General features: G+C 30.7%; 3 protein-coding genes across 4 annotated transcripts in view; 2 read left to right on the top strand and 1 right to left on the bottom strand.

Moving 5' to 3' along the window:
- Positions 1-6,367, top strand: part of LOC139503330 (C-type lectin domain family 6 member A-like) — an 11,811-nt gene extending 5,444 nt beyond the window's left edge. The window contains exon 4 of the mRNA XM_071293101.1: positions 6,101-6,367. Within this exon, the coding sequence (XP_071149202.1) occupies positions 6,101-6,342 (242 nt within the window). The 3' untranslated portion in view covers positions 6,343-6,367. The remainder of the gene's footprint in view (positions 1-6,100) is intronic.
- Positions 6,368-36,035: 29,668 nt separating this feature from the next.
- On the top strand, positions 36,036-49,882 carry LOC139502399 (uncharacterized). 2 transcript variants are annotated; one of them, XM_071291842.1, is made up of 9 exons: positions 36,036-36,233; positions 43,540-43,633; positions 44,348-44,454; positions 45,135-45,452; positions 45,934-46,049; positions 46,345-46,549; positions 47,350-47,445; positions 48,082-48,138; positions 49,110-49,882. In XM_071291842.1, coding segments are annotated over exons 2-9 (942 nt in total). In that variant the 5' UTR covers positions 36,036-36,233; positions 43,540-43,631; the 3' UTR covers positions 49,151-49,882. The 2 variants fall into 2 exon arrangements, with proteins under 2 accessions (XP_071147943.1, XP_071147944.1); XM_071291843.1 differs by lacking the exon at positions 43,540-43,633.
- Positions 49,883-54,320: 4,438 nt separating this feature from the next.
- LOC139502398 (limbic system-associated membrane protein-like) lies at positions 54,321-69,755 on the bottom strand. The gene is made up of 11 exons (XM_071291841.1): positions 69,574-69,755; positions 67,028-67,120; positions 65,734-66,063; positions 64,038-64,319; positions 61,754-62,026; positions 60,956-61,066; positions 59,934-59,970; positions 58,874-58,902; positions 57,465-57,560; positions 56,305-56,360; positions 54,321-54,512 (listed from the first exon to the last, which is right to left on the bottom strand). The coding sequence occupies exons 2-11, from the start codon at positions 67,092-67,094 to the stop codon at positions 54,366-54,368; spliced, it is 1,428 nt and encodes a 475-aa protein (XP_071147942.1). The 5' UTR covers positions 67,095-67,120; positions 69,574-69,755; the 3' UTR covers positions 54,321-54,365.
- Between the last annotated feature and the right edge of the window lie 2,334 nt (positions 69,756-72,089).

The following is a 72,089-nucleotide window of genomic DNA, read 5'->3' as shown; positions in this document are numbered from 1 at the left end:
GAGACACCTTTTCATACACAGACCATTGGGGAGGAAATAGGCAACTTTAGATCAACGTTAGACCTTCAGCAATGAACAAAACTAATACTGTATAGTATATCATAAAAGGCCCCGGCTTGCGAGAAGGTCAAGCATACAAAAGATAAACCATTTGCATGAGCTATACTAAAATCAATTAAACAGATATGGCAGACGGTTACAAACGACATCCACTGCATCATAATGTAGTTATTTGGAACATGCCCATTAATATTGTTTCGGATTTGAAAGCGCTCAACCCAACTCCTTAACAACAACAGTTTCTTTGACTTTTTACCACTGTTTGTATAAATGCTTATGTGTTAAGATGTTTTTGTTCCAGTAGAGCGATTCATTGTACTTACAGTGCTTCTTAAATACAACTGAATGTTCATTATCGCGCTACTGATTAACTATGTTGTTTTTTTGTTTTATTTAATTAGTTTCTATTGCAAAAAAAACTGCTAAAATAGATACCGTAAATTGGGAAATTTTGGCGTGGGGATATTTTGGCGGTTTTCTTTCGAAAGGCATGTGTTTTATTTTGGTGTGTGTAATTTTGGCGCTTTGTCCAATTGATATGTTTAATTTTGGAACAACAGTAGTGAGCAAGCTCATTCATATTTGTCTTTATTTACCCGTTTATTGACACAATATCATTACATTTCTCAAACTAGAAACACGACAAAGTTAAACTTAATGAAGGAATCGGATACGGATGCAATTGCAAATAATTCCGTATATCGTGGTTCAAAGCTGAAAGAAAATATGAAATAAAATCTTAAACATTGAAAACACTTTTTAAATACAGTGGAGATCACTTCTAACCTCTCATTAAATCTGTCAGAATCTGTCAGGAGAACTGTTCTAGGACAGTAGGTAGAACTGTCAGCCTGACACCTTTTAGTCAGTTCTAGGTTAGAACTGTTCTAGCTAGAACTGATTTGGTGAGTTCTACCTAGAACTGATTTGGACAGTTCTACCTAGAACTGATCCTGACAGTTCTACCTTAGAACAGTTTTAGACAGTTCTACCTAGAACTGACCAAATCTTTGGTCAGTTCTACTTCTAGAACAGTTATGCGGTTATAATTGATTACAAATTCTTCGGCCAGAATTGATTTATAAATTCTACGGCTAGAATTGATTTATAAATTCTATGGCTAGAATTGATTTATAAATCCTACAGCTAAAATTGATTTATAAATTCTACGGCTAGAATTGATTTGGTTTAAATTTAAGAACTCTTTGTCTAAATATAAAGGCTTCGGCAAAATAGCGATTAATATTATAAAAGAGTTTTGCTATTTTGCCGGTTTTAACCCCGCCATATTCTGCATGCATGTGACTGTTCCAAGTCAGGAGCGTGTTATTCAGTGATTTTTTTTGTTGATGTGTTACATAAATTATTTGTTTTTCTTTCATTTGTTTTAACATAAATTAAGCCATTAATATTGAGGGGGGGAGTAATTATTTCATTTATTTTACATTTGTCATTCGGGGAGTCAGGATGACTCGTTTTACATAACAAAATAATCTGACCTTAATGTAATACGTTATTCCGGCCCAAACCACCAGGGACGGATCCAGCAGTTTAAAAAAAGGGGGGGGGGTCCAACTAAAATTTATTGTCCTCATTTAAATGCATTGATCGTCCATAAAAAGGGTGCTGTATAGTAATTCAGTTATAATTTTAGGTCAAGAGGGACTGTAATATATACAAGTTATAGCAATATTGGATAACAATGACCTCAAAATTTTGTTCGCATGAATTTATAGTGCCAGCATGTCCTCTTTTTATTCAAGTATTGAATCGTAAACAAATATCAGTAGTTTTCATACTTCAGACTGAGTCGTGTAATAAAATCTTTTGACCGCATCAATCTAGCTGACCTTATTTGCTCTTTCGTTCTGCAAATCTATATAGCTGTACAGTAATTCAGTTATAATTTTAGGTCAAGAGGGACTGTAATATATACAAGTTATAGCAATATTGGAAAACAATGACCTCAAAATTTTGTTCGCATGAATTTATAGTGCCAGCATATCCTCTTTTTATTCAAAGTATTGAATTTTAAACAAATATCAGTAGTTTTCATACTTCAGACTGAGTCGTGTAATAAAATCTTTTGACCGCATCAATCTTAACTGACCGTATTTGCTCTTTCTTTCTGCAAATCTATATAGCTGTACAGCAATTCAGTTATAATTTTAGGTCAAGAGGGACTGTAATATACAAGTTACAGCAATATTGGAAAACAATGACCTAAAAATTTTGTTTGCATGAATTTATAGTGCCAGCATGTCCTCTTTTTATTCAAAGTATTGAATCATCAACAAATATCAGTAGTTTTCATACTTCAGACTGAGTCGTGTAATAAAAATTTTTGACCGCATCAATCTAAACTGACCTTATTTGCTCTTTCTTTCTGTAAATCTATATAGCTGTACAGTAATTCAGTTATAATTTTAGGTCAAGCGGGACTGTTATATACAAGTTACAGCAACATTGGAAAACAATGACCTAAAAATTTTGTTCGCATGAATTTATAGTGCCAGTATATCCTCTTTTTATTCAAAGTATTGAATCGTAAACAAATATCAGTAGTTTTCATACTTCAGACTGAGTTGTATAATAAAATCTTTTGACAGCATCTATCTAAACTGACCTTATTTGCTCTTTCTTTCTGCAAATCTATAAAGCTGCACAGTAATTCAGTTATAATTTTAGGTCAAGAGGGACTGTAAAATACAAGTTACAGCAATATTGGAAAACAATGACCACAAAATTTTGTTCGCATGAATTTATAGTGCCAGTATGTCCTCTTTTTATTCAAAGTATTGAATCGTTAACAAATATCAGTAGTTTTCAAACTTCAGACTGAGTTGTATAATAAAATCTTTGACCGCATCAACCAAAACTGACCATATTTGCTTTTTTTTTATGTGAGTCTATATAGTTGCACAGTACTTCAGTTATATTTTTTTTTACTGTAGTATATATAAATAACTGCAATATTGGAAATTGAACAAACATCAGTAGTTTTCATACCTCAGACTGACTCATGTAACACAAATATTTGTCTGCATCAATCAAAACTGACCATATTTGACAGCATTAACCAAATCTGATCATATATGACTGCATCAGCCAAAACTGATCATTTTGCTTTTTTTAATGTAAAAATGTGCGAAGCGGGTTTTTAATAGTGTACACCACATTTTTTATGTTATTTCGAATAGACAGAAAAAAATGATAAGTCATTTCTTATAATTTAATTCTAAATTCCTTTTTAAACCTTGCCAAACCATGAAAAAACGTTGATGACATTACGGTCACATGACTAACTTATGTCTATGGGCGCTGGTAACACAACAACGACAGACGACCCGTTAAATCCAAACTTAAGTTATTAAATAATGAACCGTCACAAAAAGTGACTTTTTAAGTCAGTAGTTCATGATGGTTTTTTTTTTAAACAAACACTCATCCAACACTCACATCACTGATTCATGTACTTTATTTTAAAATGAAAAGTACATGTATGAGAAGTTCTCTTCTTGGAAAGGTATACTGACTTTACTGTTAATATAATTTGAAGAAGGAAAATCATTGGTTTTGTTTGTAGCCTTACGTCCAGTGGCAAATATTTCATTCATGTTCAGATCGAGTATATTTTTCTGAAGTTCCAGACTCCCAGATATTATTCATTATCGTTATGGATAAGTTTGGCAACGAGATAATGCAAATCTGAGACCTCAGTACAAATGTACATTGTTTTCTTGCGTTTAACAACACTGTGTTCATTACTATGATATCCAATAATTCATCCACTGTACAATTTTCGTTTGAACATTTGTCAAAACAGAATCTTAAATCATGAATGTAAATCCAAGGCAAACAAGGTAAATTAAGATTAAATTTACTTGAATCAAATGCAGAGTTAAATTTACGAAGAGCCTGTTAAAAACGGGGAACGAAGAAACGTAAACAATGATGTTTCATTTGCCATGTTTGCAATCTCATAAAAATATTTCTCCGATGAGTTGGATAACCTCCTATCCACTTCGATATTTGTACATGTAACTTTTGATCAGTAAAAAATATAGAAACATCTGCTATTATATATAGTAAAGTAATTGGAACTGATTTTTTCTTCTAAATTCTAAATTGCCCTTTCTGCAGTGACGTCATTTAGAACTGTTCTACAATCCTGACTGATTTAGTCAGTTCTGCTGACAGTTCTACGGTTAGAACTGATTTGGTCAGTTCTACCTAGAACAGTTTTAGACAGTTCTACCCTAGAACTGATCCTGACAGTTCTACCTAGAACTGATTTAGTCAGTTCTACCTAGAACTGATCCTGACAGTTCTACCTAGAACAGTTCTAGGGTAGAACTGTTCTAGCTAGAACTGTTCTAGGGTAGAACTGTTCTAGCTAGAACTGTTCTAGGACAGGTTAGAACAGTTCTATGACAGTATATTCTGACAGTTCTAATGAGAGGTTAGAAGTGATCTCCACTGTAGATTATCTATTTTTTTATGAAATAATAATAATCATCTCTTTTGCAGTACTTGTTAATCAATTGACAATCAAGGATTTAAATTCTAATCATTATGCCTCTGGCAGTACATGTTAATTAATAGAAGATAAAGGATTACAAAGAGTTTTGATTTTCTTATTACCAATAACGGTGTCTAATCAGCAATTACCTGACATATTTATGACATTTGTGAATAAAAATTCATGTTGTTTTTTCTTTACAATTTCAGAAAATTGACAATTAAGTAAAAATAATATAGTGTTGGTTTTAAATTATACCAGGTATTTATTTGCAGTTTTGGCTATGTGTATAATTGTAGGAAATATACGGAAGATAAAATCACATAAATTATTCCATATTGATTAAATTTTAGTATGTTTTTCTATATGAATGGGATTTTGAATAAATAAGCATATTCACCTGCGGAAAAAGTATCGTTCGATGTACAATTGGTTTTGGTAAATAATTTCCATTACATGCATTTCTCTCGTAATATGATTACGGTCTTTTGTTTCGGTAAATATGTGGTTTAATTTACTTTTTAAACACTGATATCCACTTCGGCCGTTGGCCTCAGTGAATATCAGTTTTTTAAAAGTCAATAAAACTACATATTTACCTCATCAAAAGACAGTAATTGTATAATACTTTCCCTAACAATTACCATTACGATATTGTCGTACCGGTACGCGGTTCTGGCGTTTCAATTTTTAGTAATTGTTTTATTTTCTTGTGTTGAATTTCGGCACTTTCATTGGAGGCACCAAAAAAAAAAAAAAATAAAACTACAACCAAAATAACCTAATTTACGGTATTTGATTCAACTCGATTTCAAATTAAACATTATTATAACAATAAAATGCCTCTTTTTGTGAATCCACGTCAGTTTGTATCTGAATGATAGTTTGTATCATATCTCCTTATTTTTGTTTATACTATAATTTTGTAAATTTGTTTATATGTAACTATACCTGTCAATTGTAGACTATATTGTTGTAATGTTCCCGTCAGCTTTCGATGTTATACTCTAAATATAAAAGCAAAATTTGAAATTAAGCATAACTTTACACCAGCCTTGGTTGATATATAATAGTCAAAATGTCATGTTCGATGTTTGTATTGGTATATATTGGTATTATAAAATTTATAATGGAAATTGGGAATGTGTCAAAGAGACAACAACCCGACCATAGAGCAAAAAACAGTCGAAGGCCACCAATGGGTTTTGAACAAAGTGAGAACTTTCCGAATCCGAAGGCGGGCTTCAGCTGGCCCTTATACAAAAATATGTACTAGTTCAGTAATAATGGACGTCTCACTAAACTCCAAAACATATCAATGAACTACAATTAATTAAATGTTGATCATTGTTACTTCACACACAGTAATAACGAACCATTTCGTCGGAATGTACATAACATTTGTTTAAATCAATTGGACATCGTAATTCTTTACATCACAGTTACATTTTTTATGTTAAGGTGATTATTGATTTTAAAAATGTCAAGGTATGAAATTAACTCCTGATTGTTTTCAAGGTTTACACTTCTACATTGGAGGGCGGAACATTAACAGATATGTACCTGGTGGAGACTGGAGATGGATACAAAACGGCAAAATGAACAAGATGAAGTACAAGGCTTTTGGTACTAACCAACCTGATGGATCAAATGCTGGCCCACAAGACTGCATGATGTTTTATGCAGGAGAAAGATATATCTGGCATGATATATACTGTGACCATCCTTCGTGGAAAAGTGGTTATATTTGTGAAAAGTGATGAAATAAACATCTTTTGAAAATTACTATTTTTTTCTTGAGATATCATTTCATTGATCAAATGACGATACTAGGGCACACACAATCAATTCTTGCATTTCATTTGCCAAAGAGAGATACTAGGGCACGCACAATCCCTTCTTGCATTTCATTGACCAATGAAAGATACTAGGGCACATCCAATCACTTCTATAAGTAATTTGCTAAAGGGATTTTCTGTTACGCTTTAGTAATTGGCTAAAGGGATTTTCTGTTACGCTTTTGATAATCTTCTTAATGTTCTTTGGTTGTCTTCAAATGATTAAGAATGCAACAGGCGGAATGTGGAATTATTACCAATAAGCCAAGTATCTTCGAATCCCAAATCAAATGAAGTAGATGAAAGCATATATAAATCACCGTACGGTCTGATAAAATAATGAGCAAACCCCATAACGCAGAGTAAGCTATAAGAGGCGTATACACCATATATCTGTTCCCAAAAATTAAAGGTTTCGCAATATTGATTCAGATTGAAAATAGTAATCAATGGTTAAGTTTTTGTTCAAATGTGTTTTTTTTTTCTATTCACACAAGAGGTCCCGCTATAAATATAGCATGAAATAAAGGAGAGAAAAAAAATCAACTATCTTATATATTGTGTATTTGAATGCAAAGTACAAGGCTAAAAGGATATGACAACACCGAGTCATATTTTCTCTTCTCATAATTGTTATATAAAACAATGAAATGACTACTTCTAATTGTTTATGGTATGTTTTATCAAGACAAAACCAAACAGTTCCGAAAGTTTGTTTAAAAAGAAAATTAAATGAAGCGTTTTCAATTCCTTATAAGCGGAGAGTAATTACAGGATCTGTGTTTCAATCAGCATTGTGACACTATGATCTAGTGCACGAGTAAAGGAGACCAGTGTGCAATGCAAGTTATTTTACGATGTAACAGCATAAATTTCGTTTAACGTCTTTGTAGTAGAATTGACACTGTAAAGTTTGAAGTTGTTGAAAAGTTCTTCAACATTTAAATGTTCCACAATGCTTTTGAAAACAGTGCACGATTTAACGTCATGACGTCATCATAACCATAAAATCATATTATAAAGGTTCTCTAGCTTTAGGTTTCGTGCAGTCAATTGCTGAAATTCAGGACGCATTTTGAAGTATCAAAAATGTATAACTTATCACAAGACGCTGTGGTGAAATTTCCGACAAAGCACATGAATAGGTCGTTACTTATTTGGGCATGTTCATGATTTCTGAGAAATGTTCCGATTTAAACTATTAAACACACATACAATCATTCACTTACATCTTAATAATGAATATTTCAGACACAATATGCTTAGTTAACTCAGAGACACCAATTCGAAATCTACATTTCTTTTATATATCAGGGTGTTTTACTAAGTGTAAAAATACATGATGAAATAATTCTAGAACGTCACATGGTTATTATATTAGACTGGATTTACACCAACATGATATCTCCAATAAACACAGTGGAGTTTTCATCGTACATGAGACAGCATATGTGTAACATATTTTACTAGGAATATAATGTTGGAAATGCGAGTTTTTATTTACTCTGAAACAGTTTTTTTTCATTTTGCCTCATTTTGAAGCATTTAGCCTGATAGTAATTATATCATTGATACAGTCAAAAGTATTGTTGTTGACTTTTAGTGTCTTTTGTTAATAAATGCAACAGTAGTATACCACTGTTCAAAAGTCGCTGAGAGAAAACAAATCTTGGTTACAAACTAAAACCGAGGAAAGCACATCAATTCAAACAGAAAAACAATAAAACAGTGAAACAACAGAACACTGAAGTACAACAACAAAAAAACGATAACAACTGCACACTCCTGACTTATGACATTCGAAGAAAAAAATGGTTGATTAAAAACTATTCTAACAGCAGTTTCAATGTTATTGTAACCTATTCTGAGAACGGACTCGAAGTTCTTTCAAACTGGATTTAACTTTGTGTATTGCTGTGTGTTTTTGTTTTCATTGCATTGTCTATGTGTATAAGGGAAGGATTCAGATCTCATTCAACATAATTGCAATTCAGTGGTTGTCGTTTGTGTATGTTTTACATATTTGTTTTTCGTTCATTTTATCATATAAATAAGGCCGTTAGTTTTCTCGTTTGAATTGTTTTACATTGTCAATTCGGGGCCTTTTATAGCTGACTATGTAGTATGGGGCTTTTCTCATTGTTGGAGGCCGTACGATAACCAATAGTTGTTAACTTTTGTGTCATTTTGGTCTCTTGCGGACAGTTCTCCCGTTTGCAATCATATCACACCTTCTTTTTTATATTAACCCCACAGCATTTTTGCGCCTGTCAGAAGGCAGGAGCCTCTGACCTTTGTTAGTCTAGTATAATTGATAATTTTAATGTTCATCATCACTGAACGAGTACACAATTTTTAAGGGCCAGCTGAATTACGCATCCGAGTGCTGGATTTTATCGCTATGTTGGAGACCCATTGGTAACCTTCGGCTGTTTTATACTCCTTAGTCGGGTTGTTGTTTCCTTAAACCATACCTCATTTCCATTCTCAATTGTATTGTAGCAGAGGTGAACCAATGATGCTGTTGTTTTATTTTGGTAATATATAACCGGATTTCTCAAATAAAGGCAACATAAAAATTTATATGCTTCGTTAAACATTATTCGGCTTCAACGGAATTGAAGGGAAAATGTTCGATAGATGATAAATGTTATTTGAGGTAAGTATATAGCATACATAGGTCAACAAACAACACTAAATGCAAGTGTCACAAAAGTTGATCCAGAAATATTTATAAGGAGTTCATATAACACAAGTTCATATTTCTTAAATTTGTATTACTAGATGAGTCACATTAAAGCACACAAACAATACTTCAATCCATCGTCCCTTAAAATAATAAAAAAAACAATATGCGTAGAACATTTTTCGATTAATGAATGCTATGTTTTCTTTTTACTGGAAACATAGCAAAGTCAGTGACCTTTTTTCTCAAAAAAATATTAGAGATATAATCAATTTGAAAATGGTAACATGTACAATTTATTTATTTTTGGTGTTTTAACGCTACTTTTTAGCACCGCTTTTGGGCTATTTCGTGGCGGCTATTATTTATTAGTGGAGGAAGCCGGAGTGCCCGGAGAAAACCACCGACCTTCGATAGGAAAACTGACAATCCTAGTCAATTAAGATTGGATTCGAGTGCACCCGCACGAGCGGGGTTCGAACTCACAACCTCAGTGTTGACTGGCTAGTGATTATAACATGTACAAGAACAGATGGCAATGTTAATGAACATATACCTTTTTAAAAGTTTAAATATCAATAAATTATAAACTTTGGAAGGCTATGTAAAATAACAACTATGGTGAATTCAAAAATATTAAATAAACATAAAAAGTCAAGTTTCTTTGGATCTTGTTTTTTCACTTTCTGAAATTGAAAAAAAAAACATTTATGAGAATAATATTAATGATACAAAATGAAGCAAAATATGTGCACCAGACCAATGATTTGAATAGTGACACTATGCAAATCCTTGATTAGACACAGATTATCTTTTAATAAACAATATGTTATAAAGAAACATAACTGAATCATCTTAATTGTGTCAAATTAATTTCGTTATTGATTATCAGTGTTATATATCAATTGTATGCAACTTTTAAACAATTGTTTAATACATGTTTCTTTTCTTATATTTCTAATATGCATATCTCAAGGAATATTTTTATGCTTTTATAATATGTATTATATGTCAATTATTTTGAATTTTATTTATATAAAATGAATACTATAAATTAAGATTATTGTGGTTAAATTGTATAAAATATTTAATGCTGACTTAACATACAGACAATCAGACAGACAGAGGTCAGAGCACTATTTTTTCATAATTAACGTATAAGTGTTTGTAAATATTACTTCTAAAAGGAAGAGTTATGTTTTGTAGCACTATTTATATTTTGATATATATATATATATATATATGAGTGTAGCATATTCGTTGACTTCAAATCTTTTTTCTATCGTATATTTGGGTGTTAGTATGACATTGATTATCACTGAAATTGTAATTTAAGGTCCTGCTTAAGTATTTCTCCAAGTACTGAATTTTCTGACTGTAATGAAGACCCATTGTTAGCCTTGTACTGTTATTTGCTCTTTGGTCGGATTTTTATTTCTTTGAGACATTCCCCATATCCATTTTCAATTGTATTATAATGTATAGGTTTAGCTTTTAATTGGAAAATAGAATACCGTTGTTAACTAAATATTGGCTTTTTTAACAACTGAATGGACATGTATCTGGTACAAGCATCATTCAGACATAATAAATAAGACATGTTGCAAATTTATAATAGTTATTACCTTTGTTGATAATAATATTATTGTTTCCCAAGTTGATATTGAACTTGATCTGTAAATAAATAAGAAAAAAATAATAAGCATTTTGAGAGTATTTCAATTTATTGCATATTACACTTTATTTTTTGTTAAATTAATTGTACTCGAACATTATACTAATTTTCATTGTTTAAATTTTATAACAAATATTAAGTCATTTTCTTCAATCGTGACAATTTTGAAAAAAAGCAAACTTATAATATGTAATAATGTCAAAAATTAAAAACAGCATTCATTTATGTCAACATAAAATGCAAGTACACAGGTTACAGAGAAGTTAAAAACATAATACACAAAATAACAAAAATAATATTGCATTAAAAATGCATTAAAAATGCATAACATTTCGGATGAGATAACAACTATGAAAAATTGATTTGCTCATTGTTTAACATAATTAATTAACCTATTGTAAATATATATATATATTTCTCATTTTGCAATCGTCTATATTTCTATTATAAAATAAAAATAAAGTGAATATCTATCGTTAAATAGTTTAATACTTACTGGAATTTCATTTGTATTTATACTATACCTGTAATAGCTGCAGCAGCAGCAGCTATTACGGTAACTGTTTTTACAGTTCTGATCATGGTCTGAAATAAATTTTTAAATTAATAAAAGCATTTATTATGTCTCATTATGATATTTATATGTCAATTGTACTTAAATTAAGCATTGTGCGAATATTGCACAGTTATTTGATCATTGTATTGGAATGAAATTCTAACTTGATCTATAACTTAATTTGTCGTGGTATATACTATAGAAGATATCAAACAAACCTAACACTTAATCCTTCAAACAAATTACTGAAGAAAAGGGGGGGAAAACAAAAATGTCATTTACCTTTATTAATACAATGTCTTTACAATTGTTTAAAAATACAATTTGCCCACAGGGCGCAACTTTATACGACCACAAATGTTTAACCCTGAACAGTTGGTTAAGTGTGAACACAACATGCAGGCTTGATGCAATTCTGAATTTGAAGTCTAATAAAAATTTTGACATAATATGTGTTTTTGACACAAAACAAATGTCAAGATCTGACAAATGTATCCCGAAATATTTTGCAATTAAGTTATCTTCCTTTTTTATATGATTTTAAACCTCTGTTGAAAATTGGCATGTAAAAAGCTGATACATGTACAATTCAGGATATACATGGTTTCTATGAAATTAAACTTAAGGTAAAATATTTAGAAAGCTTTGAAAACTGCAAATTTTTTGGTTGAACAGATAGGGACTTTTAATTGGTAGTATGACACCTTTAAGCAAAATGCAATGAAACATCAAAATCGGAAAACAATTGTTTTTTTTTTGTCTTAACTGATCATTTGAAATAATAATAGCCCCATTTCAATCTTGATTGACTGTTGTACCCCTATTTTTGACATTTTTACTCTTTGAGTATGTTTGTTTTGTTCATGCATCGTTGACAATGTAATGGAATTTGATGCGACTGTCATACAAGTGAGAGGTTTAGCTAGCTATAAAACCAGGTTCAATCCACCATTTTCTACATTAGAAAATGCCTGTACCAAGTCAGGAATATGACAGTTGTTATCCATTCGTTTGATGTGTTTGGACTTTTGAATTTGCCTTTTGATTTTTGATTTTCCTTTTTGAATTTTCCTCGGAGTTCAGTATTTTTGTGTTTTTACTTTTTTTTGTGGAAAAATGTCACATATTGCAAATGTACAGCCTAAAACTTGAATTTGTGCTATTTATAGCTTTTCCCACCCTTACCGTATGCTTTTATATAATTCAAACTTTTCAAATATTTGGAATTTCAAAATTTAGGAAAAAATTCAAGTGAATACTATTATCAGCCCACCGGCCTTTTTTTTTTTTTACTAATTCGGAAACTTTGGTATTTTTTTACATATAATTTACAAGTAATATATGGGAAGTAAATTGAATCTTACCCAACATTGTATGTTTATGATTTTTTAATTACCTCCATTTCATTGCTTTTAAATTGTCTTAAATGTTTATTGACCATTTAACCCTTAATTGTAAAACATTTTAAGCAATAACCCCTCAAAGTCAATACTAGTCTAAGCCATTCCTTCATTGTATAAAAACTTGTTGTTTAATTTCAGAGAAATTCATACACTTAAACATAACATTTTGTTTGAAAGCTACAAAAAAATTTATTTTGGTCCCCCTATTTGACCTCTAATTCCTGAACTATTGGGACTATAATTCCCAAATAAATTCCAACTTTTCTTTAATGGTGTTAAACCTTCTCGTTAAAAGTTATAGAGATTCATTCACTAAAACTAAAGTTATTGTCCTGTCACTAAATGCATGTTTGGACGACAGCTACACAGACTACGACGCAGACGACATTATACGACTCTAAAACAAATTGCGGTCATATATACATGAGTTGTTTCCATTTGAACAGAAATTTAGTAATTACTAGTATAAGACGGACAGACAGACAGAGTGTAAACATAACATCCTGTTCTACTTCGTCCATAAGGGACTAAAAAGTAAAGTGTACACGTTTAAATGTATCCACTGTTCACTTTCAAATGATATTACTTTTATCATGTTAATTGTCCTAAATTTAAAGTTTAAGTTTAACTATCACATCTATTTGACATGATTCAAGAAAATAAGGTCAAGGTCAAATAACCGAATTGGAAATATATGTAAAACTTTCAATCATTCGAAGCAGCAAATTTACTTTTAATATTGATAACCTATTGCTTATTAAAAACAATACAAACCAGGATTTTTTTTATTGATGACCAATCATAATACATGCATATATAGTTTACGTGGTTAATATATACAGTATCAGAGAAACAAACTAAATTAGGAAAAAGATTGACGAATGAATAATGGAAATGAAATCATGTGAAAACACAAAGTTTGATATTCTCAATGATTCTGTCATTCTTAAAAAATTATACAATAAAATAAGTATGAAAATATATGAATGCATTCTCCATAAATAAACCAGTGAGCTCATTATAAAGGTTTTACTTTCAACGCTATCATGCTTCTTTTGTATTTTTATTTTTTTTTATCTTTTAAATATGAAACTTTTTTATCAACCTTATTTATTTATTTTATATTCATATTCATTTCTTGTCAGAATTATCAAGTCTAGTAATGTTTATGTTTTTTATATGTATCATTTATATTACGAATATACTTTCCAAAGGCCACGAAGGAAAGCACAGACTGAATTATCTGTAGCAGTAGTTTGACTATTTTACTTATTGTGTCTGTTCATTTAACGCATCAATGTAAATATAACGGAATTTGATCAGTTATTGTCTATCAATTTTGGTCTTGGTCTTTTGATGAGACTGTCATTAAAGTGAGAGGGTTAGCGCTATAGAACCAGATTTAATCCACCATTTTCTACATTTGAAAATGCCTGTACCAAGTCACACGAAAAACCATTTACGTTACATTAGGAGTATGTTTAAAAATGACCTTTATTTATATTTTGTTACTTGTAACAAGTTTAATTTTGGAAACATGATTTTTTATATTGAAAAACAGATGTTCTGTTCACATAATATTATATTCATGGATATATATACTGAAACACAGAAACCTTAAATGAAATAAGAACGTTTGCTTATTTTAAAAAGAAAAATAGTTACTAGGGTACTAATTTTGTTCTTGTTACTTCCCTTTGGTTGATCATTAGTTATTCTTGTTACCTATTTTTTTTATGTATGTCTCCTTCACCTTTTAAAGTTAATTAAGTTTCTTAGTCATCACTTTAGAAATCTTTAAAATATTAAATTCAAATATTTAAAAATTGTAAGTAAACGAATAACTGTAATTTTTTTTCATATAAAATAAAAGATGGATCGTTATTCCAAGAGGCTTATTAAACATTTTTTGAAGAATTGTTTTAAATATGTGTCCAACCAATTTCAATGAAATTTCCTACTTATTTTGTAACAGAGGTGGGACATTTAAGGTATATCACATCCGTATCCGATACGTTGACGTATCTGCATGTATTATATTTACATACTTGCTTCTTATATGTCAAAATCCTGACTTAATCACATATATTGCCTTAAAATGATATATCTACGATATATATTTACAGTAACAATAATACAACTTTAATACTATGAAAACATTACATGAACGACATCAGAAAGTAACATTTATACACATTTAACAATCACGTGATTGTCTTGTCGATATATATACTACATATCGATATTTGGATCATTAAAATTACCCAGGCGTGAAGTTCAATTATAAAACCAAAAAAAGTAAAGGATTGATTACCCTTTTGTTGTTTAATATCAACAGCCTTTCTTCTAGTCCTCTAATATTTGATAATTCGGTGCGTTTTAAATATAGGATTATAACATGTAGTGCTAGCAATGATTTTCTTTAAAAAAAAATTGTCAATAAAGATATTGATAAAATCAAGGAGGTTATATGAGACGGAGAGTGAACACTCCGCTTGATACAAAATTAGGGTCCCCAGGATTGTTATCAGTGACTGGGTCATTAAAATTCAAGTGTATTTTTGGTAACAATGCAGTTTATAAGTGTTAATGATATGGAAAAAGATTTAACGCTCAATTTCAAAATCAATCGTCTGTCTACGGTGAAAAATGACAAAGTTATAAGGGTTTAAAGGAAAGTTAGTGTGCTCTTTTTATTCAACACTGCATTGCATTAAACAAAGATTTTCTCTTCACCTTTCAATTTCTGTTGATGAGAATTGGCAGGTAATAATCATAGAAAATATACCAATATGCAAATTACTTTAGTTACAGTATCCGGTAACGTTCGGAAGAAATATTTGCAATGGAAACATAGAGAAATTTATCGGGAACAACGTAACAGTGACTTTCTAACAGTTCACATAATATTAACATTGACTGCAATGAGACGGATATTCGTTTCATATCTATTGGTAATAAGTTTACTTTTAACATGAAATTTTATATTTTAATTACTTAATAAAAAAATATCACCAAAAATCTTTTAAACATGTCAATAATTGTATATCCGGTCAGTTTATGACACCTCGGGTGTTTCTGTTATTACTCGGGTATGTAACTGAAACAAAATCTCCCTCTGTGACAGAGTCAATCTCAACTAATTAACATCCACTTACAAAAAAGTCTGTAACATTTAATGTTTACTTATGTTCTTTCATTCTCTTTCCTTTTCATATAACCTTCTTGATAAAACAAATATAAATATGAACCAAGTACACCTTCTCTCAAATTTAGTAACTCGGAATGTAAAGGTTGTTTATTACTATTTATCAAAATTAAACCCAAGCACATCATGCACAAACAAGTGAGTAATCAATGTTTATATTTTTATAACGAACTCTGTATTGAAGTATGAACTCCATTATCACTGAACTAGTACTCATTTTTGTTTTGGTACCATCTGGCACGCATCCGGGTGTGGAATTTTCTCCCTACATTGAGGACCCATGTGTTGCCTTCGGCTGTTATCTGCTCTTTGGTAAGTTTTTTTTTTCTTTGTAATAAAAAGAGTATTAATGACCGAAGAATATCTAACATAGAAAAACAACGTATGAAAGTTTATGTTAAGCTACTTCACATTAACACGTACAAATATCTTATGTTTTTCTATAACATTACTGTTGCAGGTAAGGAGAGTGGTTAGAGCCAACAAATATGTTTTAACTCCACCAAACTGTATATCATGCTATATATAGTCATTTATTAATTATTGCGCATTAAGTATTTTTAGATAGTTATTATTTTTTTTTACTCATATAGTTCTCATTTAAAAAAAAACATACCGTATTGTTATCTATAAAAGACATGCATTGATTGTTTAAGAACCTGATATTATGTGATATGAATACCTATGAGACATATCTTCACAGTAAACAAAATGTGACAGTAATGAACAAGTAAAAGTCACCGTAATGGTTTCAACAATGAGCAAAGTACATATCGCTCCCCAGAAATGACAAATGTAAAACAATAAAAACGATAAAAGATATTCAGCATTGTTTATCTCATAAAATGATGAAATTGCTCCATTTATTTTTACATCTAGCTGTTTTATCAAACGTTCTATGCAATATCAGAAACTCACAAGAACTGTATAATTGAATAAACAAAGTAACATGCACATTGGCATATCAATATATACTCAAGTATGTTCTAGAGAGACATTCAAAATTGTTGTCATCTCAAATGTTGTCCTAATTATCGCTTTGATCTCTACAACATCCGGATTTATTTGTATTCGGGAAAAAAAATTCCTGGCTTGGATCAGGCACTTACATACAGAATTTGATGGAGATAGAATGTTAGCGGGATTTTTCCCCCTAACTTGTGATGTTGATCTTATATAATGTTTTGCATGCACTTTTTTTTTGCTATTGTTTATTAACACAATTTATTTTTTTTAGTTTGTAATTTTTGGTTGATTGAAAAATAATATTGTTTACAAAAAAAATTCAGTCAACATGTATATGTAATTTACATAAAGCAAAGAGACACAGTTGACAATATTTTAAAAATACCTGGCATTCTTAAATTTGTCAAAAATTAGATACGCTGAGACGGAGTAAATTAATAACCACTGAAAGAAGTCACTTAATTAACGTCTCCAATAGGCTGCACTTACTATATAATTAGTGGTAGGGATGAGCAACTTTTTCATGCTCTATGATATAGACAAGACAAGACAAAAAATATGAAAAGGGTGAGAAAAAAGTTATTTGTCAAACCAATTAAATTCTATGTATTCTAATGTATAATTTCCACTGATGCCAGTGATAGATGCAATAAATCTTTTGGAGTTGATTTATATGGCAATAAAAGTTTAATTTGAATAAATCCGACGAAATTAACATTTGCACCTCATTAACATTCAAGGGTTTGTATACATAAACCATGATAACAATTATTTAAAGAAATTCCATTGTGACAGCTTCCTTTAAGAGGGAACGGCAATGATACTTTTATACGTCTTTTCAGTCGGAAACCAGGTTGAAATAGATACAAAACGGTAAAATGATCAAGATGAAGTACAAGGCTTTTGGTAAAAACCAAACTGACGGATCAAATGCTGGCCCACAAGACTGCATGTTGTTTTATTCAGGAGAAAGATATATCCTTCACGATACATTCTGTGACCATCCTTCATGGAAAAGTGGTTATGTTTGTGAGAAGTGAGAATAATTAAAAAAAATCTTTTGATAATTACTATTTTTTCCCTGTTGAAGACATGCTGTTTCTGAAAAGAAATACTAGGGCACACAGTCAATTCTTGTATTTCAACTGCCAATTAAAGAGGTTTTCTGTTTCCTTCAAGGACCTTTCTAATGTTCTTAGTTTTCAAATGATTGTTCAGACTTTTATATCTTTAAACAGGAGGACGTGGAATGATTACCAATAACACATTTATCTTTCAAAGACCATATATAGTATGACGTAGGTTTAAGCGAATATAGATAACCGTATGATCGAATAAAAGAACGAAAAAATATAAAAAAGAAGATGTGGTATGATTGCCAATGAGACAACTGTCCGCAAGAGACTAAAACCCATAACACAGAGTAAGCTATGAAGGCGTATACACCATATCTGTATGTGGGATCAAGTTGTTTTTTCTTTATCACACTCATATTTGAACATATGATACTGATCATTAAACACATAACGACTATCTGAGTTATTCTACTTTGTGGGAAATGAAACGTTACGTAGTATAAAGAATAAAAATAACTTTCTAATAAATTTAGATATTTGTACATTGTAACTTTCACTTTTTGAAGGCATTCGTTTTTTTCAAAAACATGTGAAAACATCGGATGTTCAGTAGTTGTCTTTTGTTGATGTGGTTAATAAGTATTTCTGGTTTCTTGTTTTTTATATAGAATATACTGTTGGTTTTTCCGTTTGAATGGTTTAACACAAGAAATTTGTGGGGCCCTGTATAGCTTATTGTTCGGTATGATTTAAGACTCCGTGTAGAAGACCGTAAGTGGGCCTATAACGGTTTACTATTATAAATAGTGACGTGGATGTACAGCTGACTCATTTGCACTCATACCACATCTTCTTATATTTTTTTTCATGATATCATGAAATATCATGCTTCAATGATATATTTAACACGTTGTAAAAAGTTGTTTACCATAATAGTATAAAAAGAGCATCAACATCAATATGACGGATAGGAGAAATAACTAACAAAGACAAGTATTCAGTTGTACAGGGAAATTTCGAAATATATACAATACAATATAATACAAACATGACAAATATGTTTATTATAGTGACATTGTGTATAACAAATTATGTACAATATTGAACAGTTGATAGTTATTAGATGATAACTGTATTGTATTTTTAAAAGCTCCGACGGGATCAATTGGCTATTTCATGGTCGCAATTTAAGTTACTGGCGACGCATAAGCGGGGCTAGAAAACAAGTATAATGTATTTGCGACCATCAAATCACCAATTGATGCATTCGAAGCTTAAAATTAATATTGTTATCTCAATTCTAATGAAACTCATGGAAAACAAAGTTTAAACATACATTCAAAATCTGTCATACGTCGTCAGCGCTTGTGTGTTCACTTTCATAGCATTAAATGTGAATTGATGCCATGAAAATAAGTCACATTATCCAATAAAAATGAAGGTAACGAACAATGTTGCATTAGAATATGTTATTGACCTAACCTAAAAAAAAAAATCTAGCAAAAGATGGCACAAAAAGTTCCCAAAAAATTTTCAAAGAAAAAAAGGTCTTTCAATATTTAAACTTTTGTTTATAAGAAACAGAAGGACAAAGTAGTGTAAAACAACACTATCGTTTTAGAAAGAAAGGCAACATTACACTTATTTCACAAAAACACGATTTTGAACTTTTCTATACATACGAACAAATGGGAAAAGCAGGAAAATACTATTTACATGATACCACTTCCTGTGTTCTACTGTTAATTAATCTCTTGAATTAATGGAGATCTTCCGGTTTATTTGAGACCACTTTAAATATCATGTAAGGTTATTCTATACTCATTCTAGAAAAAACGGCTTTAATATACCTTTCTGTGAAGAGGGAAAACATTGTTTCCTTTCGGTTTAATGTAAAAGAGAGTGTCGAAAGATACAGGAGACAGATTCAAACTTAAATTGACAACGCAAAGGCTACAACACAAAAGGACAAACAGTCCAACAATAGTACAAAAAAAAACATATCAGAATAAAGACCAAGCAACACCTGGAGTAACCTCAAGTGCATAGGAAGGATATACAGATCCTGCTCCATATGTCGCTCCTGTCGTGTTGTTCATGTTATTACAGTCTTTATTGCGTCCGTAAAATTTACGAAGGAATGATTTTAACTTTGTCATTTGGAACATTTGGTTTAATAGCTGTTTTGTGATCAGTAATCCTCTATCAAGGCATTTATATGATAGGAAATACAAGACGGAATATTGAATCAATTAGGTGATATACTATACTCCGTTTGCAGACACTGCTAGAATGTTGATGTATAGAAATGGAAAGTTAACAATTTAGACACTGAAATCAACTCTTTTGTCATTTTTCATTATCCTTTTTTTTTTCAACAGACCCTCGTGTTTTTGTCTTTTAGTTTTGAACGGGGAATACCTGTGTAAAGTGTACAAAAATTGTAATGGCGTCCGTACCATTTAGGAAGAGATGATTTCAACTTCATCATTTGGAGTTTAATAGCTCCCTTATGAGCAGAAACCCTCTTTCACGGAGAGCTTGATAGTAAATACAAGCGTTTGAACCATGACAGTAAAAACTGGCGTTTAAACCAGGGTAAAAAATAAAAGCATTTAAACCATGGTAGAAAGTACAAGCTAGTAATCTAATAGTTCCAATTGTAGGTCTCGTCTTGTGTCATTATGATATCTTACATATCGAAAAGATGTGGTTGAAAGGTGCAAAAACACCTATTTCCGTGTAAGACTACCTGCATTTTTACCTTTTACACATCCCTTCATTATAAGATTATCATCATTACAGCTATAGATTGCAATTTCAAGGTAGATAACCCTCATGCATAGTTGGAAGAAATCGTGGAAGCGTGGTACATTAAATCATCATTGTCAAAAGATATGAAAACAATAATGATAGGTTTCGTAAATTGTAAGAAAACAATCTTATAGTAATATGTATAGTGAATTGACACCATGATCCCGATTCAAAATAACCAGATTCAAGACTTGAAAAAAATTCATCAAATGTAAGAATGATAGGACAAATATAAAAATAAATCCATTAATTAAAAAACCTCTCTAGATAACATTAAGAAGCATTTAAATAAGAAAGAAAAATGAGATAAATAAGATTCTGGAGAGAATGACTCACTGAAATCATTTCTCCGGAGTAATTATTGATTTATTTAGTGTCACAGGTTAGTATATTAAGTTTATTATAACGTAACTGAGATGGATTGACAGTAGTGAAACCATGTTTAAAGCATCTAGCCTCCTCATTCACAATTAGAGTTGTACTTTATACAAAATCAAGAAAGGGGGCGAAAGATACCAGAGGGACAGTCAAACTCATACATCGAAAAAAACTGACAACGCCATGGCTGAAAATAAAAAAAGACAAACCGACAAACAATAGTTCACACGACACAACCTTGAAAACAAAATAATAAACGACAAAAACCCCACCAAAAACTAGGGGTGATCTCAGGTGCTCCGGAAGAGTAAGTAGACTGCTCAACATGTGGCATCCGTCATCTTGCTTATTAGATAACAAATTTGGAAAATAGTCTAATTCAGTAGGTCACATTTATAAAAGAGAAGTGGATTGTAGTTACGACGTAAGGAACATATCCGATATCATTTGTGAAACGGTTATTCCATAACGGTCGATCAACTCGTGATGGCGTCCGTAAAATTTACGAAGAGATGATTTCAACTTCACCATTTGAAACTCTTGATTTAATTGCTTCTTTGTGAACAACAACTCTCTATCAAGAAAACCATGATAGGAAATGCAAGCACGGGAATCAATTGGAAGATATATACACCGTATGCAGGTGCTGCTGTAATGTTTCTACTTAAAAATGAAAAGTTAACAATTGGAAAGCTGAGATCATCTCTTTTGTCGTAAAGTTTTGTTTTGTTTGTAGTCACCAAATTTTTGAATTATTCAGTGAAAGAACATCATCTATTTAGCGGAGAGAAAAGTTTAAGGATATTGCTATCTTCTTATCTTTCTTCTTAAGAAGTTCCTGTATGAAGTCAGCCTCATAAAAATAAAGAAACAAATTAGCAAGAATAGGGGCACAATTCGTTCCCATTGGGTGCCGATAGTCGGTTGAAAACACGTCCTCTACGCGTAACAAATATGTTGTCAATCAAGAAATCAAGAATCTTGATAATGTCAGTTTCAGAGAATTTTGTGTTTGAATCAGATTTTTCCTTTACCAAGTAGGATTTATCCTTTTCTAAGACAAGATACTTGTTTCTTCATTGGCCATTCTTTTTTATGAAACAAAGCAGAACCAACTTTTTCAATTTGTCTTTTAGTTTGGAATGTGGAATACTTGTATAAAGTGTAGAAAAGTCAAATGTGTTAATACTATTACAAGATGAAAGAGAGTTAGATTGTATGTACTCTAAAAGATCTTTGGAGTTTTTAAGTATCCACATCTTCAATAGGCAGTTAAACAATCACTTTGAAGCCCGTCTTTAATTACTGATAACAAAGATGTAAATAGTTTAGAAAAAGGTATTGTGGAGGACTTGGAAGACCCAGCAATATACCGTTAGGACACTTATGCAGTTTAGGTATCCAATACAGTGATGGAAGATCAAGTTCATCATCTTTGGTTGAAATTCCAGAGGAACATAGAACCGACCAGATTATCCAGAATTTGCTCTTTGGTAAATGTCGTGAGGGTAAATGTTGAGTTTCCAAGTGAATAATTGTCAATACCTAATTGGTTCATCAAGCAGTTAATGTAATGAGTCTTACACACAAAAACGATGTTGTTTGGGGCTTTATCTACGGGGACAACAACATATTCGTCATGAAATTAGGCTACGTGTTTTGCAACATTAGGGTCTTCAAAGACTGACGTAACATGGGTATTTATAGACCCATTTAGTTTCTTAATTCTGATTTGTATCAACGATATCACTGCCTTTATACATTCGGAAAGAGTGTCTACGTCTTCCTTTTCATGTGTCTCCCATTGCCTGGCATAATCCTCGACTGAATCCATCAAAATTTTAAAGTTGTATATCCAATTGAAGGATTTCGGCTCACGATATTTTGGACCTTTCGATAAGAAAAAGAAGTATAATTGCAAATGACACAATTTTCCACAAAAGAGCAAGTGACACAGACTTAACAGCCATGTGTAACCATACGACCTTAAACAATGAGTAAACCCCGTACTGTATAGTCAATTATAAAAGGAACCGATATTAAAAATGTTAATCATATTAAAGAGAAAACTAACATATAATGTGCATACGACACTGAAATTGATTTCTTTATGCATATGATAATGATTAATGAATAAAGTCGATACACTTTGATTTATTGGTTACAAAATACAATGGCTTGCTCATTGTTGTTTCAAAGTATCAAGCTACTTAAGATTTTTTCCGAACAAACAGATTTTCAACATGTCCTACTATAAATTAGTATTACGAATGGATATCTTAACTTATGTGGTATTGTGCATAATAGGAATATTTATATGTTCATGGTCAAAACACATGTTTTTCCCTTAACCATTTATTTATTTAGAACACTAAAAACTTTGAATTGAGAGTTTCATAAATTCTAAATCATAAACTTGTAAAATGCCGCAAAATTTGTTTATCAATATATTGACAAAAAAAATCGCCAACAGAGTAGTTTTATTATTATGTATTATTGTCATTTTGTTTATTTTCTTTGGTTACATCTTCTGACATCAGACGGGAAGGATTGTGCCTGATATTCATATGATGAAATCATAATCTTTCTATCAGTTTAATTGAAGTCTGGAGCTAGCATGTCAGTTAACTGCTAGTAGTCTGTTGTTATTTACATCTATGTATAATTAGTCTTGTATTATTTTAATTTTAGTTTCTTGTGTACAATTTGGAAATTAGTATGGCGTTCATTATCACTGAACTAGTATATATTTGTTTAGAGGCCAGCTGAAGGACGCCTCCGGGTGCGGGAATTTCTCGCTACATTGAAGATCTGTTGGTGACCTTCTGCTGTTGTTTTTTTTTCTATGGTCAGGTTGTTGTCTCTTTGACACATTCCCCATTTCCATTCTCAATTTTATTCTCTTTTCCCTATTCAATATATCTTAAAAGATATAGATATTACCTTTTACACTTTGGGCGATATTTAGATTGCCGTTGTCCTACAGATTAGGATTTTGAATTTGAAATGAAGAAACCTTCTTTTTGCTTGCAACATATTTAAACTAAAGGAATCACACTAAGTACACGGACAACGGTGCTAATGTTGGATAGTTTATAATTCATCTTACTTAGTCTGAGAGATCATCCTATTTTTAACCACGGAAGAATTAACGTACTAAAAAAAAACCAAAGATTTCATATATGTAAATAGTGAAATATAACACCCTGTAAGATGCTCAAAACTAAAGTAAATAGAGATATTATAACGATTACTAAAAGTACTAAATTCTATACATAACTAATATTTACCACATAATTATGATGTACTGATATGTACATTTTTACATGGCAAATAATAGTCGGAAGTTTATGTTGTTTATCACCCCTTGGAGCCAATATCGATATCAGGCCTCGAAATCCATATCGAGCCACTGAGTTTAACATCCGGTTACCTGTCAATCAAAAACTATTTAAAAATAAGTTGTCACCCGAAAACGATTAGGGGAGGTTTCTCACAAATTAAAAGACGATGTATGTAATTTAAAAAAAAAAATGAAAAATGAGAACACACTTAAAAGAAATCTAGAAAGTTACGAATCCGCTGTAGTATAAAAAAGTGTTAAAAATCAACAGTGAAAATCACAAAAGTTCACGAAAATTTTGACGTCATATAGAATTTAGAAAATATATGACGACAAAAATGGAAAATGATTGTTGTGTGACATTGGCAGTTCAAACGGAACATATTTCCAAATCATAATTACTGTAGTGATATGATGTATTCTTCCTCAGCATTGATTGTAAATGTAACACTTTAAGTCGTTTAATATTTACATATAATTATTTGTTAAACTTTACACAAAACTTTGATTCCTTATTGAATACAAACTTTGTTAACTTACTGTGATAACTTTTTTTTTAAATATCAAAGATGATATGGTATATGCTATTATTTCTTGATTGAAAATATGTGATAAATAGAGTTTATCATATGTTTAGTAGTAAATACAGTAGTTTTGCATATGTGATAAATAGCCTGCTGTTTAATCCATATCGCGCAACTTTGATGCGCACCCTTTATCGCATACCCTTTATCACACCCCTACCCTTTATCACACCCCTACTTTTTTTTTTTTTTTTTTTTTTTACATAAAGTCAGTTTTTTGTTTTTTTTTGCTTAAGAAAATTTTTCCTCAAAATAGATAAATTTTTGAATGACGTCATTGTTTGGTATGTGACGTAACGAACGTCGAGTTTTCATATTGTATGTGACGTCACGAACGTCAAGTTTTCATATTTTTTGGCACACTAAATGCAATTATGAAAAATACAAAACACACAAATTAATACAATAATAAACAAAATATTTTTAAAACAACAGCACGCAAATTGTAAGGTAACCCAGGTGCTTCGGACAAGTAATAGAGCAGTTCTTTTAAGGCCTTTGAAACAAGACAAAAGTAGAACTGAAGGTAACCCAGTGCTATGGATCAGAAAACAGTTCATATAATATAATACTCTTCTGTTGAAAAATATGATAAAGTGTATAATACATGACAAAATCCGTATCACATGCCGTATCACCCTCGACCAATATCATCCCTCGGGCCTAAAGGCCCTTGGGCTGATATTGATGTCTCGGGATGATACGACATATGATACGGATTTTGCCATGTATTATTCTCTATATAACATGTCATTTTCCATATGATACGTGGTATCAGCCTACAGTCTAGGGATGATATACCAGGGTCAATATTGAAAATGCCATGCAATAATTTAATAAATATACTACCTCTGGAAACTTCCGTTCGAATTCTGTTCTTTTTACCCTAATCAAAACTTCGCCTCACTTTATTGTGAACTATATTATCGGACAAATGTAAAAATATTAGCTTATGTCATGTTTCTCATCTCTCATTTATAAGTACAAGCAACTTCACCGATAAGTTATTTTGAATTAAATCTTTAAGATAAACTTCGCATTTGTAGAATTATTAGTTTGATCTACATGGCTGACTTTCCGTGTTAAATCACAACTAAACATCAATTATTCATACTTTCTAATAAAACAGAGTAAGATAAAGTATTACAATCTTAGTGATATAATGTGTTTTCTCTGATTTTTTTAATGAGGTTTTGGGGGCGGCTTTAATTATGTCTTTTTATTTTTTAAAGCCATTTTTTGGTGATTTTTTTTGTAAATTTTTTTCTATTTTTGTCTATTCTCTATAAATGTTTCCTATTTGTTAGCTATTCTTAATAATTAAGCAACCCATTATTATTCTCTTTCCTTTCTTTTACCCCATTTTGCTTATGTATGTATCTATACAACCTGTAAAATCGATACTTGTTAACATTGTTTGGAATAAAAGATCATTTGTAGATTTTTATCATCAAATTATTCTTTGTTAGTCTATTAACATCATGTAGATTGTGGTTGTATCTCTTCGCCTGTTTAAGGATTTCGGTCACAGGCTTTTAATAATATTTTTTAGTTTTAAATGTCCACTCCTTCCGATAAATTTTGTTATATGAAAATATTAAAATTCGTCATAAAATGTCAGTTCCAGTGTCAATTGATAGATCATTGTTTGCTGATTCCATAAATATTTAGTTTCTGTACAATTTTGTTTGAAAAGACAGAGGTAATTCGTTACTTCCGCTCTGAAAATGTTATTTCTGGTACATATATTTATGTGTTAATTTGACATTTCTTTCAAAAAAATATTGTTCTCTTTCATTTTCAGTAGAAAAAACTAGCCACTTCCGATTTACACAAGGTCATCCTTGTATATAAAGTCCTTCGGATTTATGATGTATAAATATGAATTTAAAGCAAAGGTTAAAATCCAGAACGTCAAATTTACCTATGATAGTTATCAAAGGTACCAGGATTATAATTTAGTACGTCAGACGCGCGTTTCGTCTACATAAGACTCATCATATATATAACATTGACATCAATTTCATGGTCATAAATCAAGGACTTTAAATCAAAAGACCTTTGGTCTGTCATATGCATTGTTAGTGAGTTATATAACTTCACACACAGTTCTTAATATAAGAGGGGTGAACACTCTCATTTAATATCTACGCACTCTTTCAATCAAAATTCTATGAGTTACGACATGTATCAAGTGACCAACTGTACCCTTTCTACTTAACTTTGTAAATATCAAAATAAACCAATGAGGAAAATAAAAAACAAAACATTTGATTGTATGTTCTTGAAAGCCTGAGAACACAGTTTTTTAATTTGTTTGTTTATAAACAACAAATGATTACAAGGGGAACAACCAGAACATTTTCTTATTCTAAGAGGAATTACTCAATGTTTTCACTCACTACTTTTATTATGTATAGTCTGTTTCATCAATTACCAAGCACAGAACAAAATCATTTACACTGTAATGTTATTATACCACGGCAAAAATTATATGATGCCAAATGTGTTTGGTGAATTGATATAATTTGAAATTTAAATTAAAAAAGGGGGGTATGGTACTTTTATTTTTTGGGGATTTAATTGGGAGCTATAAATTTTTCTTGAAGATTGATAAAAATTTCGAATTAAAAATAGGATGGGGATCTCATATCTAAGCAATTGAAAACCAATATATTAAAGGAAAATTTGCATTCATCACAGCGTTCATACCTTGGAATGTAAACTTCAGTCCTTCGACATTTCAATGTAATTAAACCAAACCAGACATATAAAATGTTTAGGCCTACGTCTGTCAAAGGAGGTTATAAATGATTGGCGTCAATGAAAATACTAAATGTTAGAATATAGATAAATATCTTTAAAACCAACAAATTCAAATTATTAATATCTATTCATTTACAAAAATATGTACTGAATAAGCATCTTGTAAATCATTTAATAACGAAACATGAAATTTATAGTTTAAAACAATTAAAGGAAATATTAATTAACATTCTGAACTTGATTATACTAGTAAGGGAGAAACGGGAGACTGTCCCTTTTGGTATCTTTCGTCCCTTTTCTACATATACACTTTCATATTCAGTCAACATGCATCACTATACATTATCTATCGATTATGCGGCAAAGAGGGATCCTTTTGTTCATTAAAATGACTGTACCTTTGATAAGAAATATATGCTAACAATACGATCAAAGGTGGAAATCAGCAAAAAGTTATTGTCCTTTAAACCTAGTGGCAGGTAGAAAGGCTACCAATTGATAATAAATTGTTGTCAATATCTAGCACGGTTTATAAAAAAAGTGTGAAAAATCTAAAATTTAAAATATGACCTTGACCTTTTTGACCTCGACACTTTTTTAACAAGATCTCCAAATCAAGATACCTTAGGTCAATATCACTTCACTTACGGTTCATAGGTTACATTCATATATCAATGATGTCAAATACAAAAAGGAAATAACTCACTTATGGACACTCTGTATCTCTTCGGATAAAATTGATCAAAACATCCTGACGATTTAACGAGTCACTTGGAAAAAATTGATTTACAGTGAAAATATGTTTGGCCCTGATTAACTGAATGAAATTGATTGACCAATTGACCGGCACCTTCTGTTTATTATATTCAAGTGATTTTTTGAGAAAGCTTTTAGCTAGATTTAATACCAGGTTTTATTCACCATTTTCTGCATAAGAAAATGTCTGTACCAGCCCAGGAATATAACAGTTGTTATCCATTCGTTTGATGTGTTTGAGCTTTTAATATTGCCATTTGATAAGGGATTTTCCTTTTAGAATTTTACTCGGAGTTCAGTATGTTTGTAATTTTACTTTTTGTCTACATTATTTTGAAGAAGTGGATCCATTCTGATAGATTCCCTAACTTAAAGTATGGAAATTGAAGTCTCCTTAATCATGTTAATGAAAAGCCGTATATGTTTACACTTGGAAACAAGTTTATTCAAATTTAATTTCAATAATTCAATTTATGATTGTTAGTTATTGAAGCATTACTCTTGATATGAAAACACTATCAAATGTTGTGTTTTGATTTGTCCAAAACTGAGATTGGTGGTAAATTCAGAGGTGGTCTTTGCATTCATTGTAAGCAAATTAGAATCGATGTTTCTCTTACCTTTGTTTGTCGTTGATGCAAAATTTGGCACTCATCTTTATGGCAATGCAACACGATCCAAAAAAAATATATTTATTTTCCTTAAACCCTAATCGATCTAGTTCACCTTTTATGGCAATGTATTGGTTTTATAGACATCTTAACTAGTTCAGCATTGCTATTTGACTGTCAATTTTCATACGTTGACATTAACGGTGAAGACATTTATATTCATGGTACACATTCTGCGTTATTTGATACCGTACAGTATGTATCTCGCCTTGAAAAAATTTTCATGTCACCTTGAAAACTGTTTTTAACAGGTAGACCATGTAGATCTCTTATCTTCCGTGACAGCTGTCAATGCTTCAAAGAGTAAAAATCAAACAATGATACCTGCAAATCTTCTACATGTCATTTGGTCTGTCAGCTCGTGACACCCTTGATGAAATTCATGAATCTCCATCCTTTACGGGATAACTGTCTGGTGTTATTGAACTGTGATCATCTTAAAACCTTTTTAGAAGAAGTCCTTTCAGTAAACTCATATTTTCGTATAGTCATTGAACTTGGCACGCCATATTGACAACTTAGTTTAAAAAAAGAAACTCTTTTTCTACGAAGATAGGACTTTTTTAAAACTGTCTTTCATTTAGAATATACCTTTGTCACGTGCAAACAAAGTTTATTTGCCTTTTTGTATGTTTAAACTAAACACGTATAAGTTAATACTCTCTCTACCGTTGAATTTGCTATTTTGAAATAGATATGAATGCATTGGAGAAAGGGGGAGGAGTAAAGACACAAATTTAAAATGATCAAATTTATGCGTGTTGCGTAAGTCAAAATATAAAACTTTTGTTTAATTTATAAGTTTAAGAAATCACAATAAACAATAAACCGAAATTTTGTATTATAAATAGGAGAGTGAAATTGACAACCCTATCACAGTTTTGTCTGCGTCGTGGTCGACGACAAAAACAAACAACTGATTATAAATATGAATATGTAATAACATTAAGGTAACAATTTTTCTGCACAAGATACAAGAAAACAAAAGCAGATAATGTTAGAAAACAGAACAGGAGAATTTCGTATAGCCTTAATAGACATAACATAAAAGGACATGCACCAATATGGTTTTTATAAACTCATATCCTTCTAAAAATGCAAGATATAAACTTGAGCCTCGGTAGATTTACTTCTTTGATTAATAGCCCGTCAACTCTGAGGTTGTGAGTTCGAACTCCATCCGCACGGATGCACTCGACTGCAATCTTAATTGATTGTTAGTTTTCCTTTCGAAAGTCAGTGGTTTTCTCTGGGAACTCTGGCTTCCTCCAACTATAAAACCTAACCTAATTAAATGTGGTTAGTTTGATAAGGGACTTTTCTTTTTGACTTCAGTATTCTTGTTATTTTACTTATTAACCCTTTAACTCACCTATAGTTTTGTAGATATCTATTGTCTGTATATTGTTCATGCCAATCAAGGACAATCAATACAATACAGAACAGTTGTTACAGGAGCGGGAGTATCTCAAAGTTGTATCCCAAGTTTATCTTAGATGTAACACCTTCTCATAGAACGGAAACAAGGCCCATCAAAATCCAAAACATATGTTTTTAAATGTAGCCAACAGAGTTTTTATACGAATAGTTTGTGATAAAATTGAAAGACTTTGAAGTTAAGTAAATTGATATATTGAAATCAAAGTCGGGTTTAAATCGGCTCTTGGATTTGCTCATTATATTTTTTGATCACAAGTAGATACAGACATCAACGAGCTAACAGCCGAAAACAACAAGAATATAATTTATTTAAAAATATCCAGAAGTAATAAGAACCCTTATCTGAAAAAAATGCATGCTAACTGTGGCACGCTAAAGTGTATAATAAAAGCCACAACATTACAAAAACTGTAAACTTCATGTTTAATTTCTGCACTACTACTGTTATAGTTTATGTGGAAGAATGAGCGATCACAAACACATTTAACCCCGTCACAATTGATATGCATATCTCCCAAGTCAGTCTGCAGTTCAGTTTTTTTTGTTGGCTAACGTATTTTCATGTCGAGTCCTTTCATAGCCGACTATACAATACGTTGTTTTTTTTTCTCATTGTTGAATGTCGTAGTTGAACAGGATGATTTTACTCCAAAATATGAGTGAATGTTACCAGAGGAAGAGTTAAACTCATAGATCGATAATAAACTGAAATGCAATGGCTAAAATGAAAAAGGTGAACAGAAAAATAATAGTACACAAGATACATCATAGAAAAATATAGACTATGCAACACAGACGTCAACATGAGTTGGCTGACCATTATGGAATATCTGTTTCACAAAAACTAAGGATGATCACATGTGCTCCGGAAGGGTAAGCATATCCTGCTCCACATGTGGCACCCGTCGTGTTTTTCATGTTATTACAATATTGGTAATAAGTCTTATTCGGTACAAAATGTAGGTCACATTCTTGAAAAGGGAACGGGAGTTACTAAATAAGGAAACAAACTCATCATAGATGCCAGGACTAAATTTTGTATATACGCCAGACCCTTGTTTCGTCTACAAAAGACTCCTCAGTGACGCTCGAATCAAAAAAGTTAAATAGGCCAAATAAAGTACGAAGTTGAAGAGCATTGAGGACCAACATTCCTAAAAGTTTTGCCAAATACAGCTAAGATAATCTATGCCTGAGGTAGAAAATATCCGATCGCATCTATCAAACGGCTATTACATAACAGTTACCAACTCGTGATGGCGTCATGATAGGAAATATCAACCCGGAATATTGTTTCAATTTGGAGATATATACTCCGTATGCTGGCGCTGCTGGTATGTTTCTACATTTAAACGAAAAGTTCAAAATTGGGATACTTTCAACAAACCCTCATTGTTAATTTCTAGATGTAAGTGAAGATGTGAAGAAGACTTAGCTGTATATGTTGTGTCTTTTATCTCTACTTCGATGCGTCCAACATATTCATCAAACTTCGTATTATTCAGTGAGAGAACATCGTCTATTTAGCGGAAAGTAAAGTTAAAGGATATTGCTAATATCTTATTTTTCTACCTAAGAAATTCATGTGTAACTTTCCCGCTTTTAAATTATACTTATAAATAACTAGTGACCTAAAAAGATATAATCTGATATATAATCCAATTGAAGTTTCAATGTAGATAAAGAAAGAGGTAAGTAAAATAAATGTTCACTTATGACGCAGAAAGAAAATTTGATAATAGCCTATAATGAAAGTATGATTTTATATTGCATTCATTTTTACCTCAGAATTATAAAAGGTTTTTTTTGTTGCTTTGTTACAATAATGATATGCAATAAAATGGTTTACAGCTGTAAATGACTTTATTAATTTCGCTCTAATTGCGTTATATAAAACTCATGAACTAACTATAGGTCACTTCCTAGGAAATCACTGAAAATACTATTATTTGACAACACACTAGTAAATGAAATCTTACATTTCGTAGTGTACTGCATTAGATAATAGGGAGTTTTCCTAACATTACTTCTACTAAGTTACAATTAAAATTGAGAATGGAAATGGGGAATGTGTCAAAGAGACAACAACCCGACCAAATAAAAAAAGAACAGCAGAAGGTCATCAACAGGTCTTCAATGTAGCGAGAAATTCCCGCACCCTGAGGCGTCCTTCAGCTGGCCCCTAAACAAATATATACTAGCTCAGTGATAATGAACGCCATACTAATTTCCAAATTGTACACAAGAAACTAAAATTAAAATAATACAAGACTAACAAAGGCCAGAGGCTCCTGACTTGGGACAGGCGCAAAAATGCGGCGGGGTTAAACATGTTTGTGAGATCTCAACCCTCCCCCTATACCTCTAACCAATGTAGAAAAGTAAACGCATAACAATACGCACATTAAAATTCAGTTCAAGAGAAGGCCGAGTCTGATGTCAGGAAATGTAACCAAAGAAAATAAACAAAATGTTAATAATACATAAATAACAACAGACTACTAGCAGTTAACTGACATGCCAGCTCCAGACTTCAATTAAACTGACTGAACGATTATGATTTCATCATATGAACATCAGGCACAATCCTTCCCGTTAGGGGTTTAGTATCATACCATCATAACATATATGTGAAGAACATAACCCGTGTCATGCCAACAACTGTTTTTAGAATAAATGTGTTTAGTTCCGAAGCAAAGACCTAATCAGTGAATCAATATTAACGCCAAAATATGCAATCTTTAATGACTTGACAACAGTATCGTAATTATATCCCTTCTTAATAAGTCTATTCAAAGGTTTTGTAAGTTTCTGAGGTGAATACTGACAACTTTGTGCTTTATAAAGAATATTTCCATAAAAAATTGGATGTGAAATACCTGAACGTATAAGAAGTCTGCATGTTGAGCTATATTTACGAATGATGTCTTTATACCGATGATAAAATTTAGTAAATGTTTTGACTAGTTTGTGATATCGAAAACCCTGGTGTAATAATTTTTCAGTAATACATAAATTTCTCTCGTTAAAATCTAAAACATTGTTACATACACGAGCGAATCGTACAAGTTGAGATATATAAACACCGTAAGATGGTGACAAGGGAACGTCACCATCTAAAAACGGATAATTAACAATAGGAAATGAAAAATCATCCCTTTTATCATAAATTTTAGTATTCAGCTTTCCGTTAGTGATATAGATATCAAGATCGAGGAAAGGGCAGTGGTCATTGTTAGTATTAGCTTTATTTAAAGTAAGTTCAGCAGGATAAATTTCATTAATATACATACTGAAGTCGTCATTATTGAGAGCCAAAATATCATCCAAATATCTAAAAGTATTATTAAATTTGTTTATCAGTTGTTGTTTTGATGGGTCTTTGATTATTTTTGTCATAAATTGTAACTCATAACAATACAAAAAGAGGTCCGCAATAAGTGGTGCACAGTTAGTCCCCATTGGAATTCCGATAACCTGACGATATACGGAATCCCCAAAGCGAACAAAAATGTTATCTAGTAAAAATTCAAGGGCATATATAGTATCAAAGCATGTCCAATTAACATAGTTTTTTTGTTTATTGCTACTAAAAAATGACCTAAAAGAGTTTGAACATATATATTCACATTCTGATTTTTTTTTACCTTTTTGTCAAGTGGTAAGGTGTCTGACTCTTACCACAGGGGTCACATCTAATTACTTCTACGTATGAGGCATGTATAAAATATAATTGTTTGCACTGTGCATTATCTATTCAATATTATTTTTGAAAAGTAGTGAAACCTTTATACATTTTGGGTTTTATAGAAGACATATTCGAACATGGTTCAATCATTATTTATTATTGCCTATCTTTACCATGTTTAAAAACGTTGAGGAAAGGAATTTGTTTCAGAAGAACACAACTTACCTGTTTTGAGGTGGGTGCGTGTTGTTTAGTCTTAAGTTTTATATGTTATGTCTTTTATACTATTTTATGTCTGCTTGTCTTTTACTTTTTATACATGGCGTTGTCAATTAATTTACGATCTATGAGTTTTAATGGCACTCCGGTATGTTTGGCCCCTCTTTTACACATGTTTATCCTCTTTTTATGTTGACTTGCTATATTATTTGGTAGCTAAAATTGATCATTAAAAAGGCATTGGCTGTCAAATTCATGTTCATCAGTTTGACTTTAAATTTCAAATTTGATTTACAGCATACTTAAACGTATAAGTATCCAAATTATTAAAAAGTCTTAAATAAGTAATATACAATTTGCAAGGCGTAAGCTCGGAATATTTTCACATGTTGTCATGCCAGAGCAATCATCAGCTTGATATGGGTTTTGCTCTTTGTTGAAGACCTAGCAGTGTTGTATGGTTATACAGTACCTTCTTCAGAGTTCATATAATTCCATTGGTAGTGCAATGTCAGATGCTTTCAACAGTGTATATTTGAAGTATTAGTAATAGAGCATTTGCATTATTCACGTATCAGGATACGTGCACGGATCGACGTATACGTATCGAACAGATTTGCTTAAAATAATGACTTTACCCCGATCTCAATTAAAATTTAATGCATTATAAAATATTTTCATCGGGACCAACTAGCCTTCATTTATTCTTTCCTTATATACGTGTTATACGATACGTCGATACGGATACGCTAGCAAATACTTGATTAATGCAAATGCTCTATTAGAGCATTTGCAATTATTCACGTATCAGGATACGTGCACGGATCGACGTATACGTATCAAACAGATTTGTTTACAATAATGATTTAATCCCGATCTCAATTAAATTTAAATGCATTAGAGAATATTTTCATCGGGACCAACTTGACTTAATTTATCCTTTCCTCATATACGTGTGTTACGATACGTCAATACGGATACGCCAGCAAATACTTGATTAATGCAAATGTTCTATTAGAAGTGGGACATTTAAACACGTATTTTATCCGTATCTGATACGTTGACGTATCTAAACGCATCTAATTGAATATTTACGTGTCCTTAGATATATAGTAATCGAAAAACGAGAAAAGAGAGGGGGAATAAGGAAAGGGTAATCTCTTTCATTGTTCATATCTGAATTGTGTTTTTTAATAAAACTAAATACTAATTGATGTAGTATGTGTGTCTATATATACTTGCAATCATTTTTTGTTCAAATATTAGGAATAAAAAAGAGATCAAAATGTTCACCACCCTTTCCCTATTTTCGCCCTCTCTTTCCTGTTTCCTTACCATGAATCATGTCCCAATCATCAACTATATCTGCATTATTATTTAAGGAGTATGTACCCTTGTTATTGCATGCAGTACAACAAGTTTATAAATTCAAATGTTGGTTTCAACAAATAGATATACGGACCAATTGAAGTACACCGTCTAGAGTGCGCTCGACTATAGTGACTCGACACAAGTTTTGTGGAATGTACAGGTTGTTAAAGACTTTTTCTAAACGTTACACACTGGAACATCTTTGACAAAGAAGTGAGTAATGTTTTTGATTTTATAATAAACACCTCTGTATTAAAGTCTGTAGATTGTCTGCCAAAAGGATGGCTTTATTTGATACGAAGTCAAGATTTTCTTAACGACTTTTCCTCTGGATATATGTAAATATTGCACATCTCTAGTATTCATAACCTTTGCTGTTTTGATATTATTGCACTTCAAACATTTTGTTCTACACATGGCTACACAAGGGTTCAGAAACGTAAAATTCATTAGTGAGAATGATGATGGTTTAAATATCGAGTGTTTAAATATGAACAAGTATTCATAAATTGAAAACTATTATATACCAAAAGGAGGGTATCAATGGGTATCAATGACCGAAAGATATTTAACATAGAAAACCACATATGCATGTAATATTTAAACACTTATGTACCACAGTAACACACGTAGACGTTCAGATACGATACGTCTTTAAATGTCCCACTACTAATTAACGTCTCCAGATATAAAATATTGTATGTTAAGTAAGTGATTTTTACTTGTTATCACAAGTAACATATAGCTATAGTTGGCAAGATATAAATATTGACACAGTAGACTAGTCAACGTATATGGTTATACTTTAAACAAAATGTCTTAAATAACATGTTAACTTTTCTGTATGAACCAAATGTCCTAGATGACCTGTATTTCACCATTTTGCATGAATAAAATGTCTCGCTTGATCTGTCGTTCACCTTTCCAAATGAAAAAAAAAATATCAATGATAATCTGGCATTAACCTTTCCATAAGATCAAAATGTAACAAATGGTCTGTCGTCAACCTTTCAATATAAACAAAATATCACAGACGATCATGACGATGTTGTCCATCTTTCAAATAGAACGATTTCACATATCATCTTTTGTTCACCTTTTTCAAAACTAAAGACTGGAGGTTGTCTTTCCTATGACAAAACATGCAAAAGGTAACAATGTATTATCTTGGGATACGGATAATCGTATAATAATAGTTTGTGCTGTACAAAAGTTGACCGAAAGATGACTTTTCATACACAATGATGCAGTGAATGTAATATCGTAGTGTGTGTATTTTAGTCATTAAGCCATCTAATTTTCCATCGAGTTGACCTACAGAGACTGTCGGACGATCATATTAGCGATATAAATATGCATATAGATATAATTAGATAGCGAACTCTTGCAATTGATTTTGTCTAAGTCTGTTTGATTTCATAGTTTAGATTTACAATATATATCAATTTAGCGTTTTTACCTATATAGGAATGAGTTTTTGTGGATCGAAGCAGTCAATCAAATAATTTAAAATTGTTCTACTTTTAATGCTAACATTTTGATCCTTTTAATAACGGAACACACGTTTTTGTCTAGTCAAGCTCTAGCTTAGGAGTCAAATTGAAGGTCACAGGATTATGGATTTAATGATGTCAACGTGTTCACCTTCAAATGAAGGTTTCCTAACTTATATTGACAAAATGGAACCATACTGACTGCTAAAAGCGATTTAATTATTTCACTATTTTAAGTATGTTATCTAACATTAAATGTATGTACTGAGAAATGTGAAAGACTTAGTTTTGTATTATGGATTTCTTATATCGTTTTTCTTTTATAGGCTGATAAGATTTGGTCTAAATTATGGCTGAGAAAAAAGTAACTATTCATATAAGTATTATTGAAGGAATGCTAATTATTAAATAAATGCGCTTATTTTTATAAGCAATCCTTTGAAAGAAATTATAATTGGATTAAATATCAATGGTTGATAAACAACCAAATAATATTTATTCTGTAATTTGTTTGGTTTATAAACACAATGAAACAGTTGAAATGTGAATTAAAACAAAATCTTTTAAAATTGAATCGACGGACATTTAAAACACTGTAATTAAGCCAATAAAAACTTCCCAAAAACCTTGAAGCAGAAAATGGAGTGACCCTTTCCAAATAAAGTATGTATGAAATTGAAATTTACAGTGTATTATATATTGTGGTCAGCTTATATAAATTTTAATCAAAATATGTCATTTGGGCAATATGGAAGTATATAACAGAAGTTTAATCCTTTTTCTCCAGAACTACACATTTTTGTCATAATTCTTACTTTTCTTTACACATTTGTCTGGCATAAAAAGATCCTTGTGTCAACTTATAACTTTTATTTTTGACACAGTGTGTGTGTTAAAGCTTCACGGAATTAAATATAGAATTAAGAATACATTTTAACTCACAAGCAAGCAAAAATTCTACGTAAGTTTTGGTGTTTTCTGACTAGGTATATCTTTGAATGAAAAGGTTCCATGAGTGCATACCGTTTTTATCTTCTATCTAAATTTATATTGTATAATAACAATTTGCATAGCAGTAATACATGGTGTACATGCATTCCTCTTTGAAGGAAAATGTAGTCAATATTTTAATTATTCTATAATTGTTTCATTAATGTTTTAGATTATCATTAGTAATGTTTAATTGCAAAAAAAAATGTTCACAGAGAAATAATTCAGTATGTCTCTTCAAATAAGCACTTGATTACCACTAGCAATATATGTACAATGTATGATCATGTCTTGAGCTGTACACCATTGTCAGCTGAGGGAAGTTTGTGCATAAAACTCGTTTAACAGAGTCGCATTCCTTATTTGTGTTCAACCTGTAGATTGGTTGTTGTTTGTAAATATCTGTCTTTTTATGTTTTTTTCGTAAATTGTTTTGTAACAACATGCGGTTGTTTTTAATTGATTAAAATCCATTCATTTGAACTTTGGTAAAATAGTTGTCTCATTGGCAACCAATCAAACCATATCTGTTTATGTTTATATTATTCTAAATTATGTTTATTCTGTTGATCAATGAACAGGGTAATTTACATTAAATGGTTTTTCAACATCAAATGTGATGTCAAACTGATGTCATCGATATACATTATATATCAAAATTAACATGTGTTTTCTAAAATTGTATTTTACGCATTTTGTCTTTGTATAATGAGACACGAACAAACACACAAACCATAAAAGATATAAAAAGATAGGTTAATATCTTTTAAATATATATGCTTTCAAATGTTCTAAAGATATTAACCTGTTAAATGATTCTTTGTTCTATTTTCGGACTTATGGGACTTAAATAATCTGACAAAATTTGTCCTTCAATTGGTTCACACGTACCTTATGTGTTATGATCATGACTTTAATTCTTAAACTTGTGACTTGAATAGATCATTGGTGCCAAATTTCAGATTATATATATATATATATATATATATAATCTGAAATTTGGCACCAATGAAATTTGAATGTAAACAATCTCAAATAGGTGATATTAAATTAAGAATGCAGAAGGATTATTTTAATGATACTCTTTAACAAAAGTAAGCTTTTGCAATTACATCCCATTTAACGTCAGATTCATTTGGGCATTTCCCCCACCTTAGTTGCAATATACCAACTTCACCTGCATATGCATGGGATATATATTTCCGAACTTTTTCGATATTCAAGAGCTTGCAGCTCCAACTCAGACTTTGTAAAACGTCATCAGTGTCTGAGTAGAAAGTTGATGAACCAGGGGTATTTCAAAGAACGTCTCGTCCTTTTTCTAAAAACAAGTTCATCGTAAGGTACCAAGACCTTGTTGATAAATATTCCGTTTCAACTTCTCAAATAATACTTGATGGTCTTGATGTATAGATTCTGCGTACTGATGTTGTTTATCATCTCAACAATGTGATGTGTAGTTCTTTCATTTGTCTTTGTTCTATTATTAATATTACTTTTACTGTTGAATGGTTTTATGTGATATCCGTTTGACGTGGCTCGGTACTTATACATCTCGTCATTGTCTTTGTATTGGCTTTCATTTTTTTTTTGTGGTTTGTTTTGTATATGCGACTTATGGTATTTCTGTTGTTCTTATAACTTGACTCTGTACTTTAAAAGATCCCGTCAGTATGATATTGTTCTATTATATGTCATTATGATATATTTCTATTATGAATTACAATATACGTTGAACCACAAATGTCAAAATCATTCAATCGCGTAGTGGAATTAACTATTTGTGGATTCTTATAAATTCTATATATAACTTTTTGACTAATTTAAATCTCGGTCTATTTCTGAAATTTATTCTTACACTTTTCATTTTTAACCCTTTATGCTAACATTGCCTATGTTAATTTTTTTAATTGTTTGTTTGCACATTGAACGACAAATTTATGTGACGTATTAAATTTTCTGACGTCAGACACTCAAATCAATGAATGTGTTCGTAGATAGTAGATGTTTTTGTGTTCTGTTAAATTGTCCCTTTTAAAATTGTTATACGATGATGACTGATGTACCCATATTTTGACTATTTTATGTATTGTGTCTGTTTATTTAACGAATCAATGTAAATATAACGGAATTTGATGAAACTGTCATTAAAGTGAGAAGGTTAGCGCTATAGAACCAGGTTTAATCCACCATTTTCTACATTTTAAAATGCCTGTACCAGGTCAGGAATATGACAGTTCTTGTCCATTCGTTTTAATGCGTTTTGTTATTTGATTTTGCCATGTGATTATGAACTTTCCGAATTGATTTTCCTCTAAATACAGTGTTTTTTTGTTATTTGACTTTTTTTTTATATATGATGTACTGAATTGGAAACACAATTTTGTACAGTTGTAGATTACAGTAAATCAATTATGTTATACATGTATGCTCTTATAATAAAAGTCTTGAACTTACTTGTAGTCACATGCTAGAAAGAAAAAAAACATCGGGTTCATTATTGTTCGACCGCACACTACAAATAGAAATTTAACCCTTCATGACGCATCACAAGAGAAGGGTTTTATACATTGATTCTGCAAACTCAAGATAATCTTTCTCTTGTTACATTATTAACACTTACCATAGGGCCAATGATAATCTCCTTTGTGCTATAGTTATATCTTAGCATAAATGATAATCGTTTGCACTGTGTAGCATCTCTATGTTATGTTTAATCGTAAACAAACATTTATTTTTTAGAGACAATATTCATTAATTGTAACTGCTCATTTTTTTTGTCTCGTAATATTCGTTCATATGAAAATATGAAAATCAAATTTTTCGTGGAACATTTAAATTATTATAATTGTCACTATGAGTGCCACTTAGTGCTCTTCAACTTCGTAAATTATTTGGATTTTTATCAAGTGTCATGCATGAGTCTCTCTTTTTTTATATAAACCTGCTTCAAACATTTATACTGATATAGAGTGTATGCACTGATCAATGCGAACAGGCGTTTTTTTTAAAGACATAAAAATGTTATAGAAGATTATAAAAAATATAAATCATCTAAAATGTGATTTTGTTTTTGTTCAATTATTATTGAAAGTGTAAATGATTATTCGCTTTTATCAGCCAGTATGATTCAATCATGTCACTAAACTAAGAAACATCAATGATGAATTATTCACTTGCAAGACGAAATTCGACCTCATTGAATCCCTATTGATGTGACAATCAATTCAAACCCTTAGCTAGAGATGGATTAGCATGCGTGTTTAGTTATTAAAAGGGAAAGAATGTCAACATTAATCTATCTATTTCTAGATTTAACGCTTGTGAATACTATTTTTTTCACAAGGCCTTTTGGTCCTTATATCAGAGTGAATTCGGTAACTGTGAATCATCGTAGAAAATTCAAGCAAATTTTCGCGAATTTCAACTGCTCCTCAAGACCGCAAAATGGCACGGTAAAGATTATTATGCGTCTGACACACACAATATTTACGTTGTGATAAGCATTCTGTAGATATTTTGGACCATTAGCACAAACGTGTAATAGATTTTTAGTACCTAAAATAACTACTGAGCATTCAGATATAAAGATGTGATATTTTTCAAAAAACTGCCTATCATATAGTTGTGTTCTATTAGACCTTTACAACAACGTCCGACACCGACTAATGACACCTAGAGTTTACAGGTAAAATGGAGGGGTCGTCTGAAAGACAAAAACGTCTGATTATCATTACGATATATAAATTTGGTTTGGCAGTTATATATAGCTACAGGAGATATTCAATATATAAAAAGCAAATAAAAATATTTCTCTATCATACGATATCCCTATTATATGTATTTACACGACATATCACGTTGAATTGATTAAAAAAATTACTGCAATCATTCCACATCCTGATCAGTGTTCCCTTCAATTTTATGATTATGCCGCATGCCAATAAGAATAAATATGTATCTTTAAAAGTTTTCTGTTACACTTGTAAACACGGTCGAGACTTTTTTTAAACGATCGTGACCGTGTTTCAAAAAAACAACAGACGTTTTCCTTCTTATCTTAGAGCCATTCCCCAGTTCTCGAAAGTACCCTCTGATTTTCTTGCGAGAAGCGGGAAGTGCTGAGCAATGGAGTTTAATGGGTCCGTGTTTTCAAGTATCATTGGTTTTATATAAAAAAAGGGACGAAAGATACCAAAGGGACAGTCAAACTCATAAATCTAACACAAACTGACAACACCATGGCAACACTGTCATTGCTCATTGTCCTTTAATTTGTTGTCAACGGGTCAGAAATTGTATCGCTGGGTTGTTTTTCCTTGACAAATCTTTTCCAATTTTATTATTTTTTTTTTCGTACTAATGATTCTTTTTAAATTTCGTCTATGACCATACATAAGGGAGTTTTTTTTATATTATTATCTTATTAGATTAGTGAAAGTCCGTCGCATGTTTTGTACACGCCTGAACCGTTACTCTTGATACTGTGTACGGCCTTCTCACGGTGGAAATTTTAGTTAATGATATGATATTTTGACTTTATGCTTTGCCTTCTTATTTGATTCTTTTTTAGTCGATCAGAGATCGCTGGTTATTTTTGGGTTTTTTATCTGTTTTTTTCACCGTACAGTTGATCTTTGATTTTTCCTTCTCAATTTAAAAATCCATGCCAACTTACTCTGTTGGAAAGTTATATCATTGTCAATGAAATAAATTTCAAGCATTAAATCTCTTAGTGATGTATAGTATTATTTTTATTTTTTTTATTTTTGAGACAACCCCTCACATCTGACCTGTCGTAGTCGTGCTCAGCTGTAGGTGTAGATAATTATTGAAAAGGTTGACATACACCAGCGCATAACGTATATAGTATCATAATATTCATTTATACATTCATTCGTATTCATTTAAAATGCATATTACGATGTCAATGTTGATTTAAATACCCTTGTTATTACTACGCTCTAAATAATACAGCAGTAAACATGGTCATTATGCGATGACAAAGCTTTTAATATATGTAAATATATATTTAGCCCACGATATGTTGATTTTGTTTGCTGATGGATACGACCAGTGATGTTCAAACCAGTAGTGAGATTGTAAACCGAAATTGAACTAGCTAAATATGTAATTAGTACGTCATATCTATATGTAGAATGTAAATAAAGATAATTTGTTTTGTACAAATTCTTTAACTTGTATAAATATATATCTACATTTGAATTCCAATTATCTCTTCCGTCAGGCAAATGATAAATTTAAAACCCTTTGAAATAATCAAATTCTATTTATATCGCAAAAAAGTAACATTCAAACCAAAATCCGTCATGTTTATAATTAAACGTTACGGTAAGTTTTGTATTGAAATAAAGAGATATTGTACACTTGCCAATCAGACAACTATATTGATCATTTACAATCGACATATATTCCATACGAGTTATTTAACGTAAACAGGTGAAATGTGTTATTTTAATCATTGGGTAATGGTTTATGTAATTTGTATTCCATAGATGATTTTTTTTTATAAAACACAGCTTAAATTTGATTTAGATTAGTACAAGAACGTATCAAAACAGCTCCAACGAGGCAAACAAATTAAAAATAATTAAAAAATATAATCGATTGATATATGTCAAAAACCTTCCGGCATGTGTTTCATGTGAGAATTTTCTTTGGAAATAACATGAGGTATTTTTGTATCCTAAAATGATAATAACCAGAATGATTTGTTTCTCTATTTTCTTCTATTTTCTGCATTTAATAAAAAAAATATAATAACATGAATAATGTGTTACTTCACTTTATTGCAATGATACATTGATATTGTAATGATTGTAGGCGATCACAGTTTGAAGTACAAGATAACTTGAAACAGACAATGAAGATACCCATCACGTTCGTCACATTTTTGATAATATTACCACTGTTTTTCTCATTTATAAAAGGTATGTCTTCATTACGTTCGATTAAAATGAATAATAAGAAAAACGACTAACTATCAGAAAATAAAATTAATGGTGGTACACGATAATGTAAATTAAGAAATATTTACAGTTTTTCAATTACATAGGTTGCTTGTTTGGTCAACAATTATTTATCAATTTTTTTGTTGGAGTATAGTGTTAATTTATTGACTTGATAGTTTTGAAATAAACTAAGCTGAATGCATATGATACAGTTACAATTTATAGATTCATCTTATTTGAATAAATTGAAAACAAATGATTTATGCATATGTCCCATTATTACCATTTATTTAGCTACTTATATATTATAAGTATCCAGCCATTTATACGATGTTGTTAATGATTCATGCGTACTAATATGGTTGATAAGTAGTTCTTAAAGAAAATGAATTATAACTTTTAGTCTGCTTCATATTCTTAAGAAGAAGAAAAAACGTTTCAGGACGCATCATATTTAAAAATCGTTCAAATCATTTTCGAGCGATGTATAGCTGCCTATACGGTTGCGCTTTTAATCAGCGTTGGTATCATCAGTACATGAGTTAGTATGTTGCTACTGGCATTATTAATATCACATTTTGCATCAATGTTATGTCAATAAGTTTTTAAATGTACTTACGGTGATACAAGTTTAGATAAATATATTTGTTTTCTTTTAGCTATAATTGTATGGGAACTTGAAACCTTACCATCTGTGTTTGGCAAAGACGTCATATTAAAGTGCACACTCCCGCAGAATTGCTGCAATAATATGCAATCTCGAAGGTGGCTTGGAGGCAATGATCTACATTTACTGACAATGAACGGATTTTCTATTGATCCTGCAAAATATTCTGAAAAATTCATGAAAGAAAATAAAACTTCAATCTTAATCATACATGATTTTGATATCATGGACATAAATGTCCCGTATGAGTGTATTTATGGATCGTCCACCTTTGTGAAAATGCTTAATTTAACAGAAGACAAATTTGAATGTAAGTCAACACCTAACCTCTTAGTATTCACTTACATGTATTGAAATCAACATAACTTTTCTCTTTTTTGTCTATCAGAAGTTTATAAAACACAATTTGGCAAAATAAAGGTAGGGCCACAGTTTGTTTTCGTTAATGGCTAAAACACACTTTGATAAAATATCATTAAATTAAATCTTTTGGATTAAATAGATTGGTCTTTGGTTTTTGTTCTATGCTATATAGTATTGATACAATTTGCTATGGGTAACTGACAGCCGACTTATAATTATCTGTTAAACTTTTAGTCGTATAATTAGCATTGCTTGTCTATGTGTCAATATAGTTTTTACAATGTGTCTTTTAGATTGCTTCAATAGATAACAGCTCTATTAATCATTTGTTAATATATCGTAATCAAATATCCTTTGTTTTTTTAATTTGACATATACTTAAAGATGGTACAAGGTGTGTATACTTATGATAACTTTTGTTTGTGCAGACCACCCATCAATACCGTATAATGAGAATACAACTACTAACGAAACCAACACTTTAGTTGTTAATTTCTCTACTGGAAATGTGTATCCACGACCAACATGTTCAGCTGCAATGAACGTACGTAATTTTCATAGGCTTTTTTTTCATCGGTAAATTTATTGTCTCTTTTTAATTGAAAACATGAAGGAATGTTTCAAAGCTTAGGAATATTGCTGAAGATGTATCATAGTTGGTAATGTCAAATATGATTGGTTTAAGAGGCAATCGTAAAAAATACCGTTTGAATTTATTTTTTTACCACAATAATGTATTTATTTAACTTCATGCTACTTCTAGAATTTATTTGATTTTCTTGTTGATACAATACATTTAATTAGTTTGTAATCTTATATTGTTAACTTGGTTGCTGCAGGACGAAGATATTTCATCGTATATGACAACAACTGCAATCCTAAAAGGACTATTCTACATTGCCATCATTACAGTTACAATCGTATTAACACCAGCTAGTTGTCCCGGTTTGCTCATCATTAATTGTAGGATAGGAACATTCCTATATGATTATGAGCTAAACGTAACTTGTAATAAGATTATAAACGATAGTTTCGATGGCAAAGGTAGGTGCTTGAATATGGATAAATATCTAATTCATTATCATGTCCGCCCAAATAAAATAACACTTTGGGACGTTTGACATCACTATTGAGGGATATTGTTAAAATACTTTATAAAATTGAGAATGGAAATGGGGAATGTGCCATATAGACAACAACCCGACCATAGAAAAAAACATCAGAAGGTCACCAACAGGTCTTCAATGTCACACCCGGAGGCGTCCTTCAGCCGGCCCCTAAACAAATATATACTAGTTCAGTGATAATGAAGTTTATTTGATAGCTTTAAAGAAAGGGAGAACAAGAAATGACAAGTTCTATGCATTCAGATAACTAATGAAAAACAATAAAAATGGAAAAACAAACCCTGTTTAAACCAACATTTTAACAGTTAGCCAAACGGTATAGGAACGCAGATTTAAAGATCATGTGAAAATGTAAACAAGAACCTTGATGGAGCATGATTTTATGCTAGTTTGGTTAAGAATATGTCATCTTATCAATGAACTCTTAATTGATTTAGCTCCGAAATCACAACCTTGTTATCTATTGTGTCTGTTTTTCTATCTTACGAAAACGTAACGTTTTCATATTTATTTAGTATTTAATTTTTGTTTACTTCATTTAAGCGATCTTTCTATATGATATGCAGTAAAACAAAAGTGAACATTTTGACATTAACTGAACTACCAAATTGATGTGTATCAAAATAATATTGTATCTTGTCGAAGAGAAATCAACATTTTAAGCTTTTTTTTATTGAAAATGGTTGTCAATGAACTGTTGAAATTATTTTTTTTCAGTAAACCCAACGATGAAGGATTCAGTTTTAGTTGTGATACTTTCAGTAACTGGCATTGTCTTTGTAATAGCTGCGCGCGTTGGCTTAAAAAATGCAAGTAAGAAAGTCCGCTAGAAATTTATTGATAAAGTTTTGTTTAACTATCTATTTATGAGTTAATATCAATAGCTTTATGATTGATGACTTTATTTGTATATATATATATACATATATAAATATATACCTCCTAAAAATGTAAACATACTATAAGATTGGTTGTTGTTATTTGGATCGGATTTAAATAAGTCAAGTCATATACGGTTCATAATTTACTTATTGCAAAAATGACATACAAAACAATAGTATTGGTAAGATATGATTTCATGCTTATTTGGTATAATCTGTTTCCATCTTTTACTGTTCGATGATAGCATGGTACGTACATGTATATCTCCTTTTCCACGCATTTGGTTCTACCAATGATTGTGCTCAGTTCATCCATTAATTTCAACTAAAATCTAAGTAACGATTGTAACACATAAAGGAATATGAACCACCAAATAGGACATATAAAACAAGCTTCACAATATCTCCTTGAATTGGTCAAAATAGACACCATTCCAAAAATAAGATGTTAACAACAACAACAAAATCTTAAGCAACTTTTATGATTTCACATCGTATGTGCAATCCCTACAACTTGAAACATACTATGAAATGTCAATATCATTTACAGTTTTTCTTTTCGTTACAGGACGACATTGTTATCCCGAAAGATCGCATATGGAAGAATATGCTTTACCTCATTTAGGTATTTAGGAACCGTATGAATCAAATGTTAATAACATATATTTATATCCATGCACGACAGACATTATCCAACCCTAGCAATTTTAAGTACAGCGTATATGACGAAATGTCTAATGTTCAGAATTTTTTCTGTTTGACTTGATAAATACGCTTTGACTACAGTGTCAAAATTCTACATTTAAAACAAAATGTTATTATCAAGCAGTAATATTACAATTTGAAAGTTATTTCAGTTTTATTGTGCTTGAGTTCTATTTTGATTAGCAGCAGTTCACAATGTTTTCAAAAGAACAAATATGTTTCTTAGAATGAAACCCTGATTGTGTAATCCTACGCTGATAAAAACTTGAAGGACAGTGGCAAACTGTGTTAAAACTGGAATCAAAATCTTAAAACACCTACGGTACAATACAATAGCATGACCCCTCCCTTCCAGGAATGAAAGTAATCAAACAGCATATTATGAAACTGTACATACATGTACTATATATATATATATGTATGTGTAAAAAAGAGAAAGCAAATACAAACAGGTATAAACGATTGTCGGTAAAGTATAGAATATTATGCATACTTCTACCTCGGGAACTGGACTGCCTCAATATATCTATAAAGTGAAAGCATTCTTTGTCTTGTTCGTAGTAAGTCACGTTTGAAAACAAATACAATTTTAAAAATAAGTCTTTTTTTTTATGTACCAAAATGATATATATTCCTTACTAAGGTACATTCAAAACGCATTTCCTTCTCAATCATTGTTGTCTTGATTATTAATTTAGAATAAATAACCATATCAAAACATTGTCAATTGCATGACTTATATTTGAGAAAACATGGATTACTTAGTCAATCGACAAAAATGTTATTTAATTTTGATTATTTTAGACCTTAATAAAACAATAAAATAACAGTCGTTATTTCTTATTGTTTGCTTTTCACTCAATGCATTTGACAAACTTATGTTTTCTTCAGATAAACAACAAAGAAGAAAGACTGGCAAAAGAGTAAAATGAAAAGTAGTGTCTATTGTTTATTCTTACTGTTTCGGAAAATATAGCTGTGTTTCCCTATAAACAGATTTTTCACATATAATCATATATTTGTCACTATAAACATTGACTTTGTAGTATAAAGCTAAACATAAAAACAATGTTTCCGTTTGGCTTTTTTATAGCGTATACTTAATTAGTTTTTTTTGCTGCTATGAGTATTGGCAAAAAATTGTGCCTTTTAAATTTTTACATATGTGTGTATCATATGTGGTTACAACAACATATGATATACACATATTATTGAACTATATAACAACAATGTGCATTGGCTCTTCGAACTTTGCACACCTAAGAAGGCTTGACATCTTGGATCTTGGAAGTATAAATATAATAAAAAAGTAAACCTATACAAGAAATTTTGAGATGAAACAGTATCACATGATATACTATATCTGGACATCGATGTACATATTAGCGGATAGATTATAAACTCTTATTAAGAATAGATACAATTAATTAAATGTATATTTGATTTATAAATATAGCACTTATATGAAGAAGGGTTCAATAGTACTTGAATAACGACTGTAGATTGAATAACATTTTCTTTTAATTTCCGTGTGCATGTTTATAATCTTGTACATTAGTTTCCTTTTATTTCAACAACATATCAGATTAATAATTAATCAATTATTTGTATCACAGGTTCTGTTTGTTTTGACTGTTATGTTTTTATTTAGATTAAAACAAGTATATTAAACCGTGTTAGTTGTATGTTTTATTGTTAGCGATTCTAGAAGCAAAACATAACTTCCATAACATAGATATTAAGTGCTTGATTGCAATGTGTTTGTTTTCTTTGACCTAGTCAACGTGTAAAAATAAACAAAGGCAAATAAATTAAACATGAAATGAATTACAAAGAAAATTTATTGATTTAGATGAAAAGTTAAGAATATGGCAGTGCTGATTTTCAAAATAAATCAAAAATTAAAAATGCAAGAAGGAAAATACGTAAAAGAAGTAGAAAGTATAGAGAATGAAGAAGACAATAAATCAAAATGCTAAATTAGTTTAAGGACAGCTTCATTGTTACGCGGACATAATCAACCGGAAATTTAAATATTGTATAATAGTAAATATTATCGTTTTTTGTACAACATGCTCTTATCAAAATAAAAAAAGAACAAAAAATCTGTCTCAACCACGAAAATATAAGCTAAGGAAATGAGACTCACATAGCCTTAGATACTGGAAATTTGTATATTAACATATCTCATCACAGTATTTTGACGTATAAGTATTGGCACACATGTGAACAAGAAAAGAAATATCTAGGCATAGGCTCTCAATAATTACCAAATTACAAAAAACTATAGAATTAGTAATGTTGGCATTTACAAGGTTTTTCGTAGATTGAGACAGACCCCTCCTAGAACCCAAGTTATGACATCATCAATGTATGGCAACTCTATGCAATTCAACATGTTTTCAATAAACTAAAACAAAAATTTCGGCTTAAACGATTAATTAAGCTTTCCAGATTAGCGGATCGGTTTATTAAGTCTAATTAAGAATAGATATGCAATTTTGAAAGATTTTCAGAAATTTTCGAACAGATTAGAAATAAGAATTAGATACAATGACATTTTTATTTCAGCAATATTTAAAATGATGTAGTTACGAGTAAAACAACCAAATGATGTGCTTAACAATAAAGAGATATATTAAAGCGTTCTTCTTCGAATACAAAAATGAAGCGAGAAAAAAAAAACATATGCCGTTATTTACACAAAATAGATTTTGTTCAGGAACATCGTTTAAAAGACGTTTAGAATTTTTTTTTTTAATTTGAATATCTAAAAATACAGATATCATTTGCATACTTTTTGACAATTTGAAAAATAAACGAAACAATACAAAAGGATTTAAAGTGTAAAATTATAATCCTGGTACATTTGATAACTATTTACACCACTGGTTCGATGCCACTGCTGGTGGACGTTTCGTCCTCGAGGGTATCAACAACTCAGTAGTCATCACTTTGGTGTTGACATGAATATCAACTATATGGTCATTTTTATAAATTTCCTGTTACAAAACTTCGAATTTTTGGAAAAACTAAGGATTTTCTTATCCGTATTTGGCACAACACTTTGGAATTTTGGGTCCTCAATGCTCTTCAAGTTTGTTCTTTTTTGGCTTTATATTTTTTTTTATTAGAGCGTCACTGATAAGTCTTATGTACACGAAACGCGCATCTGGCGTATTAATTTATATTTGATAACTATTATCGAAGAAATTTGTATAAAAGGCTCATTTCGTCAAGATACAACATGCTCTTATCAAAAAACAAAAAGAATAAAAAAGCTGTCTCAACCTTTCATTTTGTTGACAGTCTCTTCAAATTCCGTTATATTTACAATGATGCGTGAACTAAACAGACATAATACATAAAATATTCAAAATATGGGTACAGCAGTCATCATCGTGTAACAATTTCAAAAGGAACAATTAAACAGAACACAAAAACATATATCTACAACATTTCAATCTCTGAAGGTTGCATTTTATCATTTGTTTATGAATATGATGAAAACAGATGTTTCACAAACTACGCTTCTTTTTCTTATTCACAGATATTTTGTTTCATTTACATACTGGTTCCCAAATATGATCTCTTTATCTTGTAGCGACAATTTTGGAATGTTACCAGTACAAATAAACATATACAACGGCCGCCTTGACTTTTCAGAGGGCCTAGAAAGAAGGTAGTAGTAGTACAGAATAAAATTGTAAACTCTTAGAAAATCGGGGCATATAAATGTTGAAAATATGCCGCACAGCCCTATAGTTTGACATTTGAAAATAATAGAAGTGCATATCAGCTTTCCATTCAAGAATATATTTTTTTAAGAAACTGCATAAAATAAATTGCACAGTTTTAGGCATAAAGGGAATTCCGATGGGAAATTGCATTGTCTATATTTTCAAAAAAGCAACATGAAAAGAGGTGCCAAAACGGATAAAAAAAGCTATGTTTAGAGGTAAAAAAAAAGTGCTTTGATTAGTTCAACTCTTTATAGACAGTAAATGTACAGAAAATGAACACTTCATTTATATGTTACAACAGTGCTCACACACAGGGTGAAAACGTCAAAGAGTATGTTAGAGATGCCAGGAACCTATGTGGTGTCTTGTGTACTGCTATTTGTTTATTTGTCTATTTCTTTTCCAGCCATGTCGTTGTCATTTTATTTTCGATCAATGAGTTTGATTGTCCCTCATGTATCTTTCGCCTCACTTTAAAAATCAATTAATGATTTTTTTTTATATAAACTAATACCCGCACTTAAATCAGTAAATAAGTATTGTATTTATCATGTTTATGTACAGCAAGACTAAGCCATGCAAATCTTTAGCAGGCTACATAAATATGAAATACAGTAATACTCGAACCTATTGTTACTACACACTATTACATGACAAACTCCTCTTATCTTACCAGCTTTATACGACGGTAGAAATAGTGAATTGCCATGAACTGACTCCAAACGCAGTTAATGCATTGAGTTTACCTGTTTTCCTATTAGGCTTTTAAAGTTAATGTGTTTCCAACAGTTTTAATTTTTTACCCGGATCGGCGTTTGCTTAATCGAATTATAACTATTGAACAAAAGAGGGACAAAAGATACCAAAGGGACAGTCAAACTCATAAATCTAACACAAACTGACAACGCCATGGCTAAAAATGAAAAAATACAAACAGACAAACAATAGTACACATGACACAACATAGAAAACTAAAGAATAAAAAAGACGAACCCCACCAAAAACTTGGAGTGATCTCAAGTGCTCCACATGTGTCACCCGCCGTATTGCGTTTGTGATAACAAATCCGGTAAATTGTCTAATTCGGTAGGTCACATTCAGGAAAGGGAAGGGGGTTGAAGTTACGACATAAGGAACATATCCGATATCATTTGTGAAACGTTTATTCCATAACGGTCAACCAACTCGTGATGGTTTGCTACTGTTGCCGTTATTAATACCTAATAATTGTCAATACAGACCACAATAGTGAGACAGAACCCAAATCGGAAGTTACAAATCAGTAGTCAAATCACGCCAAACAGAATTGGTTTATTTTTCTATAAGCCATTGAGACGTTAGATACAGTTAGTCATTACCTCAGACGTTAACTCATGCACTGAACACGAAAAAATGCAGGACTATTTATACAACATAATTTGAACACCAAGTATAACGTAAACAATTTGAAGACAACCAGGTAATTAATGAAATGTATTCCCACATATTTATTTTACAGATTATGATACATATTATAGTTCATTCCAGTACAGAAAAACGCCGACTACAAAGCTGGCTAGACCCTTTGGGTATATGAAGTCAACCAGCAGCGATATCGACCAAGACCTAAAAATAAACGCTCCCTAATCTTTCATCACTTGGGGCCATATTCAGAATGTAAAAGCCAAGGATGAATTAAAACCGTTTCATGTGAAAGGCAACTAGATCAATCGAGACAAGAATAATAGCAAAATATATATAAGATCTATTTTACCCGAGTAAGGTTGAATCGTAGTGTCAAATTGCACATTTCTGAGTGGCAAAAATGTTTTATTAAATGTTTAATTAAAAATTGTGTTTCCTTTATATTATATTTCCAACAGGCAATGTCATGAGCAACAGTATTGCACTTTTACTATGAAATATTCAATAAATATTCAATAAAAAGGTTTGCATCTAGTTTGTTAGATTCAAAAAAAAAGACAATTAATTAAAGGAACTCCTTTACATTTGGTTTGTTTGAGTGATCTACGCTCCCAGATTTAATGTAGAAATATTAGAAATAATAGGAAATCTGTATATACAATAAAACAAAAGAAAATAAACAAACAAACAAACAAACAAAAGTCAGCAGTAAAACATAAGAGATAACTTAGTACTTTGACTTAATAGAAACTTAGTTTTCTCTTAAATAATGGTATACTTATATCATACCTTTTATAAAGAAGTGTCACAACTGCAAAGTAGTCATTTTCTAATACCTTTTTACCTTAACACCTGGAAATTTCTTATCACTAGATCTGCTCTACTACAGTAAACTATATAAAGGGAATGAAATGAGTATGCGTACAAAAATCAGTAAATTCACAAAACAACAAAACACCATTAATAACGTTTTTCCATAGTTAACATATTATTGTCGCAACTACTCATCTAAATGAACAGTAACACTGGTCACTGGAATTACAACGTCAGAATATATGGTTATACTGTCTCTGCCATGAACTACACATCTCGACTCTGGTGGTCCAGGTGTAAAAATAAGTTCTGCATAGTTCAATGCGCTGTTGCCCTACAAAGACAATTGGTGAATGATATGTTGATATGATACAAAAGTCATACATCATGTATCTAAATATATTGATTTTCTTTCTTCTTGTGTCTGTTGGTTTCACAATTGTGTTAGGGGCAACATAAACTATTAATGTGAAGTCAGTCTGTTCATTCACTATGATGGTTTCCTTTTCTGGAATCATCGTTTCTCTAATCAATCGCTAAAATAAAATCGCCAAATTGATTACAATAGAGACCTTTTTTATGAATTTTCATATGGTTTTTTTTGGAAGTCAACATATTTTATTTGCTTTTTACGAACCAGAACGACACCTCTCGGCGATATTTTTTTTTTATTATTAAATAAACTCATTAAGATACCATGATTGAAATTTTGTATTTGAGCCTGAGGCGCGTTTTATGTACAAAAGACGCATCAGTGACGCTCAAATCAAGTAAAAAAAAAGGCTAAATAAAATACGAACTTTAAGTTGAAGAGCATTAACGACCAAAAATTCCTTAAAGTTTGACAAATACAGCTACGGTAATATATTCCTGAAGTAAAAAACACATTAGTATTTTAAATAAAAAGTGTTTCCAAACAGTAAAGTTATAATAATGACCAAACCAAAGATAATTCAGGTCAACATAATAGTGTTGACTACTGGGCTGGTGATACGCTTGGGGTATTAGAACTCTTCCAGCAGTGGCATTGACCCAGTGGTTAAAAAGAAACTCATCATAGATACCATGATTGAAATTGTGTTGCTTGCACATAATTTTGAATATTCATTATTTGACTGCATAACACGAATTTTTATATGAGTTATTATTCATTATAGTCAAAGATTTATCTTGTCAGCTACTATTTTTGAAACACAAGTTATATAAAATGGACCTAGCACTATGAACTTTACATGGACAAAATGAAATGTTGTGAAAGCTAAGGAGACTTTAACCAAACGCCAAATTTATTCAAATAAACATCAAACCGATGGTATACAATTTTCAACAATAACCAGTTTTCTATACAATATGTAAGTACGTCAAACAGATCGACATCAAGTTTTCTAAAGTTTTCCAATTATTTTCACGTTATCCAATTAAGTATGTTTGGGTTACTCATCTTATTCTGGTTATATATAACATTTTATAATAATAATTAACTGCAATACCAGGTTTAGCTAGCATTTCAAACTTGTGGTATCTACAACTTCCTTCATTAGAATGCTGTACTCAGACAAGAATAAGACAGTTGTCCATGTTGTCTATCATTCGTTCCGCTGGTTGATTTAGTCGAGAGGTTAATTTGATAATTAAGGAATGACTGTTATATTTGTTTTTGTCTAAGAAGAAATAACATAAAAAATGTGGTGCACACTGAATAACCCGCGTCTTGTTTTTAAAGTCTGCACAACATGTTTAATGTTATTTTGAATGGACAGAAAAAAAAATAACATCCATGTTTTACAATTTAATACTAAATTACATTTTAAACCGTAATAATTAATGAAAAAAAGTTGATGACGTCACGGTCACAAAACAAATTATGTCTCTGAGCTGATACACAAAATAAGGTCAGCCAATCAGAAGACGCGTTACATCCAAAATTAAATTATTGTCTTATAAATTTCCTTTCGGATATACGTTTCAAAGCTTTTTAAGGTTTCAGAATTTTTTTCTAAAACGAGGAGTATTGATATAAAGACTTTATATCTTTTTTATCACAATTCCGAGTTCAACAAACAATCCATAAACCGACTGAGTCTTTTTAACAAATCTGCGGTGTGTTATGATTTTTAGAACATTACCTGTTGGTTTACACAGCCTGATGTTGCACTTCTGCCGGACAAGTCCGTGCGATTATCTGTTTAGTAAAGAAAGCATTGTTACATTATATAAAAGACGTATTATTACTGTCAGCATATACGCTCACATTTAAATATGAGAAAGAGATAGACTGGTGTCGTTTGGATTTATAGTTGTTTTTTATTGGATTACTAAAATTTCTAACATTTTTGTTTTGCACTTTTGGATTTTTGTTAAAAAAAACAAGAAAAAAACAAAAGAAAATTATAGTATACAGGACTCAACATAGAAAACTAAAGACTGGGCAGCAATAATCTAGAAGCCTTGTACATGTTGTACATTTAATAAAACTGACTAGAGAGGACCATGCTAAAAAAATCAAACGAGAACACTAACGGCCCAACGTTTTAAATAAACGGAAATTAGATATGACAAACATGATATGTCCCCAGACTTGGGACAGGCACATACATAATGTGGTGGGTTTAAATATTTTTTCAACCCTCCCCCATAACTATTGACCATTTATGTAAATGATCTTTACCGTAATAATTCAACTCATGTCAATTTTATTCAAACTCACTAGGATTTTCTATGATTTGAATATAAATCTTTTTTTCGATTTCATAAAATTTCAATTTATAAAAAAAACTTTGAGTGCTTCGTAAAATGAAAATATCAACTTTTTCGTTGCGTGTTGGTAATAACATGCACAATGAATCACTTGATATAATGAGATCAACTGTATTCTGTTTAATATAATTGCTTTATCTGTAGTATAATATTTCTTCAATATAACAAAGAACCATTTTGTTTACCCCGTACGTATTTATATAAATTGATTTGATATATCAAGGCGTTTGTAATATAATGTTTTCATCAACAACCATATCGCATATTTTTTGCATCAACACGACATATGGTCGTTACTTTCGTTTAAAAGCAATGGTGTGAATCATCATTGTTTACTGTATTTTAAGTGCATTTTTTAATAAAAAAAAAATGGTAGCACGTAGTCAAAATTTCAAAAGATAATTATCTAAAAAAAATAAATATGAAAAACAAACAGTTTTATGTCTCAAACGTGTGCAAACCAGACTTTCAAAGATAAGAATCATTTTTAGTTTTTAATTTGTAGTTTAGCATTCATTGGCATACATACCTTGTACCTCAGCTCCTATATGACGCTGTACAGTAGTTTCATTGTCAGCAAAATCATCTCGTGACTGGTACATTTGATTGTCGACAGCCAAATCATCTAATTAATTGAGAAAAACTAATACATCAAACAAAGAGTTACTGTAGCTTTAGGCAAAAGACGTTGTCCGTCTATACAATTTTGCTATTGGTTCTTTGTGTTTGTAAGGTTATTGTTACATTCAGAAGTGTCAATGATGTATGTGACATTAATATTTGGCCGAATGATATAAGAAGCACAAACTGTTTACAGTGTTTAGGTGGGGACACAATGTTAAAATATTCTGCAAACTACATGCTTGAAATAAGTAAATATACTTACGTTGCATTGACTAAATGTATTTATTTAGCAATTTGTTTTTGAAAAATCATATTCGAGACTGAATAATTTACATAATGAATTCCAAATAGATTGAACTTGTCATTTTAAAACTTTATATGTCTACAGTTACAAATTTCTTTCGTCGCCATATGTTCACTACTGACATTGTAACCCTATTTATACACTATAATTTTGATAGTTGTATTCAACTTTACGCAGAATATAGTTGATTGAAGCTTCCTGAATTACATTCTTTGATATATAAATTTGTAGCAACACAAATAGACAAACAGGAGAAAAATCAACTTCAAAAAAAGGTTAGACATATTGATCTTAAATGATAGCACCTCTTGATATGTTAGCCCCACCCGTCGTACAAATCAACAATCATATTCAAAAATAATTGTCGAGGCAAAACTCATGACCTCGTTTTGCTTCTAAAATAGAAGTTTGCTGCTTACAAGGGAGAAAATGAAAAGTTCAAAAAGCTACATGTTATGATAAACGCCAGGAAAATTCAACTAAACACATGTTCCAGTCTTATAAATTCTTGGTTTGCAGAGGGTTGTGTATTGGAGTTCATACAACATTGTCTTATTTTTATACGCCCAACTCCCTAACGCAAATTGATATTGGATGCTTTTTGATTATTTTTTTTTCTTAACCTTTTGATCATATTGCTCATCTCAAGATTCTGTCTCACAGGTCCATTGCATTAAAATGTTATTGCCAATGCATGCAGTCCAAGCGCTCCAGACGAACGTAATTAATTAAAGACGAAATAATTAAGTTGACAAATGAAGTTTAATGGAGTACTCAATGCACAGTAGCATATTTATTGCTAAGAATTATTATGATGCAGAATTTCATTAACCATTCAGAATATGAAAAGAATAATCGTGGTTTTTTTTTTTAAATTTCGAGAACATGAGTAATCAAGAGCATAATACAAAAGTAGACAAAAAGAAAGAAATTGGAATGAAAAAAAAAGAATTAATGTATATTAAAGAAAAGAAAAGTCCATTTGAAATCAATATATATGCACCAATCACCTCTATTGTCGTAGTCCAATTCAGTGTTACTGTAGTTATAAATAAAATTATGTTTTCTTTAAAAAAAAAAAAAAACACACACACACATTATGGTGAACCAAGGTATAAACTAAAACCACTAACTGACAAGGTTTTCTAGTTTATATGTTTCACTACTTTTCTAGCTTTTATCGAACTTGTATTTATAATTTTGTACATTTCCTATTTAAAGACTTTTTTAAGGAATACAAAATTTGTTCTAATTTAAATTACATAAGAAGTTGTTTTGTCCCATAACTATCATGCTAAATGCTAAACAATTTGAGGAGCACACATAATTCAATGCCATAGTTGGTGGAACTGTTGTTCATATCTTTAAAAACACGATTGATATAATTATGTACAAAAAGAATTATTACAGTCAGGCAACTAATAAAAAGTATCTCATGTCAAATATCATATTTATATATTTATCATGTATGTTAAATAGGAATACATTTTCGGCAAGGTCATTCAATTCGTTAGAAATATGATTATCAGCCATTTGTATCTTAGATTAAACAGGGTTTTATCGATGTTGAAATTTCGTCAATTGATTAAGAAGAGACAAATGAGGACAAAAGCAAAAAAACGAATGAATCACAAGAACTCACAAAAGAGTGAGACCGACTCGTTGAGTAAGGTAAGTGTTTTCTGCTTTACGGTATACCAGTCTAGTTGAAATAATCTTATTTTGCCATTTCCTATTTTCAGATTATTTCTTACACAATCAATCTCAATATCTGTTTGTATTCTTGAATAATAGTTTTAAAACTAGAAAATATGAAAGTAGCATATCTAGTACTTATTCACTGTTGCATAATTGTTGTAAAATGTTAAAAAAGAAAATTTAAAAAAAAATAGAGTATTTTGTGTTTCATACAATGATTCCATATACCACTATTAAACGAATAGAAGGTTTAGCTAGCTATGAAGCCTAATAATCGCCACGTATTGTTTTGGAAAACCTTTAATAAGTCACAAATATTACAGTAACTGTTGTTTTCTAGGGTTTAAAAACAAACGTAATCTTTAAACTTACCTTAAACTTGACTCTTGTCGCCTCTTTATCAGTTTGTCTATCAAATAAAGTAAAATAGTACAAATTGCATGATGAACATCATTAAAGAAAATGTCCCATTGTTATCTGAATCAATGTATACAATTATTAGCCAGATTTGACTGTCAAGACACTCGTAGGCAAATATCCAAAATTGAAATAACTTCACAAGAATTGTGTGTGTTGTGATTGTTTACCGATCTTTAACCTTCATAAATTTCGCAGATAGAAACCAAGGTACAACAACAATAACTGAACGAATCGCAAGCAAGAACTTCAAAAAGAAGTGCGTCGACATGGTAAGTGTCTCCTGTTGTACATATCACGAGGAAGAGGAACATTTGTGATTGTTAATTTCAGTTTTATGATTTTAATGTGCCGATCTTAGTCGACTTTTTTTATGACATCTATAAGTCGGATGTTCTTCAGACACTTGTCAGAAATAGGAAGATCGAAAAAGCCAGATCATTGAATTTCACATTCAGACATATGGATGTTGTTCTTTTCCATCAACACGATAAACAATCAAAACGTTTCTGTTTGCGTTTTATTGGTTTATCCTTGAAAACTAGGAAATTAAAAATTAAAAACAAAACAAAACACACATTTTTCTTTGCCTTATTTAAAGATGTATGCCGTGAATTTGATATTTAAAAGATGTATGCCGTGAATTTGAAACAAACAGTTATCTCAGTTCCAGAATCTATGACAAGCGAATCGATATTATTTGTTTTTGTAATTTTACTTGTTTTCCAATCAAAAACTCCCCTGTTAATAAATTTTATATTGCGTTAGCATGGAAGAAGGTTCAGGAAAGCATATATCCCAACATACATAGCACAAACTGCTTATCATAATTCAGCACATACTGCATATCATAATTCATAAAAAAAAACTTTTTCAAATTTGATATTTTAATGTTTTAATTTGTTATGTAAAGTTTATGTTAATTAATACATTGTTAAAGAGAGATATTATGTTATAACATTCAAATTGATATATACCTTTTGCAAGAACAATTATTACTCCTATGAAAATGGTAACAACTGAAATAACGCTGATCATGACAATAACTGTGGCGTTAGTCGTTTCATTTTTCTTTTGCACCTGACAACCTTTATGCAGATAAAAAATATAATTACACAAATCAAGTCTGGATATGATTTCTCTAATATTTGAGACCCAAAAAGAAAATACATTTTTGTTAAAAATCGTCATGTGTTAATAAAAAGTACAGGGTTTCATTCCTGTGTTGATTCTAACGAGTGTTGACTATATTTTAAAAATTGTTGATCACACAAAATGTACCGTCTGTTCTTCAATTGTCCGGCATTTACCATAGTTCTATTTGAGAAATTGAATTCAGTTTAAATTATACATAACTTTAAAAGGTTTGAATGTTTTGTTTTACGTTTGTCCGAATTACATGTATTTTACTATTCGGTTCTTTTTTGCAAATTTCATGTTAGGATATTGGGAGTTCTCTTGTTGAATATATATTTTTCGTCAATATTCTTTGGGCACAAAATGATACCGACATGGTTAATTAATTTAATTTACGTTTAAGCGCTCGAAGATGCGGGTTGTTTAACGATAAAAATGGGATGTTGAAACTAACAAGTGATAGATGATAAATCACCAATATGACCATTTGGTATTACATATAAATGGTTATTGATTATTGACAATGAATCCTAAAATTTATAATCATAATGTGTTCTTTACTTATTGTAACTCTTATTATAATTATCATTATCATCAAACGTTTTTATCGTCATTCAAAACAATTAAAATAAACTTACACAAAACTGTGATGTAAATAGATTTTCGACCAAAGCCTTCGGGATTCTTTGCTACACAAGTATAGTTCCCTTCATGATGTTGCTGAATATTCGCAATATTCAATGGTAAATATTCCGTGTGTTGACTTTGTTGTTCAATTATTTTACCGTTTGCTTCCCATAGTATTTCAGTTGTGACTGGATTGCTATTAGAAACACACGTAATACTGAAGCCTGTTCCTTCATAAACACTGAAGTTGTATTCGTTTTTGTCAAAACTAACAGACGGTTGATCTAAATTAAAATGTCAATGACAAACAATTTATTCAATTATATCGTTTTAAGAAAATACTTGATGTTAATGTAGACAGTGCATGTAAAATTTATAAGATGGTTCTTAATAAAAAGCACAAATGTTTAGGTTCGTGTTCGTTAAGCTTTGGATTTCAAATATTTTGGCCACGAGCATCACTGAAGAGACATGTATTGTCGAAATGCGCATCTGGTGCAGGAAAATTGGTACCGTTAATTTTATTACTACCACTGGGTCGATGCCTCTGCTGGTGGACTATTAGTCCCCGAGGGTATCACCACCCCAGTAGCCAGTACTTCGGTACTGGCATGAAAATACGGATTTTTTTTGTGTTATTTAAATTTACTGTTACAAAATGATAGAAATTATTATAAATTAAGGAATGCATCTCCCTCATGCAAAGCTCTGATTCCTTTCATGTATTTGGCTATACTTTTTGGACCTTTTGGATTATAGCTCTTCATCTTTTATATAAGCTTTGGATTTCAAATATTTTGGCCACGAGCATCACTGAAGAGACATGTATTGTCGAAATGCGCATCTGGTGCAAGAAAATTGGTACCGTTAATTTTATTGTTCACGTCGTTGTCTATACTATATTGTTTTCTTATGAATATTGATTACCGCTTGACATATTCAAGATTGTGAAGAAAATAATTGAATTGTGTTAAACTTTGTAATGTGAACAACGTCTATAAAAATCTTATTAGGCAGTCCACTAGTACAAATGATGCATTGCTACAGCTGACTTAACGAACTTCTTGAATTCTACATTGTAGAATTAAGAAACAGTCTAAGTTTCAAACTCTATCTCGCGCTTGGTTGAGTCTACATTTGTAGCTGTATATATTATACATCTCTTGATCATATTGCTCTTCACGTGTTAGGCTTTGTGATTGTTTAGTTAGAGCAAGCCAGATAAAGTTTAATCAAAAGCCCTCGAACGCACAAAAAAACATAACTTAAGTGGTATCTTCATTTGTAAACGAATGTATGTTATGGTTCACGAAATAGTTATACAAATGATACACTGCTTAAAGATATACCGTTCAGTTTGCTTGCAATCATTGAATAAGAGCATTCCCAAATATTCTTATTCATTAGTTGTTCATACTACGATTATAAGCTGACATTCATAATTGATAGCCGAAAAAAAAACGTTAATAAGAATATTGATTAACTTTTAAACATTAATTGGATATAGGAAGATGTGGTGTGAGTGCCAATGAGACAACTCTCCGTCCAAATAACAATTTTAAAAAAAGTAAACCATTATAGGTCACTGTACGGCCTTCAACACGAAGCCTTTGCTCACACCGAACAACAAGCTATAAAGGGCCCCAAAATTACTAGTGTAAACCCATTCAAACGGGAAAACCAACGGTTTAATCTATATTAAAAACGAGAAACGAGAAACATGTATAAATTACATAAACAAACGACAACTACTGTATATCAGATTCCTGACTTAGGACAGGTGCAAAATATTTGCAGCGAGATTAAACGTTTTAATGGATTCAAACCTTCTCCCTTTTTCTGAAACAATATCATAACATCACAACATAGAAAAACACACGATAAAATATCAATTGGCAGACTTAACTCAATCAAAAAACGTAAATTAATACACAATGAACGAATAAATCTGATCTGCGATATCTGAATGCAAATGCACAGTTAATAAAATATTAGAGACAAACATTCAAGGCCAAAAAGCAAACAAACAAGTCCAAACAAAGCCATGGCAAGACACCACTGAGAAATATTTAACCCATCGAAAAATGGAAAATATTGATCAATATTCACTTTAGAAAAGAACCGGTTATCTGGCAAGATAAAATGAAAACAACAGGTTATACATTTCATGCGTGCAAAAACTTTTTCTATATTAACTTTAATCAGGAGAGCTCAAAGTGGAATGTTTGAAATGTGTTAAAAATCGAAACAGTTTAAAGGTGGTGTGTATAGAAAAGACACACAAATCATACTTACATAAAACATTTAGACGGATTGTTTCTTCCAATGGAGAGTCCAGCAGCAAATTTTCGACAGCACATTTAAAAATATCTCTATTATTGACTTTTTTTGGAACGAATGAGTAAAACAATATTTCAGCAAACGTCTTGCTGATGACGTTGCCCTCACAGTATAAATAAATCATTGTCTCGTTTTCTGGTACTCCCCTTTCAGCACTACATGTAATATGCATATCCTCACCAGCTTTGCCAATCAAAAATCCATTTCTGCCATTTGTTGTCAAATTTTTCGGAGGAACTAGCAAACATTTAAAACAAAATGTTTTAAACATGTTTAAAAGAAATATTATAGAAAAATCTGAGATTGTCTAGTTAAAACACCCAACATGCATTGATTTTTTTTTTAAATTGTTCGATCAAATTACGTTAGTTGCAAAAAGATGAGGATGTACATGTGTCTGTTATAATCAAGTCTATAACTAAAATAGTAAAGTTTATTTTTATTTCAAAAAGCAATGTTATAAACTCATAAAATATCACATATTATACTTATATAGATATAGGAAGATGTGGTGTGAGTGCCAATGAGACAACTCTCCATACAAATAACAATTTAAAAAGTAAACCATTATAGGTTAAAGTCCGGCCTTCAACACGGAGCCTTAGCTCACACCGAACATGCTTATTAATCAAATTCCATATATCGTGTTATATCTTTTAGTTTGTTATTGGGAACATTAAACTTCAATTATGTTATCCAATTAAATTTGCAGAATATAGTACATGTATATATAATGTCAAAAAAAGTAATTTTGCTAGAATAGTGATTGTGTGAGTTACGAGTCAAAGTTATATATAAGCTTACAAATACTAAAATTGATATTATGTTCGCCAGACTAGCTTTTCTACCCCAGTGGTGCATTAAAGACCCAACGTTTCGAAAGAATTTGAAATATTCTATTTCCAGGGTAGAAATTCCTAAGCATTTCGAAAAGTTATTCATGTTTTATAAACATATAATATCTTCGTCTCTAACTGACAAATTAGTGTTTGTTGTTTTACAAATCTAGCGAACTGTGGATATTGTGGCAATGAAGACGAAACTGTTAAAAATCAATTTACGGAAATTGCGTAATGGATTTCTCATGCTACTGTTGACGATATTTGCTGATTCACCATATATTGACGTTGGTCTTTTCTTTTGAAGATTATTTTTCATTAAATGTTAACTACTGATCGTACAGTGGGGACTTTATTTATAAACCCTTTTTCAGTTACATTGGTATTTACATGTTCAGAAAAAAATTGGCTCAATGGTTGATTGGTTTTGTTCGGAAATGTCAGATTTTTATTATGATTTTGTTGTTATTGACACAGATGAAAATATGATACTTCACCAACGTGATGGAGTCATTTTTTCGATCATAAAAGTCCTACTGCAAAAAACAGTAACTTATCCTAAACCTGAATGTCAAATACGTGAAACCTCTAAAACATCATTATTCTTCATCAAGTTTTTTAATTCTGATTTCTGTTCTTAAATCTTTAATATGTTCTTTTACACGTTGACAAAAATCCTGTTAATATTGACATGATATACAGGTAAATTCTAATCAGTTGTTCCATAATGAATTTTGATGTTTACAACTTCAAAATGATGAATAAATGCAGTTCTAGAAAAGTAATGAAGTTATTTGAATAGAATTTCATACCTTTTATCTTCAAGAAATATCTGAACTCGTAAGGAATGTTCCTTCTTATTGCATTACATTTGTAATATCCTTCTTCATTGTGTGTCAGGTTTAGTATCATTAAGTTATATTCACCAGCGCTGAAATCTCGAACCAATCGTAAGTTCTCTGCGTTTGGCACCTCTGGAATAATTTTGTCATCATTTGCATAAGGAGTTTCACCAAAGCCAGTTAAAGATTGCGATGAAGGTCCATCCCAGGAGGTTGAGTTAGTATTATTTATGCACTTTAAAACAACTGGGTCACCATATTTGCCATACAAATATGTTGCATTTTTTTCGTTGCTATCTCCTACAACATGTACAAAAAAAACAACATAAATATTGTTCCATTAGAATAGAAAAAAAGGATTAATGCGTTTAATTGTACAATACTAGTATTCATAATCATTCCATATACATGATATAGTAAAACTAAAAGTATGTTATTGATACAAAGGTTGTCCTTTCTGTAGGATGTGTCAGTCCCTTATTTCCCTTATATTTGTATATTTGGTATTTAAACTTCTTGATAAAGATCATATATGTATTTATACTTATTTATAATTAAATCACTGGGTCTTTTATTTTATGATAATACAATTGCTATTTTAAATTTGAAATAATACTTTTCAAAATATCTGTGAATTTTTTTTATTATGAAATTATTAACTATTATAGGTTTCACTTACTGTTTATGACAAAGCTGGGCAAAACATTCTACTAATTATAGTAAACAATATTAAGTGAATGATACATTTGTTATCTAACAACAAGTTCGGTACTTTGAAGTCAATTTTTGTGACTGCGAGCGCTCTTTAACCATGTATTTTATAACGTATTTTGTGTTTGTATTATTCATTTAAGAGTTCGTTCATTCTTGTACTGGTTTAGTTGTATTCTTCTTTATGGAATTTAGATCTACTGTTCGAGATTAACGCTGTTGTAAATGATTATCTAAATGTACATGTAAGCACAAATTAAAATTTCTTAATCAAATTCGACAAATTCTAGTTTTTTATTTTGCTCGCATCCTCCCTGCAAATTCTGTAAAACCATTTATTTTATTTGGAGTGGCAACAGGGATTTTCTTACGTAAACAATTATTTCAATTAAGTCATTGCTTCATCTGTTCAAATGAACTACTTAGTTTCATTTAAGTGCAATGGGAAACGACCGGTAGAATATCTGCAATTTAATTACAAAGTAAATTTTTGTTTTAGATGCATCGAGAATTTTAACATAATGTGATTATAGCTATTACTTTACAGTCATACCTTCTGTCGTGCTAAGTGCTATTGTTACCAGGATTAATCTTAAATTGCCCGTCTTCATTCTTTCCATCTAACATGTCTAATTTATCATTTGATCTAGAAAATGCAAACATTGAAATAACTAAAACTACTGATTGTAATGTAAAACAAATGGGGTATATTTACTTTTCCTTTGTCAAACTGGTTGCTGACTAAGCATGCATATTTACAATTTAAAAATTAGATAAATTATACAATTATCTTGTCACATTTATTTCCTTGACAAGAAATATTCAATGGTCAGCTTTATTTCTGTCTTATACATATCGTGTTTGTATAAATACACCCTAACTACATATACTTTACTTTGATTTACACTGCATTCTTTCATAGGACAAAAGGTATTCCATTTAATTATATTACAACATATTTTAAATACACCTACGTTACTACATGGTTAACAAATTAATTTATATCTCTAATGAGACATTATCGATTCATAAAATAGGTTCACAAAAAACATGAAATATGTATTGATTATTATGATACAATTCTTAAACATTGTAACATGTGCATTGCTATTGCTTAAATCGGCATGTATGACTTTCTACAGAACCGAACATCTTTGTTCCTTGTTAACATGGTTAAGATTAAATATTTACAATGATTTATGAACGTGTATATATATATTTGAATGGGTAAACCGTAAAACTTTTTTTCAATTTTAGTCCAATTAAATTAACTGAATGGCCTTGTAAACGTTATGTTTTTAACCTGAACAGCTCAATCAATGTAAATTTCGAACTCCGACCCACTTTTTAAAGACTCATTTATTATCAAATTTGTATTGAAAACTTAAAAATCATAAGTAATTGTTAGCAATTAAAACTTTGTAAGTATTAACAACAATAACCATTGGTGATAAAACATACACATACTGATATAGCAGTTAGATATAATGGTGAGTTGTTTTATGAATACTGTTATGATAAGGACAATCCGAAGAACCATTTATTTTGTTTGGCGTGGCAGCATGTTTTATTTTACAAAATATTATTTCAATTAACTCATTGCTTCAACTGTTTTAATGAATTACTTAGTTGCTGGTTCACAAATTTGTATAGATTTAGCGACAAATCTAAATTTGTACAAAAAGAATCCTTGATTGAAATAAGAAATCAGTAAAGCTTCAGTGTATGATTTTCTGAAAGGTTGACGAATACACAGTGATCAATCGGAAGTAAGCATAAGCTTGCTAGTTCAAGTACTAGTTAGTCTTTTGATGCGAATGAGCTACATGTACATGTAGAATGTCCTTAGGCCGACATATTCTATAAGAAAAGGTGTTAAAGCTCACTTAAAACGAGCATAAGGCCTCAATTAGATGACTCAAAAAAATGTCAAATCGTAAGAACCTATTATGCATTGATGTAGTATCAGAGAGGAAAAACTGAAACCCTTAGTCAGATCAATCAGCAGTTTGAAATTTTGTTAAAACGGTGTACCCTACAACCTTGATTTTCATAGGGATACTGATGGACAGTTTTATCATTCCATTATTTGTCATCGTTTTACATTAATTGAGATTATTTAATGACGTTGAATGAGTCTTCTTGGTGATATTGTTTTCCCCGATCCTATACCAAATATTTTACGATCCAATCGCAATACTTGATCATCGATATATACTCTCTCATGATAATCATTTTCTATATACCGAATGACAGCCGTGAGAAATTTTTTTCAGTTCACGATATGATTCTATCTTGCGACTACCTTAAATACTTGCATTTTTTTTAACAATAAATATGCTGAGCCCATACACAACTCATTTCTGTCTAAGAATAAAATTGTAAGTTGCCAAAATGAGGTCGAATAATGGTCCTATGAATATAATATATATCATGTATATACGTGTTATATACAGATTACTTATTTATATATCTCGTCGTACTATTCTGTATATTTTTCACCTTTCGATTAGTGTTTGGTATGACGATACGTTTTCACTTCTGTTCTTGTAATTTGAACAAAAAACATTATTTATTTTTTAATATACATTTCCGTATTCAAATGCATATCTTGCTACAAAACAAATTTATTTACATGTGTACGTTATTTTTGTTGGCCGATTTGTCCAAAGATTATGGTTTTCTTTCTCATGTTTCTGGTATAGTGTATGTGCACGTTTTTTGGTTGTTTTTTTTTTTTTTTTTTTTTTTTTTTTGGTTAACATGTCTTTTGATTGAGTTGAGCCATTTCAATTGATATCTTGTACTGTGTATTTCTATGTTTCTGGTTTGATGAAGGTTGGTGCCTATTACAATGTTTAAACCAGCTCAATTTGTTTTTAACTATCAGAAGTCAAGAACCTAATGTTAAGTGGTTGTCGTTTGTTGATGTGGTTCATATGTGTTTCTCGTTTTTCGCTTTTTATATAGATAAGATGTTGGTTTCCTTTTTGATTGGTTTTACACAAGTAATTTTTGGGCCAATTCCATCTTCCTGTTTGGTGTGAGCCAATTGTCTCCATTTCTTTTTATCACAAATATATTATAATATATACATACAAAAATGTTGAAGCTTATATTCCAATAATTCAATGTTTTCGGTGGGCAGTTTTGGTGCCACAATTGATTTCCTAAGTTTTAAATCCACTCTTATTGAATTATGCACAGATACAATTGTGTAACCTGAGGTAACACATAACATCCAAATAATAATGACACAACAAACAATTCCACACACTTCGGTTATTCCCACAATCTCATCTCATATGAGGAAATATATGAAAACAGAATGGGTTTCCTGTATTTCAAAATATATGAATTAGATTGAATATTCAAATGTGTGGTTTTAAAATTTTATAGGGAAGCATTTGAATATGTATAATCGTGTGCGGTTTTCTCTACTTCGTTATTTAAAGGTATTTTAGTACATTATTCAAAATAATCTATTTGCACCAATAGATCATTTAAATTCTTTAATGAACTAGTAACTTCATTATTATAAAGGAGGCAATAATTTATTTTTTTAAATATTCTAATCTTGAGATCGAGACTAGTACAGTTATTTTAACCTATTTTACCCTGTCTCAAAATTGTAGTATTTTCGATAATCTGATATCAATATATGTCTAAGTCTAAAAATAGATAACCTATTATACTTGAGAACATTTTCGTTTGACTTTAAATCAATAATTTGATTCCAAGACGTTGTTTTTATTATATGAAAAGTCTATATTTTTGAAAATTTATAAGCCTTAGGATAAATAATGCATCGACACGAAAGTGAAATAAAGTAGATTTTTTGTGGGGATTTATTGGGACTTCGACATTGAAAACCAGATATAACCATAATCTTCAAAATTTAGAAATATCAACAGGATAAAAAACGTTAAAATCACCAAAATTCCGAATTATGGAGGAAAACATCATATTTTTGGGACATGTCAGTGTATATGCCAGTATATTTTAGAACGTATATGTAAGTCTTTGTCAATATCTGTTTAATTAGTTTGCATGAATACTATATTGCAACACCTTTTTAACCCATCAGTATCGATGTATGACTTTCGAACAGCGGTATACTTCTGTTGCCTTTATTTACGACAACTTTCATTTTTTTTGTTTTTTTCAATATCAACAATTATCAATGATCATGATTGTGTTCACTTGGGAACATTATTCTCTATGACAGTAGTTTGTTGTACATAATTCTCGTAAACGCAGTTTGCATCAACACAAATAATGTAAAGTTATGATACGTTATATCTGCAATAAAAATAGATAAAATCTACCAAAAGCTAACACCTACACGATATTGACAATTTCCGCTTAGTCACATTTTTAACATTAATCAATGTCCTTGTTGTGCCAACACTAATATAAAAAAAAAGATACAAACTGATCGTTATCTGATACTGCACTAGCAATGATTTACATAAATTAGTTTATTGTTATTCTGCAAAAACTAATAAAATATCAAGTAGAGTTCTTTAAAATATTTTGTCTTTCGGAAATAAAACACATTTCATTTTCAAAGCAAACCCACTGCACATGTTTGCCTGTACTCTTGTTTTTTATTTTAACTTTTTCCTGCAATAAGGCTAATGATTTTAACTGTTTATGTCTAAACAGGTGAATTTTGTGTTCTATAAATTAGTTTACTTTTAATGATATTAACATTATAATGAGTTTAAATGGGATATTATTAGAACTACATATAAATTCAAAATGAATCTTCCACTTAAGTGTGGTTGCTAAATTTACACTCATTCACAACGCATTCCAAGTCAACAATGTGTTTTACGGCATATCTTTATAATTTAGATAATGCATATTTTGAGGTTTTACTTGTCTTAAGCACACCTTTTAATGGCGGGATCGATTAACAAAATCGTTAAATAACTATTTGTCAATGTAGGAAGAAGATAATAGGATGAATGGGTGTTTAAAATACAAACATTTGTGATAACTATTCAAATTTAAACAGTAGAGTATTGTTTAAAATATTCTGAAAATTTTAAATATGTGTCATCATTCAAGCTATATAGTATGAAAACTTAAAACAAATGAATCAGAATGAATATTTGTAAAAGGAAACTTACATCGATGTGTTCAAGTCGAATAAACGTCAAATTGTATCATTATGTAAGTAGTTTTAAAAATCAGTTGGTATTTTTATCCTATATATTTCTACAAATTTAATACAAAAAATAACGGTCCGTGTAACACTTATCAATTTAAAAGATTCAAAAGTTTTCAAATTAAGTTTTACGATTTTTTTTTTATCAAAGTTATAAATTATCAAAAGTCTTTTTTTATTTTTAAAATTTCGATACATGAGATAGTTCCACCAAATAATTAAGATTTAAAAATTCGAATATTCGTTTTAAAGATAAATCAGATTAAAAATAGAAAGAGACAACAACCTTACCAAAGAGCAGAAAACCGCCGATTAGTCTAGATATCTATTCAAACTTTAAAAATACTAAATATAATATGCAGTTTTGATCATTTTAGAAAAGGGGAAAGGTTTAAAACGTGGATACCTGTTACAATTGCGAAACGGAATAAGAACGGAA

This window comes from Mytilus edulis, chromosome 14 (assembly GCF_963676685.1).
Source record: "Mytilus edulis chromosome 14, xbMytEdul2.2, whole genome shotgun sequence".
NCBI lineage: Eukaryota > Metazoa > Mollusca > Bivalvia > Mytilida > Mytilidae > Mytilus > Mytilus edulis.
Note: the sequence above shows the minus strand (reverse complement) of the source record. Positions and strands in the feature narration are given on the sequence as shown.

What these genes read in the sequence shown, in the direction of transcription:
- LOC139502399 (XM_071291842.1), top strand. An exon ending in CATGTTCAGCTGCAATGAAC is followed by an intron (nt 46,050 to 46,344) that starts GTACGTAATTTT and finishes TGGTTGCTGCAG; the next exon opens with GACGAAGATATTTCATCGTA. An exon ending in CGATAGTTTCGATGGCAAAG is followed by an intron (nt 46,550 to 47,349) that starts GTAGGTGCTTGA and finishes ATTTTTTTTCAG; the next exon opens with TAAACCCAACGATGAAGGAT.
- LOC139502398 (XM_071291841.1), bottom strand. Translation starts at nt 67,094, where the DNA reads ATGGAAAGAATGAAGACGGGCAATTTAAGATTAATCCTGGTAACAATA. An exon ending in ATATTTCTTGAAGATAAAAG is followed by an intron (nt 64,320 to 65,733) that starts GTATGAAATTCT and finishes AATGTTTGCTAG; the next exon opens with TTCCTCCGAAAAATTTGACA. An exon ending in CAGGCTGTGTAAACCAACAG is followed by an intron (nt 54,513 to 56,304) that starts GTAATGTTCTAA and finishes TTGTCTTTGTAG; the next exon opens with GGCAACAGCGCATTGAACTA.